At 61.2% G+C, this 64,197-nt stretch overlaps 7 protein-coding genes across 23 annotated transcripts; 5 read left to right on the top strand and 2 right to left on the bottom strand.

Moving 5' to 3' along the window:
* The first annotated feature begins 11,339 nt into the window (after positions 1 to 11,339).
* On the top strand, positions 11,340 to 16,439 carry GFUS (GDP-L-fucose synthase). Of its 2 annotated transcripts, none has more exons than XM_027606164.1 (11): positions 11,340 to 11,492; positions 12,410 to 12,566; positions 12,896 to 13,010; positions 14,140 to 14,268; positions 14,346 to 14,419; positions 14,612 to 14,745; positions 14,843 to 14,907; positions 15,272 to 15,338; positions 15,498 to 15,577; positions 15,730 to 15,829; positions 16,088 to 16,439. In XM_027606164.1, exons 2-11 carry the CDS (start codon positions 12,421 to 12,423, stop codon positions 16,141 to 16,143), a joined length of 966 nt encoding a protein of 321 aa, XP_027461965.1. In that variant the 5' UTR covers positions 11,340 to 11,492; positions 12,410 to 12,420; the 3' UTR covers positions 16,144 to 16,439. The 2 variants fall into 2 exon arrangements, with proteins under 2 accessions (XP_027461965.1, XP_027461971.1); XM_027606170.1 differs by having other exon boundaries at positions 12,859 to 13,010.
* Positions 16,440 to 16,576: 137 nt separating this feature from the next.
* On the top strand, positions 16,577 to 25,241 carry PYCR3 (pyrroline-5-carboxylate reductase 3). 4 transcript variants are annotated; one of them, XM_027606200.2, is made up of 6 exons: positions 16,577 to 19,419; positions 21,160 to 21,224; positions 21,761 to 21,940; positions 22,265 to 22,492; positions 22,807 to 22,899; positions 24,768 to 25,241. In XM_027606200.2, exons 1-6 carry the CDS (start codon positions 19,239 to 19,241, stop codon positions 24,888 to 24,890), a joined length of 870 nt encoding a protein of 289 aa, XP_027462001.1. In that variant the 5' UTR covers positions 16,577 to 19,238; the 3' UTR covers positions 24,891 to 25,241. The 4 variants fall into 4 exon arrangements, with proteins under 4 accessions (XP_027462001.1, XP_027462009.1, XP_027461983.1 ...); XM_027606208.2 differs by lacking the exon at positions 24,768 to 25,241 and adding an exon at positions 23,116 to 24,740 and having other exon boundaries at positions 22,340 to 22,492; XM_027606182.2 differs by lacking the exon at positions 24,768 to 25,241 and adding an exon at positions 23,116 to 24,740.
* Positions 25,242 to 27,459: 2,218 nt separating this feature from the next.
* TIGD5 (tigger transposable element derived 5) lies at positions 27,460 to 29,442 on the bottom strand. Its single transcript, XM_027606151.2, has one exon. The coding sequence runs from the start codon at positions 29,440 to 29,442 to the stop codon at positions 27,493 to 27,495; it is 1,950 nt and encodes a 649-aa protein (XP_027461952.2). The 3' UTR covers positions 27,460 to 27,492.
* Positions 29,443 to 29,815: 373 nt separating this feature from the next.
* On the top strand, positions 29,816 to 43,973 carry EEF1D (eukaryotic translation elongation factor 1 delta). 6 transcript variants are annotated; one of them, XM_027607964.2, is made up of 9 exons: positions 34,328 to 34,841; positions 36,031 to 37,118; positions 38,818 to 38,941; positions 39,386 to 39,457; positions 42,759 to 42,858; positions 42,942 to 43,042; positions 43,176 to 43,394; positions 43,569 to 43,763; positions 43,871 to 43,973. In XM_027607964.2, the coding sequence occupies exons 2-9, from the start codon at positions 36,031 to 36,033 to the stop codon at positions 43,907 to 43,909; spliced, it is 1,938 nt and encodes a 645-aa protein (XP_027463765.1). In that variant the 5' UTR covers positions 34,328 to 34,841; the 3' UTR covers positions 43,910 to 43,973. The 6 variants fall into 6 exon arrangements, with proteins under 6 accessions (XP_027463783.1, XP_027463791.1, XP_027463765.1 ...); XM_027607982.1 differs by lacking the exons at positions 34,328 to 34,841; positions 36,031 to 37,118 and adding an exon at positions 29,816 to 30,034; XM_027607990.1 differs by lacking the exons at positions 34,328 to 34,841; positions 36,031 to 37,118 and adding an exon at positions 29,887 to 30,034 and having other exon boundaries at positions 38,821 to 38,941.
* A 1,119-nt stretch (positions 43,974 to 45,092) lies between these two features.
* Positions 45,093 to 48,510, top strand: NAPRT (nicotinate phosphoribosyltransferase). Of its 3 annotated transcripts, none has more exons than XM_027608015.2 (13): positions 45,093 to 45,350; positions 45,563 to 45,690; positions 45,790 to 45,872; positions 46,130 to 46,260; positions 46,367 to 46,482; positions 46,684 to 46,880; positions 46,961 to 47,101; positions 47,409 to 47,493; positions 47,590 to 47,670; positions 47,763 to 47,865; positions 47,949 to 48,103; positions 48,207 to 48,314; positions 48,397 to 48,510. In XM_027608015.2, exons 1-13 carry the CDS (start codon positions 45,125 to 45,127, stop codon positions 48,457 to 48,459), a joined length of 1,617 nt encoding a protein of 538 aa, XP_027463816.1. In that variant the 5' UTR covers positions 45,093 to 45,124; the 3' UTR covers positions 48,460 to 48,510. The 3 variants fall into 3 exon arrangements, with proteins under 3 accessions (XP_027463816.1, XP_027463825.1, XP_027463807.1); XM_027608024.2 differs by having other exon boundaries at positions 45,563 to 45,702; positions 45,805 to 45,872; XM_027608006.2 differs by having other exon boundaries at positions 45,563 to 45,702.
* Positions 48,511 to 50,336: 1,826 nt separating this feature from the next.
* On the top strand, positions 50,337 to 55,196 carry MROH6 (maestro heat like repeat family member 6). The gene is given in 15 exon segments (XM_027567551.2): positions 50,337 to 50,597; positions 50,666 to 50,818; positions 50,985 to 51,139; positions 51,727 to 51,742; positions 51,744 to 51,860; positions 52,012 to 52,196; positions 52,284 to 52,421; positions 52,535 to 52,649; positions 52,759 to 52,902; positions 52,977 to 53,150; positions 53,320 to 53,487; positions 53,741 to 53,860; positions 54,114 to 54,216; positions 54,325 to 54,390; positions 54,540 to 55,196. Coding segments are annotated over 15 exon segments (2,139 nt in total). The 3' UTR covers positions 54,764 to 55,196.
* A 2,783-nt stretch (positions 55,197 to 57,979) lies between these two features.
* On the bottom strand, positions 57,980 to 63,707 carry GSDMD (gasdermin D). 6 transcript variants are annotated; one of them, XM_027612337.2, is made up of 11 exons: positions 63,244 to 63,707; positions 61,126 to 61,347; positions 60,770 to 60,962; positions 60,113 to 60,228; positions 59,849 to 59,920; positions 59,539 to 59,601; positions 59,210 to 59,275; positions 58,919 to 59,094; positions 58,694 to 58,835; positions 58,523 to 58,596; positions 57,980 to 58,368 (listed from the first exon to the last, which is right to left on the bottom strand). In XM_027612337.2, exons 2-11 carry the CDS (start codon positions 61,340 to 61,342, stop codon positions 58,123 to 58,125), a joined length of 1,365 nt encoding a protein of 454 aa, XP_027468138.1. In that variant the 5' UTR covers positions 61,343 to 61,347; positions 63,244 to 63,707; the 3' UTR covers positions 57,980 to 58,122. The 6 variants fall into 6 exon arrangements, with proteins under 6 accessions (XP_027468138.1, XP_027468065.1, XP_027467888.1 ...); XM_027612264.2 differs by having other exon boundaries at positions 59,818 to 59,920; positions 60,132 to 60,228; positions 63,244 to 63,705; XM_027612087.2 differs by having other exon boundaries at positions 59,818 to 59,920; positions 60,060 to 60,228; positions 63,244 to 63,704.
* Between the last annotated feature and the right edge of the window lie 490 nt (positions 63,708 to 64,197).

Below are 64,197 nucleotides of genomic sequence, written 5' to 3'. Positions count from 1 at the left end.
CTTGTGCTCTCTCTTTCTCTGACAAATAAATAAATAAAATCTTAAAAAAACAAAAAGTCTTAGAAATAGGACGGGTTGAGAGTAAGGGATCAGAACAGAGCTGGACCTCTCTCAACCTTTGACAGAGGCCTGGGGCTGCACCCATGGAACCGGTGGGTCAGTGGGAGGCTGGCTGGCTAGGAGCAGAGCCCACCCTGGATTGGATCTGCAGGCGCCATAGGGGCTGTCCTGGCTAAGCCTCCAGAAGTGGCACCGGAGCAACTGCATGTGTTCATCTCAAGCCTACAAAAAAGCTTGCTGGGGTTGCATGGTTTCTCTTACAGGGCCTGTCTCCTGGGAAGGACTCTGCTGACAGTGCCCAGGTGTTTGTCACTGTGGGAGGGCCACCTGCCTTTGCCCATCAGGCTCCTGTGGGAGTTAATACCTGTTAACCCCTGGGAAGAGACTAGTTCTCTGGTGCTTGAGTCTGGTCGCAGAGAGTTGTTGCCATGAGAACTTGGTGCCAGATGACAGATGCCACCCAAGGGGACCAGCTGTGCTGCTTCTGCTTAACTGCTGACTGTCTACGCCCTCCCTGTATTGCACAGTGGACCCCAAGCCCACATCTGGGTTGTGATGACCTTTAGAATAGCCTAGTCAGAGCGAGGTTTTTGAAGCAAAACAAAATCTAACTGGATTTGGGCAAGGACAATATTCACAAGGCGTGAGATGCCGGGAGCATGGGAGGACTCACCAGGAGCTGTTATAATCAGCAATGTGAAAAGGGGCCCTGGGCCCTGAGGACACATTCCTAACCCCTTCACCCTTAGCACAGCAGGGAAAGCTTCCTGGAGGAGGAGGCCTCTTACAGATGCCTCAGGGAAGAGAGAACAGCCTTTCTTAAAACGTGGGCAAGATCTGGGGCGCCTGGGTGGCTCAGTCGGTGAAGCATCTGCCTTCAGTTCCAGTCATGACACCAGGGTCCTGGGATTGAGCCCCGTGTTGGGCTTCCTGCTCAGTGGGGTGGGGGGATGGGGATTAAGAAGTGTACTTATCCTGATTAAAAAAAAAAGATGTCAAATCTCCCAAAATTAATCTAAAAGTTTAATGCAATTTTTATCAAAATTCCAGAAAGAATTTTAGTAGAGACAGATAAACTTACTCTTAAATTTATATGGACAGGACAGGCCCTAGAATAGCTAAAAATAATCAATCAATCCTGGAAAAGGAGAACAAAGTGAGAGGCTCATTCTCCCTGGTATTAAGACCTACTACATTGCCGCTGTAATCGAGTCTGTGTGGTGCTGGTGGAGGGATGGGTACCGAGATCAGTGGAGCAGAATACAGAACCCACGTCCAGCTGATTTTTGACAAAGGAACAGAAGCAATTCATTGGAGTTAATGATGTATCTATACTGGCTCATCAGTTGTAAAAAAAAAAAAAAATGTAAAATAGCCAGACTTGGATTTTTTTGGTTAAACTTTTGTCAATATTATTAATAAGCAACAGTCCATCTCAGATATCTGTGGGTAGTACAAATTCAAGAGTAACCTCATTTTCCACCTGAGACCACGATTTGCTCTTTGAGACTCTTCCGGTGTTTTGCTTAGCTCTTCAGAGCCTTCCGGTATCCAAATTAAACGTATGTGCTTCAAAGCACTTAGCATTCCCATCACATGTCCAAGGCTGGTTATAAGGTTGATTGTGATGTGTTTGTCCAAGATGTTTCATCTTTGGGCAGATCCAGAAAATACTGTGTTTGATCTTTTAGTTGTTCTAGAGAATGTCGTCATGGTCAGCACGACTGAAGTCAGGTCTCCCGGTGACGTGATATGTAGCATAAAAAAGTGCTTCTGGATTTTTGGCCAAAACTTCTGGCTTATTCGTTTTCTCCAAACTTCTCAGCACCAGGGTCATCTTCTTGCCCTCAATAACGTTTTAAATCAATGCCTAAAATTGTTTGTTGCTTTTTTCCAGTCCTTACCTTAAGTCAAATGCATGTTTCATCTAGACCTACATATGTACAAATTCAAGAGAATATGAATTAATATTGCAAAATATTTCTCAGCAACTATTGCAAATACTATATGAATTTCTGAGGACTCCTGGAATCACAGATGGAAACAGGAAGAAAAGCAAGAAGCATCTGACCCGTTAGTTAATTTATCTTTTTTCCTACCTAGGTGCCTCCACCACTCAACTTCCCCTGCACAACCCACAGACCTTCATGGTCTTCAAGAAGTTCTGTTGAGAGGATGAAAGGATAAGCTACAGAAATAGCTCCCAGAAGTGGGAGAAAATACTTGCAAATCACATATCCAACAAAATATTTGTATCCAGAATATATTGAAAAATTCTCTAAACAAAGAAAGAGGGATGCCTGGGTGGCTCAGTCGGTTAAGCATCTGCCTTCAGCTCAGGTCATGTTCCCAGGGTCCTGGGATCGAGTTTCGCATCGGGCTCCTTACCCAGTGGGGAGCCTGCTTCCCCCTTTGCCTGCGGCTCTCCCTGCTTGTGTTCCCTCACTCTCTCTCTGACAAATAAATAAATAAAATCTTAAAAAAACAAAAACAAATAATTAGAACACAAAAGATCTGAACAGACACTTCACCAAAAATAGAGAGAGACGGCAAATAAGCACACAAGAAGATGCTCACTGTCGTTAGCCATTAGGAAAATGCAAATTACACCCATGATGAGTGTCTATCAGAATACATCTCTTGGAATGGCTAAAATAAAAAACAGTAACAGTACTAAATGCTGGAGAGGAAGTGGGTCACTCCTACATTGCTGGAACAGCATGAGGCAAGAGCTCCATCCGGAAGCCAAGCATTCCCAATCGTCAGAAAGCCTGCCTGTGCACGATGCAGCTTGGACCTCTGTGGATTCGGAGTTATAAGCAGCTGCCAGAAGGGGTGGCTTGAGGCTGCGTAGCCCGAGGGCTGTTGGCTCAGGCTGGAGGAGGATGCCCCAGGGCCAGCCCAAGCAGCCAGCGCCCTGGTGAGGGGCAGTGCGGGGGCCAGACTGCCTCTCCGCACCACAAGCCGACAAGTCAGGCTGTTCCCAGGGCAGGAAGCTGCCAGGCCCACCAGTGCCACCAGGACCATCCTGCAGCCTGCTTGGTCTGCCCCATTGTAACACCAACCTGGACAAACCGAGGCTCTGAAAGCTACCATTTTCAAATGAATCTGGATTGTATTTTTAAACCTACGTCATTGTCTGTCTGCAACATAGGTGGGTTCTGAAGGCCATTTGCACCCAGATGGGCTATAGGGCTTTTGGATGATCTTTCATCCCCCAGTGCACCACGAGCACCTGGCAAAGTGAATCTGCAGGTGACAAGATCCCAGTCCTCATTCAGTTCTGGCTTTTTATTTTCAGATGCTGATTTGTTGCCACAGAATGTGATTGTTCCATTTTGGGCAGCTTAGCCCCTGACACTGGTAGGCGCTGGCGGCCTGCAGTCACTTTGGTGGGCGCTGATTTTTTTTGCTTAAGTCAGGCAGTATGAAGTGTTAAACGTGTGCATTTTGTTTAAACTGTTCTTTTTTAGCCTGTCGCTCCACAGAGAAAAAGTCTGTACAGTATGAATGTTTGCTATATGATGATAACATTAAAAACTATGACAACACATGGTGGAAATAGGAGACGAGATCCCTAGGCCAGAGGTCATGAAACGCATAAGAGGCAGGTGAAAGCTGGGTGGGTGAGGGGCGTGTGACCCTCCCGGGAGCGCCCGGCCTCCCTGGCTGCTCACACTGCCACTTCCAGGCCAAGGAAGGGTCACCGCACACAGCCAAACTCTGAATGTGTCCTGCCGATCCCTCACAGACACGCGAAATAACTTAATCACAGAAGCAATCATTACATGGCCGTTGGAGGAAATACAGAAATACAGAAACTTGAAAGGGAGTGTAGTGTGAGGCGTTATTTTGGCTCTTTAGGAATCCTCACGCCACTAGGTCAGCTGATGGGGAAGAGGGCCTAGCGGGTTTCCGCGCGGGCCTCAGTGCCTCCCACCGGCTGCGGAGTCTGCAGTCGGACCGCAGGGAACCTGCTTGAGCTGAAGGACCATGGGATCTCAGAGCTGAGAGGCCTACTGTGTAGTCAGCATAACCGAGGCTAATGGAATCCCTGAGATGCAAAGATAAAATACTACACACATGGAGAAAAGGAGAAGCAGATTGCTCACGGAGGAGAGAATCTGTTTGCCTCAGACTTCATTAGCAGGGACTGTAGCTCTCTCCATATTTATTACCTGAATGTGTCACAGTCATGGCCACGTTGTGTTATGGTCATACTTCAGGGGGGCGCCTGGTGGGCTCAGTCGGTGGAGCATGCCACTCTTGATCTCAGGGTCCTGAGTTCGATCCCCACACTGGGCATGGAGCCTACTTAACATGAAATAAAATCCTAAAAAAAAATGAAGTTAATTTCCTTTCTGCTCTAGCTTCTTCCTCCTAGGGTGTGATCTCCATAGTTAAAGTCAACATTAAGTCCATAAGATGCAAACGGATGGAGGAATCTCGCCAGAAAAACTGGAGAAGGTGTGACCCAGAAATACCAGGTGTGAGACAGGATGTAGCCAGGGCAGACACCAGGGCAACTTCCCAGGCCGGGGTTGCGGGGCAGGCGGTTCAGCCGTGTGTGGTAACTGCACTGTGTTGGGAAGGGTTGAGAGGAAGGTGTTGAGGGCTGTAGGGGAAGACGGGCTTCTGCGGATTCTGGGGGGTCCGGGGGTGGACTGTAATGACCATCTCTGGTTTTAGCCTCACACCTCTCCCCTCCCCCTTTCTCTTTGGGAAAACCTTGGTTTTTGGTTTGTGGCACCTCCTAGGATCCGTGGATCGCGGTATTACCAACCTGGGAGTGCCCCCCGGTCCACATGTGACTGACGACGAGGCAGTCAGGCTCTCCTCTCTGGAAACCAGGTGCCATCCGCAGGCTTCTTTTCTTCTCAGACCACGTGTCCAACAACAGGGATGACACAGTACTGCCTTCTGTGCCCTGACCCCATCCCTTCCTCTCTCCAGAAGCTCGGCTCCCGCTAGCCACCTACTGGAGACCTTCAATTACGTGTCCTGGAGATAACTCAGATTCAACACGGGGAGGACCCGCCCCGGTTCTGGCTTCCCTCTCACCTCCAAACACAACTGTTCCTCCTCCCGTGGACCTTCCTCCCGTTTGTACACCCGCCAATCCCCCCAACATACGTGCTTTACCCTCACCCTCAACACCCTCCCTCGCTGCCCGCATCTGGACCGCTGCCATGTTCTGCTTTCTTCCTCAGAAATGGCTCTCAAATTTGTCACCTCCTCTCTCTCAGATTGATTTTTTTTAAATATTTTATTTATGGGGCACCTGGGTGGCTCAGTTGGTTAAGTGACTGCCTTCGGCTCAGGTCATGATCCTGGAGTCCCGGGATCGAGTCCCACATCGGGCTCCCTGCTCAGCGGGGAGTCTGCCTCTCCCTCTGACCTTCTTCCCTCTCGCGCTCTCTCTACCATTCTCTCTCTCTCTCAATAAATAAATAAAAATCTTTAAAAAAAATAAACAAAATAAAATATTTTATTTATTATTTGTCAGAGAGAAAGAACGCACACAAGCAGGGGGAGCAGAGGCAGAGAGAGAGAGGGAGAAGCAGGAGCCCGATGCGGGGCTCGACCCCAGGACCCCGGGATCGTGACCCGAGCGGAAGGCAGATGCTCAACCGACTGAGCCACCCACCCCTGCGATTGATTTTTTTTTAATTGAGTTGAAATTCACATAACATAAAATTAACCATATTAAAGTATAGAGTTCAGGGATAATTCACAAAGTTGTGCAACCATCACCACCATCTGGTTCCCAGAACATTGTCAAGCCCCCGAGAAAAGACCTGCACCATGAAGCCGTCCCTCCCCACTCCCCTTTACTCCAGCCCGGCTCCTGGCAGCCACGCTTCTGCTTTTCTGTCTCTGTGGATTTACCTATTCTAGATACTTCACATTCGTGGAATCATATGGTAATGACCTTTTGTGTCTGACTTTTCTCATTTAACAGAATGTTTTCAAGGTTTATCCATGCCATAGTAAGAATCAGTACTTCATTCCTTTTTATTGCCGAAGAATATTCCACAGTGTGGACACGCCACATTTCAGTATTGACGAGTACTTGGGTTACTTCCACCCCTTGGCTATTATGTATACTGCTACCATAAACATTCCTGTCCAAGCTTCTGTGTGGACATCTCTCTCATTTCTTGTGGTTTGTGGGCATATACCCAGGAGTGGACCTGCTGGGTCATATGGTAATTCTGTATTTCACTTCTTGAGAAACCACCGAACTGTTTTCCACAGTGGCTGCACCATTTTCCATTCCCACCATCAGTGCACAGGAGTCCCAGTTTCTTGTTTTCCTACTAGTATTAGTATTACTACCATTGCGGGGGCTATGAAGTGGTATCTCATTGTGGTTGTGATCTGCACCTCTCTGAGGGGTTGAACATATGCTTGTGGGCCATTTATATATACTTTTGGAGTAATATCCATTAAGGTCTACCCAGGGGCGCCTGGGTGGCTCAGTCGGTTAAGCATCTGCCTTCAGCTGAGGTCGTGATTCCAGGGTGCTGGGATCGAGCCTCATGTCGGGCTCCCTGTTCATTGGGGAACCTGCTTTTCCCTCTCCCGCCTGCTCGTGCTCTCTCTCTCTCTTTCTCAAATGAATAAATAAAATCTTTAAAAATAAATAAATAAATAAAATCATTAAAAAAATATAGTCTGCCCAATTTTAATTGAGTTGTTTGTCTTTTTGTTATGGGGTTTAAGGGTTCTTTATATGTTCTGGATACCAGGCCCTTATCAGATATATGATTTGCAAATATTTTCTCCCATTCTGTGTGATGTCTCTTCTTTGTTTGTTTTAAGATTTATTTATTCATTTGAGAAGGGGCGGTGGGGGAGAGGCAGAGGGAGAGAGAGAATCCCAAGTAGGCTCGATCCCACAACCCATGAGATCATGACCTGACCCCAAACCAAGAGTTGGACACTCAACCAAGTGAGCCACCCAGGTGCCCCTGTGGGATGTCTCTTCAGTCTCTTGATAGTGTACTTTGATGCACAAATTTTAAAAATTTGATAAAATTCAATTTGTCTGTTTTCCTTTTGTTGTTTGTTGATGTCATATCTAAAAATCCATTGCCAAAACCAAGATCATGAAGATTTACCCCTGGTTTCTTCTAAGATTTTTTAAAGGTCTTTGATCCATTTTAAGTTGACTCTTGTATGTGGTGTGTGGTAGGGGTTCAGCTTCCTTTTGCACGTGGACATGCGGCTGTCTGGGCCCCATTGGTCCAAGAGACTATTCCTTCCCTGTCGAATGGTCTTGGCAACCTTGCCAGAAATCAACTGAAATAGATGCATTTCTGGACTCCCAGTTCTATCTCATTTGTTTCTATGGCTCTCTTCATGCCAGTACCACGGTATTGTAGTTACTATAGCTTTGTGGTATATTTTGAAATTCAGGGAATGTGAGTCCCCCAACTTTGCTCGTCTTTTTCAAGACTGTATTGTCTCTTCTTGGTCCTTTGCAATTCCACGTGAATTTGAGGCTTGGTGGAGGAGTGCTGACCACACTGACTCCATCTTGCTCGTGCCCACACGATGACCTCCCTCAGGGCTGGTCAATGTAGGGAGGTTAATGCAGGCCCTGTTGGGAGTGTGGGAAGCCTTGTTCTGATCTTCCTTAAAAGTGGTGCACAGATGGCCCCACTTTGGATGACTACACTTTGTTCTTTGCTTATTCAAGGTTCAAACCCTCTGCCCCTCTTACCTCCCAGCCCAATGGTTCACAAGGATTGAGGGGGTGGTTTTCATCTTGCTTTAAGTCAAGAAGTCACAAACAACATTTTTTGTTTTTTTGGATTAAGGAAAAAAACCTCCCACTTTTTGACTGTTGTGAATAACGCTGCTAGGAACATGGTGCACAGATATCTGCTTAAGTCCCTGCTTTCCATTCTTTGGGGTGCACACCCAGACAAGGGCGGCAGCAGCCGCCCCTGTCAGAACCCTACCTACCAGTGGGGCATGAGGGCGCTGACATGTCCACATCCTTGTCAACACTTGTTGTTTTCTGTGTTTTTGACAGTTGCCACCCTAAATGGCATGAGGTATAAATGCATGGTTTTTGAAAGAAAAAAAAACTGGCCTAAGTACTTGTTTTGTGTTACTCAGTAGTCGTCTGCTCCATGCTCCCTCACTCCTTGAAACAGACTCTCCCATGAAATAAATGCAGAGAGTATTGTGAGCTGGAGCCAGCCGTGCCCACATCTAATGTCTGGACACGCGTGGTGCACAGACCCAAACCAGTGTCTGTTACAAGTGCATTTCATTAGACTTCATCAGGGCAAAGACACCAACAACCAATATTTATTGCCTATGATGATGAATTTCCAAAAATGAAAACAAAAGAAAAAATTGATGAGTATTTCACTGATTTTACTCATTGTAAAATGGTACAGGCTTTGACTTAATGTGAAAAGCGTTAAAAAAAAAAAAAAACACACAAAACACTGAGTGGCTCAGTCAGTTGGGGATCAGCCTTCGGCTCCAGTCGTGATCTCGGGGTCCTGGGATTGAGTCTCACGTCGGGCTCCCTGCTCATCAGGGAGTCTGCTTCTCAATCTCCTCCCCACTCATGCTCTCTCTCATTATCTCTGTCTCTCTCTCTCTCTCTCTCTCTCAAATAAATGGATAAAAATCTAAAAAAAAAAAATAGGCTTAGGCAGAAACTAAATTAAAAAAATTAAAAAATAAAATAAATGAATAAATATCGGGACGCCTGGGTGGCTCAGTTGGTTAAGCGTCTGCCTTCGGCTCAGGTCATGATCCCGGGGTCCTGGGATCGAGTCCCGCATCGGGCTCCCTGATCAGCGGAAAGCCTGCTTCTCCCTCTCCCACTCCCCCTGCTTGTGCACGCTCTTTCTCTCTCTCTCTCTGTCAAATAAATAAATAAAATCCTAAAAAAAAAGAAGAAACATGCAAGAGTAATGTTCCAATAAATATGTGAAGTTGAAACAATGAGAAACAAAAATGTTTGTATGACCATGGAGAAAATTCTCACAAAAATAAGCCCAAATGTACACCTGCAACCCAATGCTTATAGCAGCAATGTCCACAATAGCCAAACTATGGAAAGAATCCAGATGTCCATCAACAGATGAATGGGTAAAGAAGAGGTGGTCTGTATATACAATGGATTATTATCAGTCATCAAAAAGAATGAAATCTCGCCATTTGCAATGACGTGGATGGAACTAGAGGGTATTATGCTTAGCGAAATAAGTCAATCAGAGAAAGACAATTGTCACATGATTTCACTCATAATGTGGAAATTAAGAAACAAAACAGAGACTCATAGGGGAAGGGAGGGAAAAATAAAGTAAGATGAAATCAGAGAGGGAGACAAACCGTAAGAGACTCTTAACTGTAGGAAACAAACTGAGGGTTGTTAGAATGGAGGGGGGCGGGGGGGATGGGGTCACTGGGGGATGGGCATGAAGGAGGGCACGTGATGTAATGAGCACTGGGTGTTATACGCAACTGATGAATCACTGAACTCTACCTCGGAAATGAATAATACACTATGTTAATTAACTGAAGTTAAATTAAAAAATAAAAATTTTTAAAAAGCCCAAATGTAATTTTAATAAAAATGACTGTTACAGATGAAAGCATAACGCCAATTTAAAAAAGTTGTAAATAAATTGAGTCTTTTTAATAATATTCCAGCATTCTAAAACGTGAAAGAACTTATGAAATATTGTAAGTTGCTGCTGTAAGAGATGGTAAATGACACTCCACGGGGCTGAGGATTTTAAATTTGAATTGAAATATTTGCTAACATTTTCCGCAATGCCGGTTAATCGTCATATGCAGCCCTCTCACAATGTGGGAATGTGATGTATACAATGCACGGTTCACTTCTGGATCTAAGTACTGCTTTTGGGATTTTATTGACAATTCCAGTTGCTACTCCCTCAGCAAAGCAGTTTCTCCAAATTGAAGCAAAGTAAAAAACAAAAAAGCAAAATCAAAAAACCATAAGGACTTAGGAAAGACTGTCTAATTTGGTGTTATGGTCAACAGAACACAAATTATGTGACAGATTTTGATTATAACAACACCGTTAGTAACTGGTGAAATGAACACAAGAAAAGGAAGTCGTGTGGGATGAATACACAGCAGTTCGGGAAAGAAGGTCTTCAGTGTCTCGGCCACCCCGCGCCCCATCACCAGAGCGCCCAGACACCCGGGGCCGCGCTGACTTCCAGTCATAGCAAAACCCTACCTTCATGGAGAGTTTAAATGGAGTATATTTTCATTGTAAGGTGGTGTCAAGATCGGAGGACTGCGCGCTTTCTATTTACCGGTGTGTGAACAGGGTCGGCTGCGGGAACTACCTGCATTTAGGGGGAAGGCCCGCGGGTCCAGGGCAGACCACTCACCGGAGGGCCCTAAGGACCGGGCAGACCAGTCACGCGGAGGGGGGCGGGGGTCCGAGGGACGGGGCAGGGCTGCCACCGGGGGTCCGAGGGACGCGGCAGGGCTGTCACCGGGGGTCCGAGGGACGGGGCAGGGCTGCCACCGGGGGTCCGAGGGACGCGGCAGGGCTGTCACCGGGGGTCCGAGGGACGCGGCAGGGCTGCCACCGGGGGTCCGAGGGACGCGGCAGGGCTGTCACCGGGGGGCCCGAGGGACGCGGCAGGGCTGTCACCGGGGGGCCCGAGGGACGCGGCAGGGCTGTCACCGGGGGGCCCGAGGGACGCGGCAGGGCTGTCACCGGGGGTCCGAGGGACGGGGCAGGGCTGTCACCGGGGGGCCCGAGGGACGGGGCAGGGCTGTCACCGGGGGTCCGAGGGACGGGGCAGGGCTGTCACCGGGGGGCCCGAGGGACGGGGCAGGGCTGTCACCGGGGGGCCCGAGGGACGGGGCAGGGCTGTCACCGGGGGGCCCGAGGGACGCGGCAGGGCTGTCACAGGGGGTCCGAAGGACCCGTCCCGGACAGCGCGCCGGCCGCCGTCATCCCTTCAGACCCAGCATTGGGAGTCTCAGCCCCGGAGGCCCGCCCGCCGACGGTCGCTGTCCCGGGAGCCGTGGACCAGCGCCTGCTGCTCCCCAGTCCTGAGGCTGCGGAGTCTCAGCGCCGCGAAGCCTCCCCTGCTCTCCCAGCGCCCACCCTCCCCCGCGTGGCGAATGGGGTCTCCTCGCCGCACCCGGAGGCAGCCGCAGCGGGACCTGCCCCGCCGAGGCGGAGCCGCGAGAACTACATTTCCCAGACTGCTGCGCGTTCCCGGACTCCACTTCCCAGCAGCGCCCGGGGCGTCCCCGAGGACTCCTCTTCCCAGAGTGAGGAGGGCAGGCCCGCCGGGGCCCTCCCGGTCCCGCCCCCTCCACCTGGCCACCGCACGCGGCGGGAGACTCTAGCCCTGCCAGAAGCCGCTCTCCGGGCGACGGGCAGGTGGGGCAGGGCGCAGGTGAGACGGCGCCCGGCGCCGAGCGGCCCCGCGGGAAACCCGGCGTGGCGAGCCGGGGCCCAGACCCTGGCTGTTCCCTGACAGCCGGAGAGTCCTGAGGGCTGTCGGGACCCCGAGGGCGTGGAAGGGGAGCCGTGGGCATGGAAGTGGCGTGGGACGAGTCCGAGCAGCGGCGGTGTTTCCTCACCGGCCTGCTGCCGCACTGCCCGCGCGGTCGGGAGCAGCCGATGTCGGGGCGGCATCCCCTCCCGGCCATGCTGCAGCCGGGTCAGAGTCATGCTGCAGGGGCCCAGGCCGATTTTCAGCCCCAGGGATAGACTCCTTAAGGGTGGTGGCGCCCTGAGGCCTGCCCAGTTCTGAGCCGGAAGCGCCGCCTGGCCAGGAGGAACTAGGCTGGCGAAGGCTCTCCTGGACCAGCCGCGGGTGGGCCACCCAACTGCAAACACAGCGCGCTGCCCCTTCCTTGCCTGTGGCATGTGAGCTTTGGCTGGGAGTAACCTTCATGGGCCAGGCGGCCCCAACCCCAAGACTGTCTGCCTCCCCACTTGTCAGCTCGAGATGTGCCATCTGTCCCCTTTCTTGGCCCAGTGTGGGTCTTGGGTTGGGCCTGCAGGGCAGAGCCTGGAACCAGGCTCTCTTGAGGAGGTAGGAGCCCCAAGGCCCCTGAGCGGATCTAGGCAGAGGGCTCCCTAGGGAATGGGGCTGGGAGGGGAAGACTCAGGCCAGCCGGGTCTCTGTGGTCCCCAGCAGGCTCTCTGTCATCCCCAGGGGGTCTCATCCTGTTCCACTTGCCACAGGAAACCCTGGGCTAGCCCGTGGACGGTTGCTGTGGGGTCCAGTGCTGAGGGTAGTGATCCCAAACAGGGGCATCTCCAGGGAGTGGGGTTCCATCTGCCTCCCACCATTTGCCCCGACAGGTGCAGCTACCATGAGTGAGCCTGGGGGGTCAGTACGAATCCTAGTGACAGGTGGATCTGGGCTGGTGGGCAGAGCCATCCAAGAGGTGGTAGCAGATGGAGCTGGGCTGCCTGGAGAGGACTGGGTGTTCGTCTCCTCCAAGGACGCTGATCTCACGTGAGTGGACCCATCCCTGAAGCAAACCCTCCAGACTCAGAGCTCCAGGCCAGCCCTGTCGCTGAGCCTGGTAGCCTCATGTCTGGGTCTTTCCCTCCAGGTGGCTGGCCTGGCTTGGGTGTGTGCAGCTCTGCTTCTAGGCAAACATCCTTGCACCTGTTCCTGGAAGCCCACACCTTCATAACAGCCAGTGCCTGAACTGGCCACTTTCCTTTTTGGCAGCCCCTCCTGCCATCAGCCCTGCCCCCTGCCACCAGCACCCCAACCCCAGGGTGCTAGTTCCTTCCCTCAGGCCTCCAGGGGGCCTCTGATGGCCTGGCTCCTCCCAGGGACGCCGCACAGACCCGAGCCCTGTTTGAAAAGGTCCGGCCCACCCATGTCATCCACCTTGCTGCAATGGTGGGGGGCCTGTTCCGGAATATCAAATACAACCTGGACTTCTGGGTAAGTGAGAGGGCCCCATGGAGCACTAGGAACTTCTTGGTAGTCTCCCCATGCTTATGTTTTGGCCCCAGGAAGTCCCTGAGGGTCACACTTGGCACAGCCTGGTGGGGGCAGTCCCTGTGGAGTCCCCAATGATCCACACTTGCTTGGTAGGTCGATGGGCATGCAGGTGAGCCTGGGGGCATTTGGCTCAATAGGAAAAGCCATGGAGCTGACCGGGGGGTTGGGGGAACTGAAAGAAGCCAGTATTTGCTGTTTGACCTAGGTAGGATTGGTTCCTACCCCCTGAGCCCTCTGGGCTTCTAGACCCTCCTGCTCCCGGACCTCTCTGGTCCAGCTGCACTGAACCAGGCCCACCACGCACTCTGGGGTGCAGAGGTGTGAGCTGGGCTCTGGGTCTGAGGCATCTAGCCTGGGGGCGTGAGCTATGGTGGAAGGGGCAGGAAGAGAGCCTATAGCCCTGCTCCTGCCAGGCTGTGCCCCTGAGGGTTGGCCCCACCATCTCTAGGCATCTGGTCTTGGTGTGATTCAGCCCTGCATCGGGCACAGGGATGGCAGAGGCTCAGATTAGATTCTGCCCAAAGCCCCTGTCACCCCAGGGCTCTTCTTGTCTCAGTAGAGCAGTCTTCCCAGAGGGCTGCCTAGTGGCCATCTCCCCCACTCCTAAGAGTGGTGCAAATGCCCCGTTTCCTCCCAGGATCCAGAGAAAGTGGCGTCTAGGGAGCAGTAGGGCTGGTGGCTTCCCTGCTACTGGGTGGTATAGTTGGGTAGGCCCCTCTGGGGTAGGGGAACGGAGGGGCCCCTTCGTTGCCCCAGGGCCAGATGGGGCCTGCCCTCGCAGCCTGTGTGGGTGAGGTCCAGCCGGGAGCTAGGGGGTGCGGTCCTGTCCTCCGGCGCTCCCTCCCAGAGCCCAGGGGTGGGGCAGGGGTAGAAGGACTGCCTTCCATGGTTTCTGGAAGGTCTATGCTGGGAGGTTTTGCCTTGTCCCAGGAAGCAGTTAGGATAAACTGGCTCAGGTGCTGCCCTCGTGGGAGGGGCCGGAGTGTGTCCTGCTTCTGTCCCTGGAGGGGCAGGTAAGGACTGGACTCCTGCCTGGAGGGGCTTGAATCTGCCCTCCCGCCCACGCCAGAGGAAAAACGTGCACATCAACGACAACGTCCTGCACTCGGCCTTCGAGGTGGGCGTGCGTAAGGTGGTTTCCTGCCTGTCTACCTGTATCTTCCCGGACAAGACCACCTATCCTATCGATGAGACTATGGTGAGGGCGGGGCCCGACGGGGGCGGGGCCCGACGGGGGCGGGGCCAGGAAAGCAAAGGCCTCCTCTGCTCTCCTAGATCCACGAAGGGCCACCGCACAGCAGCAATTTTGGCTACTCCTATGCCAAGAGGATGATCGACGTGCAGAACAGGTACTCCGCCCGCGTGCCCAGCCGAGACCCGACAGGAAAAGGGAGGAGGGCCCAGAGGGTTCCCCCGCAGGGCTCCCGCACTTCATGGCCCCTCTTTGCGGGCCTCCGGTTTTTCCATCCATGAGGCCAGGGTGGGTGCGGTGGGTCTGTGGTCCCAGGGCAAGGGCCGGAAGAGACGCTGGGACTTTGCAGGGCCTACTTCCAGCAACATGGCTGCACTTTCACCGCTGTCATCCCCACTAACGTCTTTGGGCCCCACGACAACTTCAACATTGAGGATGGCCACGTGCTGCCTGGCCTCATCCACAAGGTGCACCTGGCCAAGAGTGAGTGCCTGCTTGTGGGGCCCCAGGGCCTCAGCTGGGAGGAGGGGTGGTGGCTGGCACAGCACCCCCCACAGCTGCCCCCTCCCTAAATCTGCAGGCAGCGGCTCCGCCCTGACGGTGTGGGGCACCGGAAAGCCACGGAGGCAGTTCATCTACTCACTGGTTGGTGCCTAGCTCTCCACCCAAACGTTTCCTAGCCTGCCATGCTGCTTGTGGGAAGGCGGTAGCCTGAGGGAGCCTGGTAAAAGAGCTGGGGTCCAGGCTGAGCCTCTGGAGGAGCAGTCACTGGTCCTCACTGGGTCCCTGTAGGCACCTGGCCTCATGGGAGTCGCCAGGTGCAGCACTGAGCTCAGTGAGAGACACAACTCTCTGCTGGGCTGAGCTGGCTAAGAGCTGCCCAAAGGGAGAGACTTCTGGCTCTGATGGAGCCCGGGCTGTGCCCTCACTGAGCAGGGGCACTTAGGAGGGGTGGCCTGTGGCCCCATGTGGCTGTAACTTGTGGCCTTTGACCCTTTTTGATTTCTAGGACCTGGCCCGGCTCTTTGTCTGGGTCCTGCGGGAGTACAATGAGGTGGAGCCCATCATCCTATCAGGTGGGCACCCTTTGGCCTCACTGCCACTAAAGCAGGACCAAACCCGTGTCTGTCCTGAGAACAGCTAGGTGGGGAGTGACAGTATTGTGGGGGGGCTGGGTGACAGCAAGGCCAGGCAGAGGAGGCCTGACCTGGCTGTTGGGACCCCGCTCCCCACAGTGGGCGAGGAGGATGAGGTCTCTATCCAGGAGGCAGCTGAAGCCGTGGTGGAGGCCATGGACTTCCATGGGGAGGTCACCGTATCCTTTGGCTCTGACGCACCCAAGATGGCTCTCCCCCTGGCAACTGGAGAGAGGAGGGGTGGTGCTCCCCCTGGGAAAGGCAGAAGAGGTTCAAGGGCAGGCAGGGGCGGGGGGTACCCCTTCTGCTGTGGCCTTGACCAGGCACCTAGTTTGATACAACCAAGTCAGATGGGCAGTTTAAGAAGACGGCCAGTAACAGCAAGCTTCGGACCTACCTGCCCGACTTCCGGTTTACACCCTTCAAGCAGGGTGAGCCCCTGGTCCTCCCATGGCTCTCCCACCCCATCCCGCCAGACCTCCTATCCCCTCCTTCCTGGCTTCGGCTTCTCTACTTCAAGCTGCGGACACCCTTAGGGTTTGGCGTCCAAACCTTTATCGGGGAGGAAGGACACAGAAGGGGTGACTGCATGTGTCGCTGGGGCCTCTGCCCTCCCCATCTCCTCCAGTGGAGGTCAGTGCAGCCCCAGCCCTCACCTGCCACCACCTGTTACCCGCCCACCTCTGCAGCTGTGAAGGAGACTTGTGCCTGGTTCACCCACAACTACGAACAGGCCCGGAAGTGAAGCACAGTGTGGGAGCAGGCGCGGGCTGCCCCCAGGGCCCCGGAGGCACCACCCTCAGACCCTGCAGGAGCGGAGGGCACTGCCCAGCAATCTGGGCCCACGTTCTCCCCTCCACCAGGGTGGCTCTGGGCAGCCGTGCAGTGGGGTCACCATTGATGTCTGTCCTCAGGGAAACCAAGGCCTGGCCAGGCTCTCCCAGCACCTTGCTCCCCAACACCAGTCCCAGGGTCCCAAGTGTGTCCCCTTTGATCCTGCTCTCCCACTCCCTGGGAGCTAATAAAGTCCGTTTTCCCAGGCCTGGCCCCAAAAGCTCTGTGCCAGCCATTCCTCCTCCTCACCCCACCCCAACACACACACAGCCCCTGTCTCCCTGAGCCTGGCTAACCCCAAGACCTACCGCTCACCTGCTGACTGCTCAGCTCTGGAGAGACACTGGGCAGGGTGGCTCACTGTCCCTGGAGTGGAAGGGCAGCAGCGGCTGGCCAAGTGGGTGTGCAGGTGAGGAGCAGGCAGGCTGCAGGGTAGAGGCGGTGGACAGTCAGTCGGTGGGGATGCAGGGCAGGGTACCTGTAACAGTCCCAGAGGGTGGTGTGGGCTCAGCTTAGCCTCTCCGCATGAGATCATATGCAGGCCTGGGTGACCTGAACTCCCTGGGCCTACCTGTCAGCACGTCGACTTTGCAGGACAAAGCTGGTCCTGGATTTGGACAGGCTGAGTAGGTAGGCATGTGGATGGATCCAAGGGGAGGGTGGTGACCCCAGGAGACAGCTGTACCAGGCCTGGCCCCTCACCTCCCTGGCCCTCAGGTGGCAGCCTGTGGTGGGGCCTGGCCTGCCTTTCTCCCCTGGACAGTAACAAGTGTCACAAAGGAGGGCCTGCTGGGCCTGGTGGGTAGGGGTGAGCAGCACAGACCTCCCCATTCTCAGCAGGAATCCAGCCAAGTCCCCAGGGCGGCCACGCAGTGCTGGGGTGTGGACCCAGGAGTGCCCAACTCCAAAGCCCTGAGATACCTTCCCTGGCTTCAGGCCGGCCCTCCTCTCAGGTCACCTCTCTTCTGGGTCACCCTTCATCATCCTCATGCTGGTGGCTCCCAGCTTTCTTCTGACCCCAAAAGTGCCTGGCGTCATGTTAATTCTTTCCTCTGTTCAGGCAGTATTGGCTGTCTTCCTTGTGCCAGGCACGGCTTCCCACCTCTGTCCCTGTGCCCAGCTGCACCCACCCTCTTCCCCCAGCAAGCTGCAGTGTTTACCCCCCAGGGCTCTCCCCCCCCCCCCCGTGGGCTGCAGTGTTTACCCCCCCCCAGGGAGCCACAGTGTTTATCCCCCCAGGGCCCTCCCCCAGGGAGCTGCAGTGTTTACCCCCCAGGGCCCTCCCCCAGGGAGCTGCAGTGTTTACCCCCCCCAGGGCCCTCCCCCAGGGAGCCACAGTGTTTATCCCCCCAGGGCTTTCCCCCAGGGAGCTGCAGTGTTTACCCCCAAGGGCCTTCCCCAAGGGAGCTGCAGTGTTTACCCCCCAGGGCTCCTCTGGGGCTGGCCCAGGACCTTCCCGTCAGAGCCTCCCCCACCGTTTTGGCCTCAACTGATGTGTTGCTTTCTCTGAGTGCCCACTCTGCTGCAGAATTCCTGTGCACTTCTCTGGGAATGCCCGGAGCCTCTCCCTCCCCTAGGACTTGGAGCTCTAGGACCTGGGTCAGCCTTCACTGTGTGTTCTTTGGGCTCCAGCCCTCTGTGAATGAAGGCTCTGCTCATGTCAGGGTTCAGGGAGGGGGTGGTGCCACAGTCAGCCATGTGAAAACATGCGGAGGGAGGCCCAGCCTAGGAGAGAGGCCTGGACACACCTGGCGGGACATAGATCGTGGCTGTGTGTCCTGATGAGCCACCCTCTACTGCTGTGAGTATGTGTGTGTGTTTACTGCCGAGGGGCCGTGTCCCCAGCCAGAATGCAGGTCCTCCAAGTGCAGGTTCCGCTGCCTATACTCTGCTGCTGTATGGCCTTCATCACCTGCCCTGCTCATCACCCGCCCAGAGCAGGGCCCACATGCTGTGGGGGCAGTGTTGAATGAATGAGGGGATTTTATTGTTGAAGAGCTTAGACTGTGTCAAAGTAGAGTTTAGAATAACAAAACATTTTTTAAATGCAATCTAAAAAAAAAAAAAAACTACAATCTTAGATCTTCAAGCCTTATTCCTGTGTCAATTAAAAATTAAAGTACTCCCACCCCTCCCCTCCCCTCCCCTCATTTCAAACATGGCCCCTTGCCACAGCCAAGCGCTCCATCCGCACCCCCCACGCCCCTGGGACCAACAAGATGGACCAGGTCTCCGCTGGGGACCCAGGCCTCAGGAAGGCCTCTCCTGCCTTCTCGCAGCAGCCTGGGAGGCCCAGGAAAACCAGGATCCAGGCTGGCTGGAGGAGCTCCTCTAATCCAGTAAAGCGACAGGCCCCTGCTCACACATTTCACTGGCCGTGCCCACGTTATGCTGTCACCCGGACCCGCTGCAGCTTGGAGAGGGGCTGACAACAAGCCCCGACCAGGCAACCCTGCCCTCCGCACCTGAGTCCGCTCACAGGCTCCAGAGAACCAGGGCGCCCTGAGGACGCGGCTCCCACCCAGGGAAACCGGCCTAAGGCTGGCAGGGCTCCGCTCCCCAGCTCCTGACGTCCTGATGGTGGGCCAGGGTCCGGACCTTGCCTGCCCCGGTCTTGCATCAGAATCAGGGCGGATGATTCCTCCTGGAAGCTAAGCTGCCCAGCGGCCACCCGCCAGTGCTTTCCCGGACTCTGCAGCGTCCCCGCGAGGGACACCCACCAGGCACGCTCCAGGGCGCAGACCTCCGGGACAGAGTCAGAGGAACCCCACCCTTTCCGACCCTTCGCCTTTGAGTGGAGTCTCTCAAGCTGCCTTCTCGCCTCCCGCACAGGTGCCACATCCTCGGCCAGCAGTGCTGCACCGCGAGGAGTATAGGGTGCCCCGCCCCACGCGGCGCCACGCGGTGCCTCGCTCTCTCGGGCCAATGAGCAGCGGCGGGGAGGGACTAGAGCGCGGCGCCCGGAAGGGAGTGGGCGGGGCGTAAAGTCACGGTAGCCAATCGACGATGACGGGGGCGGGGCGGCGTAGCCCAATTGGCGGGGCCGAGGGCGTGGGGCGGGGCAAGGCCAGGCCCGGCCGTGGCGAGATGGCGGCGGCGGCGACGCAGGGGATGGAGCCGCTTCGCGTGGGCTTCGTGGGCGCGGGACGTATGGCGGAGGCCATCGCGCAGGGCTTCATCCGAGCAGGTGGGGCGCCGCGGGTGTGGGGCGCGTGGGTCCCCGGGTCTCGGAGCCAGCGGGCGTCCGATGCGCGCCCGGTGTGCGAGGGAAGGGTTCACCTGTGCGCTGCTCACCTGCCTGGAGGGATGCATCCCGCAGAGCCCCTGGGCGAGGAGCGAGGACCACAAGGGAGCCCTCCGCGCGGGGTCCTCAGGGTGCAGCGGGGCCGGCCGGGCGGGCGTGGGCAAGGGCGGATCGCGGACGCTGCCCCTGCGGACTCCGCTCTCAGCACAGCAGCGAGGTGTGTGCGTGGGTGGCGTAGAGCTGGTTGTCCCCGCACGGGCCATGAGCCACGTGGGGCCACAGAGCGCCTGAGATGTGCTGCGAGTTTGTAGAATAAAATCTGTGTCGGGTTTGGAAGATGTAACACACACAAAAAACGAAAAAGTAACATATTTGAGTAATTTTTAGTGCTGATGAAAACCAGTATTTGGAAGAGTAGTATTTTGTTTACACCGGGTTAAATAAAATGTATTAGAGTTAACTTTATCTTTCTCTTTTACTTGCTTAATGTGACTACTAGAAAATGTGAAGTTAAGTATTTGGTTCCGGTGATATTTCCCTGGACAGCACTACCTTAGAGCCTGGAATCTCCCACTAACTTCTGGTCTGCTGCCTGGGTCGTGTGGGTTGACCTTTGAGACTCCGATTCTGTTTCCTCCTTCTGTGCCAGCTCCACTGCAGTGGCAGGCTGCAGGTTTTCTCCACGTGGGCACTGTGGTTGTTTGGGTTGGGATAATTCTCCATCCTTCACATTGTAGGGTGTTTAGCCACTTTCCTGGTCTCTCCCCACTAGATGTTAGTAGCATCCCCCAATTATGACAGCCAAAGCTGTCTCCAGAGGTTACCACATGTCCCCTGGGGTAGGAGGGCAAAAACTTCCCAGGTGGAGAACCACTGGTTTATTGCAAGACAGGGCAGTGCTGTCCTGGTCTTACTCCACGGGTTTTAGAAACCTTTACGTGCGAGTTAGGGGCTGGCTTTCTGTCTTCAGCCTCAGTCAAGGTTCAGAAGGGTCAGAATCATCAGAACATAGCTGAGTGCACGTCTCAGGTGTTTTACCTGTAGAACCTGGCAGTACCGCCTTCCTGCCAGGGCTGTACGGGTTCAGTATTGAACACAGTACTGGTGTGTGTAGGCATGCGTGGTGGTGTCACTGTCATGACTGACTGGCTCTGTGTTCAGGTTGTGAGGTGCAGTTCTGCCTTCCTGTTAGACCTTACAGAAACTTATTTCCCAGCCCTGTACGCCACAGATGCAGATGATTTCTACCCAATGGGCTCTTAGCCTCTGCTTGGACATCCCAGCACAGACGTACCCCCAACACCCAGGGAAGCTCAGCCCCTATTGGGCCCCCCTCCCCATCGTGCCCCCTCCTCCAATCTAGCCTTCCTGTCCCCGGAGGCTGTGTACTCATGAGACTAGGCAAGCTCCACGCCCCTGCATCTAGCCCCCCGTGGACTCAGCAGCAGCAGGCGGGTGGTGATGACTGACAAGCAGGATAGAATGGAGCTGAACGCCTGGTCCTGGGTGCACCGAACGCCCCTGCCAGGCCCTTGGGTTCTCACAGAGTGTCAGGCCAGCTAGGAGCCAGCGTGGCTGAGCATGAGAGGCCCGGCAGGAAGGGGCAGGCCAGGCTGGTTCCTGCTCTCCCGTCCTTCCACCCCACCTCCTCACAAACCCTTCTGCTTTTGTTTTTCTCTCCAGGAAAAGTAGAAGCTCAGCACATCCTGGCCAGTGCACCAACTGACAGGAACCTCTGTCACTTCCAGGTGAGCTGGGCCCCAGCTCTCCTGAGTTGAGGCTTTTCTGGGGGGCTCATGGTGGCTCTTGGCCCCTGTCCCTCTGAGACAGTTCTTGGGGCCAGGGAAGTGGTGCTTAGTTAGCGAAACTTTTGAGATGGGCTGGGCTGGGGAAGGGGAGGTCAGAGACCAGAAGGAAAGCCACGGTTGGGAAGGGCTAAAGCCGAGTGAAGGGGGGGTGTGTCTGTGCGCGTGTGCGTGCGCTCATGTCAGTGCACGTGTGTACACGTGTGTTGGGGCAGAGGTGGTGGTGGGCACTCCCTGGGTTCAGGGGGCGCAAGGAAGTGCTGACATCAGGCGTCCTGCGAGGTGCAGCGTTGGTCCTGAGCAAGAATGGATGGTCTGGGTGAGTCTGGGCTTTGGGAGTGGGGGTGGTGCAGGCATTTGCAATGTGAGGGACCCCTGGGGACCCCTGCGGATGCAGGGTGGCCTCCAGCAGGAAGGGCCATGGTCTGGGAGGCTGTCCCCCATTTACCCCAGCCCTGATCCCACTGTCCCTACTGCAGGCTCTGGGCTGCCGGACCACCCACTGCAACCGGGAGGTTCTGCAAAGCTGCTTGCTGGTCTTTTTCGCTACCAAGCCTCATGTCCTGCCCACTGTCCTGGCCGAGGTGGCCCCTGTGGTAACCGCTAAGCACATCTTGGTGTCTGTGGCTGCTGGGGTCTCTCTGAGCACCCTGGAAGAGGTGAGTGGCCTGTGGGGGTCATGTGGGAGCTGAGCCTCTGACCTCAGAGCCCATTCTGCTGGTCAGAACTTCCCACCCTTTGCCATCCCAGACTGGTGCCAGTGTGGGTTTAGCCCTTTAGGAAGGTGGGATGGGTGAAACCTGTGACAGACAGCCTCCCAGACCAACCCGAGCCTGAAGAGGTGGCCAGGTGACCAAGGGGGCTGGGGCTTAGGTTCCTGCTAGCACCCTAGCCAGGACACGGGCGGGGAGGGAGCCCACAGTTAGTTGGCTGAGGCCTGGGTCTGCCTGACGGGGCCAATCCCACATGATCCCTGATTCCAGCTTCTCTCTGACCAGCTGCTACCCCCAACTGCACGGGTGCTGCGGGTCTCACCCAACCTGCCCTGCATGGTTCAGGAGGGGGCCATGGTGATGGCACGGGGCCGCTACGCCGGAAGCAGCGAGGCCAAGCTCCTGCAGACCCTGCTGGAGGCCTGTGGGCAGTGCGAGGAGGTGCCTGAGGCCCACGTGGACATCCACACCGGCCTCAGCGGCAGCGGCGTGGCCTTCGTGAGTGTTGTCTCATCCCCCACCCCCAGGCCAGCCCTTGGCAAAGCGGAGACTTCTCAAGTCCCTGCAATGACCCCAGCCTTTGGGATTCGATGACTTGGTTCCTGGGCTGCCTGTGAGCTCTACTCTCTGCTGCGTCGTTGCCTTCCTGGGCCTTTGTCCAGTCAGACCCCTGGGCTCAAGCCCCAGCCCTAGGTCCTACACTGGTGGCCAGTGCTCTGGGCCGTGTTCCTGAAGGTTCCGAGCTTTCTCCAGACCGGGTGCTATGTGCAGGAGAGTGTTGGCTTTGACAGTCTCCACCCCCACTGCTACAGGTGTGTGCCTTCTCTGAGGCCCTGGCCGAAGGTGCCATCAAGATGGGCATGCCGAGTGGCCTAGCCCACCGCATTGCGGCTCAGACCCTGCTGGTGAGTGAGGACAGCCCCCGCGGGGTCGTGTGAAAAGGGATGGGCTGCTATGTCTCCCAGGAGCAGTGGGAAGGGGGACAGCAGGCCCAAGAAGCCTGGACGAAGATCTGGGATGGGGGTGGGGGGTGGACCCATGATGAAGCAGGCTACATGGGGCTGAGCTGGAGAAGGGGCTGCCCGCTTCCCTTGAGTCACCCCCAGGGTCCCTCTCCCCAGGGGACAGCTAAGATGTTGCAGCAGAAGGGGCAGCACCCAGCTCAGCTGCGGACAGACGTGTGCACCCCGGGCGGCACCACCATCTACGGGCTCCACGCCCTTGAGCAGGGTGGGCTTCGGGCTGCCGCCATGAGTGCCGTAGAGGCTGCCACCTCCCGGGCCAGGGAGCTCAGCGGGAAGTAGGGAACGGGCATGGGCTGTGGGCTGCCCCCAGTCCCTCCTTCCTTGCCCCTTCCCCAGGACTGCAGCTCCCCCACCATGCAGGAGCCTCCTGGCTGCCCCCCGACCTCCACACGAGGAAATGAGGGACAGGCCTGGAGGGTTTCACAGGCAGGGGATCCCCTCACCATGGGAACTTCCCCCCCACCCACCGCAGGGCAGAAGGCACCATGGCAGTGGCCCACCATCAGGTCTCGGGATGTGCTGGCCAGCTGCCCCGTGTGCTCAGCTGGGTGGGTTGAGGGCAGGAGCAGGGCTGCTGCTGGAGCATCTGGGTAGGCCCTTCCGACAGCTGTCTGACTGCAGCCGGTTCGGGAGCGGGGGCTAGGGGGTACCCGGACACTGCACAAGAGACCGGCTCCTCCTCCTCAGTGAAGCCAGCACCGGTAGGCCCCCACAACGGTCTTGTCCTCGGGTTGACCTGCCATGGCGGGGGGCGTCACCCACAGGGAGCTAGCCCCTGAGAAAACAATGGGGTTGGCTGCCCTTTGCTCTTTTTCTGGCTCGGGAGGAGCTGCACCGGTCCTTCCCTTGGGGAGCCCCCATGAACAGAGCCCTGGGTGGGTGGGCCGCAGTGCTGATCAGCAGCAGGCCAGTGCAGGGAGGCTGGGCCTAGCTGGCTGCGGAACAGGGACTTGGCTTTAGCTGGGTGTGGACCCCCTTCCCCAGCTAAGCTGGCAAGTGGCAGGTGGAGCCGGCCCTGATGACCGTTCCCTGGGTTGTCCTGGAGGGTCTCCTGGCCTGGCCTCTGACTGCAGGACATGGCTCTTTGGCACATCCCTGGCCAGCAAAGCCAGGAACTTGGGTCCCCCACCAAGGCCATGGGGCCTTTGGGTGGAGGGTGGGCTGCCTGCCTCTTTCCCCCCACACTGCCCCCGAGACTCCTGGAGCCTCCCCAACCCACAAAGGCCCCGGAGTGCTGGAGCTCCCCTCACTTCCACCCGGTGGCCTACCGAGACTGGGCCAGCCACAAAGTGGAGCAAATTGCCTCCAGTTTACCAGCTGAGACTTGAAGCAAACCAGCCCTATCTGTACGTGGCTGATAGCACCCCCACAGCAGTGCTCCCCTGCTCACGCTCCTGTCCTCCATCCCTAGCCTTCAGCCTGTCCTCCCACGCACATCCCCAGACCTGCTGCCCCCCTACCCCATGGTCCTTCCTTGGCCAACTGGCCCTTCCTCCGGTTAGAAGGGTCAGCCCGAGGCCATTTCCACACCTGAGTGATCTGTGAGATGGGAATAAAGGCGCTGTCTGCTAGCACCGAGTGACCGATGTCTAGGCTGATAAAGCAGATTGCAAGGGCCTGGAAGTACATCTGAGCTGAAGCTTGAGACCTGGGAGCAGGTGGTTTGGGGGCAGAGGTCACCCACCCTGGCTGTATGGCACCAGCATCTGAAAGCTCTGCACGGGTACAGTCTTTGGCTTCCTCCCTAGCCCAACCTCTTCCTCCAGTGTACGTTGGTGGGTTCAGCGATGCGTCTTCCCATACAGTCTCCGAGAACCTGGGCGGGTTGGCTTGTGGAGCAGAAGACGCACCTCCGGCCGGCCCTGCCGTGAGCGGGCCACTTGCGGAATCAGAGGCGCCTCAGTGAGCCCCCAGCCCAGCTGGAAGGGCAGCCGTGCCTCAGGTGGTGATGGGCCTGGACAGGAGTAGTGAGAGTGGCTTTGGGGCTCAGGGCTGCAGCATGATCATCGGCCGGTCACGACTCACCTTCTAGCACAATGCTCAGATTACTTTTTCAAAAGACCGGTGGACGGAATTTTTCATCAGTGTTTATATCTTCCTTACGTTTTCAAATTATGAGGTGTTCTAGATCTAAGCATTGGGTCAAAAATTACAAAATTAAGACCTCAAAAGTACCTGGTTGGCTGAGGCAGTAAAGCATGAAATTTGGTCCTTGGGGTCATGAGTTCAACTGCACGTTTGGTGTAGAGATTATTTTAAATAAGTAGAATATCTGCCAAAATCCAAAAAAATATACTAAAATAAGACTTTAGAACAGGGATGCGTATGAAGTTGACACGAACCTTTATTATAAAGCACGTTGGGCCCACCTGACTGGGTGAATTCCCCCCTCAAGGATGGGTGTGAAAAGGTTCCTCAATAGAGCATGCACCCCAAAAGCCCATGGTCCTCAAGGACACGCCCCTGGAGTCAAGGCTAGCCTGTGGGCACCCTTATCTGGGCACAAACAGCGCCCAGCCCCCCTCCCGGGCTCCCCGCAGCAATCCTGACTTGCTGGGCTGGGACCCGGGCTGGGGGTCCCTGGAGGGCACACTCTTCCCTTCACCACATGCCGACATGGTGCCCTGCAGCCCTCCGGCTGTCTGGGGGTGGCTTCCCGGGCATGTAGCCCCCTTGGGCAAGGCTGTGCCTCAGACGGCTCCCTCTGAGGGTTGCAGCTTAGTATCATCCCCACAGAACATGCAGGTCAAGGGCGGTTTTAGCACACTGGCTTGTCTTCACCCAGTGCCCATGGGGGCCCTGAGGTCGGCCTCTCCAGACTCCCCCGGGGGCAGGCCTGGCAGAGCAAAGGCCAGGGCCTCCTAGCCCTAGGTCCCTGAGTTGCCATCGGATGTTACAAAATGTAAGACTTGCTGAAGCCCTGTGCCAGCTGCTTGGCCAGCCAAGACGCCAGCCACAGACGGCCAGAGGTGCCTGTAGGGGCACGGGCTGGAGGAAGCTAGTAAGTGGAGGGGCCAGAGGGGCCCCAGCTGGGGGCCCCTGCTCCCAAATTCTTCACACCTTCCCTCAACTTTCAGATTTGAGATACACATGTGACACACACACACACTCTGACCGGGGACAGTTCCATGGAACAATTCAATTTATGTTCTCAGACTTGTGGGGAAGCTGCTCTGGGGGCTCCCTCCAGCTGCCTCGGCAGTGCCTGGCCACCCCCTCCCACAGACACACCGTATGCCTGCAGCCGCCTGGCTACAACAGAAGGATGTGGGGCAGGTGGGGGTGAAGGGAGGACAGAGGCAGGCAGCACCTCAGACCTGGCCCCTGCCTCTCACAAGCGCTCTGGGCAGCACCTCCCCAAAGGCCGTCCCTCGGAGGCACAGGCATCGCAGGACTCTGAACTTAGAGCTGGCCAGACACATGAGCCCTTTCCCCCTCCTCTCAAACGGAGCCACTCACACGAGCCCTTTCCTCCTCCTCTCAAACGGACCCACTCAGAAGCCCAGTCCCTGGGGCTACGGGAAGCAGCTCCTTAGCCATACCCTTGGCAGTGCCAGGAGTTCCAGTGGAGGAGCACTAAGGCACTGTAGGATTGTCCCCGTATGGCTGTCAGTATCACAGGCCCGCTCCGGGTAGATGGCGTGGCTCTGGGCCTGGCTGCTGGTCCAGGGAGCTTGCTCAGTCATTGGCCAAGTCACCAGGGGCCCAAGTCTAGAAGGCTGCTAACCCCATAGAATAAGAGAGCAGTTTGGGAATGGAATTTTCTTAAGGAAAACTAACAATCCCAGTGGAACAGAACTCTACACTTGCTGCTGCATCTGGAACGTGAGGATCCCCAATTTTGCTGGGCACCATCCTCCCTTCCCAGCCTCTACAGAGCCAACCTCCAAGACCAGCCCCGGGCTGGGGAATGAGACACCACCCTGGCCCCCAGCAGGGTATCTGTAAAAACAGACTCCGCACGGAGATCTCCGCATGGAGACTGCATGGCTGTGGCATAGGAACCATGAAGCACCAGGGCTCCAGACTTACAGGAGTGCTGGCCCCTTGTCCAGTGCATGTGATGGGCCACCCCGGAGGAGGGCAGGAGGTACGGACAGGCATGGAGCCCAATAAGGGCGAGGGCCGGAAAACCGAGAGCTGCTCTGATTAGCGCGCTATGTTGTGCACGACAAGGGACCCTGGCAAAAACCACAGACACCACGAGTGCGCTTGCCCAGGGCGGAGGTGTATGAGCCCAGGGCCCCTCTTCCAGCTCCCCCTCAGGAGAATGGGGGGGCCAGTGCAGCAGGATGATCCTCCACAACAGAGCCCCTCCAGACCAGCCTGGGGGCCGGGATCCCTGGAGACCCCTGGGCCATGGGGTGGGCCATCCCAGGTGAACGAGGGAGGGGAGATGGAAGACTGTGCGTGTCTCCTCCCTCCAAGTGCAGCAGGAGAACAGCCGCTGGGGGGCCACTCTGGCTGGCTTGGTCACACCCCATCCTCAGGGACTGCACGAGAGGGACCAATGCCCCCCAGCCTCCGGGCCATGCTGATCAGTGAGCGCAGCTGCACCAGCTTTGGTGGCCCCACCTCCCGGGGGTCCTGATTCTCCAGCCACCGGAGAGCTGTCTCCAGACCCCGGACAGCCTCCCCAGCAGTGGGCACGGCAGCCTCCTCCTCCTCCTCCCCACCTCCCATGACAGAGGGTAGGCTGGCTGGGGGTAGAGGGGCAGCAGGGGCCAGCACAGGGGGCCGGCCAGGGCCTGCCTCCTCCCTGCAGCTGTCGGGCAGCCCCCCATCATCGTCCAGATGCAGCCACTTGGCCACCTCCTCGGGCGCCAGGCGCTTGTAGGCCAGGGCTGCCAGGTGCGTGAGGTCGCTGAGCACCCGGCTGTGCTCTGCAGCCTCCTCAGCCTGGCCGGCTGGCTGCCCAACACACTCCTCAGTGGGCCGGGGCTCGAAGGCCGCCCGCAAGCCGAGCAGCCAGCACCGCTCAATGCTGCCTGCCTGCACCAGGTCCCAGGAGAGGCCGGCCAGGTAGAGCATGTCCTTGAGCATGAAGCTGCGCATGAAGTCCAACGGGGAGCCCCCCGCACAAGACACAGCTAGCCTCAACAGCTCCCGCTTGTATAGCTGCTTGAAGGCAGCCACGACCCCCTGCTCCATTGGGGCAGGAATGTGTGCCCGGCTGCTGCCCTTGGACAGGAAGAGCACCCGCACGGCACCATCCGGGGTTTGCAGCTCTTCTGGGGGGCTGAGGGGCTCGGGCCGACACCGCCGGAGGGTCTCCTCGCTCTCCTCCAGAGCGGGCATCCTGGCAGCTGGGCTTGGGCAGGGGGGGTGGGCCACCAGCAGCACAGCCTTCTGCTGCAGGCAGCTGCGACGCAGGTAACGCCTCACGCCGGGGACGAACTCCTCAAAGAACCAGCCCCGCAGCAGAGGGCGACTGAGCCAGGCATCCGGGCTGTAGCGATAGGAGGCGGGGAACTTGTCCTGGTTGTGGTGGCGCAGGCTAGGCGGGTCCGGCAGCTGCCCGATGACCAGCGGCTTCAGCTTGTGGCTACCGGTCAGGTTGGCGGCCAGCAGAACGGTCACCCGGTCACCCCGCCAGCGCCGGCCGCAGCCTCCCGCGCCAGGGTCTCCCGCGCCCAGGGGCGCGGCCTGCTCCGGAAGCAGCTTCCAGTAGAGGCCAGTGACGTTTGCGTTGTAGATCTGCTCGTCGCCGTAGCCGCCCTCGGCGGGGGGCGGCGGGGCCGGGGCCCGGTCGGGCAGGGGGCCGGAGCTGGAGCCGGGGGGCTGCGCGGGCTCCTGCTTGACAGGCGGGCCGGGCGCGGGGCCCGCGGCCAGAGGCTCGGCCTCGCCGTAGATACGCTGGCTGGAGATGCCGTGGCGCTTCTGCCAGCGCCAGAACCAGCCGTGGCTGGCCTTGAAGGTGCACTCGGGCCCATAGATCTGGCGCGCGAAGGCCTCGGCCTGCGCCTGGATGAGCGGCCCTGACAGCGGCACGCCGTGCTGGCGCAGCGCCAGGAACCACGAGTAGACGGCGCGATCGATCTCCTCCTCGTTGGCCAGCCGCATCTTCTTGCGCTGGGTGCCCACCTCGCCGCCCAGCTGGTCCAGGAACCAGCGCAGCTTGGGCTCATCCTTGAGCCAGCCGCGCAGCGTGCCGCCCGGCACACCGAAGTCGCGGCACACGCTAGCCTGCCGCTCGCCGCCCTTGACGCGCTCGATGGCCTGCAGCTTGTCCTTGATGGAGTAGGCCTTGCGGAAGGCCATCTTCACGGCCACGCGGGGCCGCGGCCCGGGCGCCGGGGGCGGCGGCCGCACGGCGGGGGCCGGGGTGGGCGCGGGGAGCCGCGGCGGCTGCGCGGGGCGCCCGGGCAGGGGGTGGCGGGCGCGGCGCGGAGCTGGGCCGGCCGGGGGGCCCGCGGGGTACATGGCTGCGGCGGCGGGGACGGCGGCGGCGGAGGCGGGGGCGCGAGGGCCACACGCCGGCCCGGCCGGCCGCGCGGGGCGGGGCGCTGGGTGCGGGGCCGGCCGGGCCCTCCCCTTTGTCTCGCCAGCTTTCGGGGCGCAGGCGCGCAGGCCCCGCCACTCGGCCCCGCCCCGCGCGCCACCCGGCCCCGCCCCGCGCGCCACCCGGCCCCGCCCCGCGCCGCGCGTCCTCAGGAGCGTGCGGGCTCTTCCGCCCCGCCCCGGCCCGACGAGTCCACTGCGCCGGCAGCGGAGGAGGGTAGGCGAGCTGCGGTCCTGTTCCCGGCTGCCCGTTCCAGCCCCGTGGGGACGCAGCGAGCCCCGTGGTGGTCTCCCACTGCCTTCCGCCTTTGCGGCCGCGGGGAGCGTCGCGCCGCGCCGAGGGCTCTGGCGGCGAGGCGGGCGTGCGCGGGAGCCGCCTCCCCTGCGTGCGCTGTCCGCGGCGCGTGGTACATCCCGCTGCTTCATTTCCCGTGCGCGGCCTGGCCACCTCTTCCTTTCCCCAGCCGTCCCGCGCCACGAGCCCTCCTCCTTGGTCGCCGCGTCCTTGGCAGGTGTGAGTACCGCAGCCCGCGCCCAGAGGAGCCGCACGCGCCGCGGAGGCCCCCAGGGGCCGGGGCGGGGGGGCGGCGGGCGCTCGGGGTTGCGCCCGCGGCTCTGCGGCGTCAGGGCCCGGGGCGTCAGTGCTGCCGGCGTGCGGGCGGAGGGGCGGGGGACCGGGGGCGGCGGGCGCAGAGGGGCGGGGCACGCGGGCCACGTGGCCGGCCGGACCCTGCCGCAGCCCCTGGCCCTGCTGCAGCCCCGGCGTGGGGGGCGGCGGCCGGGGGTTGGGGGTGGCCGGGGGCTCTTCCTTTGTCCCGCACGCGCCTGTTGGCGCACCGGTCTTCGGCCTGGGGGCCAGGCTCCGGCCCAGCCCTTGTGGAACCCTGACGGTTCTTGGATGCGAGAAAGAGCAAGGACGCGTCTTCTGAGTGACTCGAAAGAAGTGCGCAGGGTTCTCTGAGTGCCCGGGAGTCACGATTCGGAAAAGGTTGCCCCGACGGGAAGCGCCGTAGAAGCCAGTGTCTGAAGGGGTGTGGGTAATTCCTCCCGGAGACAGAGGGGCACTGTGAGCGGAAGGGAGAGAGAAAGGCTCCTCCTGGAGCCAAGGGGGTGGTGTGGGATGGAGGCTGAACGTCAGGGTTCCCAGAAGGAAGGGTCAGCCCGGAGCAAGAGAAATTTTTGGCTAAACTTGGTGGGAGGGGGTCCCTGTCCGAGGGGGAGCACCTCTTTAATTGACCCTGGCACATCCCTCCTCTGAGGAAGTGGGCTTGGCCTGAGGTTGGGAAGGACATGTTTTAGGAGGCATCCGCTGGAGCGGCTCTGACACTCCGACCTTCCTGGGTACCTGAGCCTGTAAGTGGGCTGTCTTGGATGGGATCTGGTGCTTCCTGAACCTTCCTGTGCCTAGCCCCGTGGACAGCATCATCTTGCGGAGTGACTGGCACACAAACCTGTCATCTCTGTAGGTCAGTGTTCTGGGCCTCCTGCCAGTCCTGGGCAGCGCCCTCCGGGCCGGCCTTTCCTTCTCTGGAGTGGGGCTTGCAGTGAGGTTCACGGCCTGAGGAGAGCCCTTGATGGGCCGAGACAGCTGCCCTCTGGAGGATCTGGTGCAGGGCCATCTCCCCAGCGTTGCTCCTGGGGAGCAGGGTGAGGCTACCAGGGTGGGCAGAGGTGCTTGACCGATGTTTTCGTGAAAGCAGTTTTCTTGAAGGTGATTTTTTTTTCCTTTTTAAAGATTAACCAAAAAATTATCTCTGGCATCTGATGCAATGGTGTCTTCCCCTCACTGACTCAGGGGCTTCCTTTCCCCACTGCAGTTGTCCACGGTGTGTGAGGCCTGGGGATGCACACATGAGGACTCAAGTGTGCACAGAAAGGTTGGGGGAGCATGTGCAGTGCTGGGGTCACCCCGAGGGAAGGGGGCACAGGGACCAGGCTGGTGAGCTAAGCCCAGGCTCTGGCGGCTAGGACAGAGTAGAATGGATCGGCTGCGGCATTTGAAGTACGGACGTTGTCGTGCCTGTGTGGGGTGATGTGGGCAGCTGCAGTGGGAGCCCTGAATCTGACGGCATAGGGGTCCCCTTTCTGCCAGCGGGACAGGTTGATATTTCTAAGTGGGGCTTGGAGATCCCCCTGCAAAAGGCAGGTGGCATCCCTGCCTTGCACAGCTAGCCTGTGTGTGGAGCCGCGGTGTCCTGGGCTACCCCTCTGTGAGGCAGGCACCCCTCTGTGAGGCTGTCCTTGTTCACTCAGACATGCCAAGTGCTTGTCACTGTCCCTCCGACACGGAAGGTACCACGGAAAGCATTGCTGTGAAGCATGGTCCGACTCTGGGGGCCCAGAGGAGATGCAGCTGGCCTGCAGGACCCCTCCCTTCCCCATACACTCATGTGGGTTCCCACTTCTTCTGGAAGGTGGGCAGAGTTCCTCTGAGTGTGTGACTGGTGGAGTCGTGTCCAGAAGATGGGGAAGTGGTGTGGAAGGCGGAGCCTGGGGAGGGTCCAGCCCTTCCCAGAAACCTTCCTCATTCACCCAGGCTCACAGGGACTGACAGGCGCCTGGCCCTTGGGTGGGCACAGCTGCGGCGGGCCACATCCTTCCCTTCCAGGCCCTCCAGCCAGGAGTGTCCTTTTGGGGGCTACTGCCAGGTTCCCGTCCCAGCTCTGAGAAGAGCTCTGTCTGCGCTTCGGGGCACGGACTCAACTTCCCTGCAGTCAGAACGCAGACTGCACCAGGCTGGGACGGTTGCAGAGGAGGGGCCGTCTGTAGCCAGTCCCAACTCAGTCGGCTTTCAGGAGCAGAGGGTGGGGACACCTGAGGCCCCTTCCTTCTGGGTCTTTGCTCTGGTGTTCCTCAAGTTTGTTCCATTGCTGTGCCGTCTGGAGAGATGGTAGGGGAGGGGGTCCACCTGTTTCCCGGGCAGCCTGGGGTCCCCGCTGTATGGCTGGAGGCTTGCACCTTTGTGTTCTCTAAGGGGATCATTCAAACTCAAACTTGCTTTTCTTCTAGGACAGATGGGTTTTCAGTTCAGTTCTTCTTGGAACATGGGAGCTCTCAGACGAGGGAGATGGAGGCAGTAGAGGTGGGCTCTTGTATCTGAGATGGGGGGCAGGGGGAGCCAGGAGCCCCCTGCTGCCTGGTCCTCCAGTGTCCCTGTGGGTGTAGTTGGTCCCAACACTGGCTTCACCGCTTCCGGGTGACGTTGCCAGTGGGGGTGGCTTGCCGCCATGTGCAGGTGGCCGGCCCAGAGCCTTTTGCGTGCTCCTGTGGGGCAGCTGCTGGTGCTTGTGTGTGCCACGGCCCCCGAGGGCCCCGTGGGTGCCCCTGTCAGTGACCTGATGCTGGTGCTCTCGTGCTTCTGCATGTGAGGCTGAGTTCCTGCTGGAGAAAGGAGGCAGATCTCCAGGGGTCTGGTGACTGGGCTGCTGGGCGGATCCCGGGGCAGGGCGACCAGGTCCATGCCTGGCTGCCTCAGCTCCTGGGCTGCCGCCTTTGTTGGATTTGGGGTGCGGCACGTGGTGTTTCCAGCCCGTTTTCCCGTGTGTGATGGGGCTAAAGCCCTGTCCTTGTGTGCACAGTGGGAAGACTGTCTCTGTTCAAGCCTGGTGTGATGGCGGTGTCCTGTTCCAGCAAGGGCACCGGGGCTCGGTGGCTGCTGAGGCCCGTGGACCGGTTGTGGTTGTCTTGTGCCTTGTGCAGCGGCCTGGATTTAGTGGCAGCGTCACAGCAGGGCTGGGTGGGGATCCCCTGTACTGGGAGCACTGGGGTGCTGGCTGACCTCTGCCCAGGTTGGAACAGGTGGGAGGGTGCTCAGATGGTGTCCCCCAGGGCCTGCCTGGGCTACAGATAACAGCAACCCTAGGAGCTGCTCGTTTCAAGTGTCCGCCAAGTGGCGCTGCCCCAGGGGGGTGGACTCCTTCGCCTTCTGGGATTTTGGCGGTGGGTCTGCTGGGTGTTCATCTTCAGTTCGCCCCACCACACACCCCCACGCCACCTTCCCAAGCACCTTTTGCAAAGGCCTTCCAGCACGCTTGAGCTGCCCTTTCTGACTGCCTCTAACCTGTTGCTTTCTCTCCATGCCACCCTAGGAGACCGAAGTGAAAGTAAGTACCGCCTGCCCCTGCCGTAGTGTGTTCCCTCTGCCCCAGCCAGGGAGCCCCCAGTCCACTTGCCCCAGCACGTGCGGCCCGGCTGCCGGGCCCCCGTTCCCTTGTCCGCAACACAGAGGTGCTGGGTTTGCTGTAGTTGGGCTTCGACCCGGTGGAGTAGGGCAGGGGTGGGCATCTCGGTACTTCCCTGGACCGAGCCAGTTTCTGCCTCAGGGAGGGGGCAGCCCCTGAGCAGGCCGGGAGTGGCCTGCTGCTTCTCTGGGCTGAGCGTGGAGCTGCGGCCCCAGCTGGCCCCTGGTACAGGCCACATCCCTCATTCTCCTGAGACGTCTTAAGCAGCTTCCCCTCCCTGAGGTGCAGCGGCCCCAGAGCTGTGAGCAGAGCCTGGTGTGATGTCAGGAGTCAAGGACAGCATTTAGGCCAATAGGGTCTGGCAGGGCTTCAACCCTGGGGGTCAGCCTAGTGGATACAGCTGAAGGAGCCCAACCACCCCAACTCTGGGCTGCTCTGGTGAGGGTCTACCGGGGGCTGGGTGCCAGAAAGACTGAAGGGCAGACAGGCCCTGCCTGATTGGCCTGCCGTCCCCTCAGGGACAGTGGGTGATGTCACAATGCCTTGCCTCCTGGGCACACGCCCCCACCTCCCACCACTGCCTCTGCCTCCAGCCTGGCCTTGGTAAGCACCACTGCCGGCCTGGGGGGGAAGGCACAAGGGGGTGGCCCGGGGCTCCCTCCAAGCCTGGGGCTTCTGTCCCGTGGCCTGTGCCATTAGAGGCCCCCGGCATGTCCCTTCACAGTACACGGGGGCTCTTCTCCCAAATCCTGGTGGACAGCTGACATGTCCCACTGAGTAATGAGAACCAGGTTTCAGTTTTGTTTGGGGGTGTTAGGAAAGAGACGGCGATCCTGTACAGGTAGTGGGGAGGGTTTGCTGTCCTCCCGGTGGGGACCTTGTCTCCTGGGGATGAGGGCCCAGCCGGTGGGTGCCCTCGCATAGGCTACACTGCATGACCCCACAGAAGCAGGGGGGGATGACCTGAGGGCACCCTGCTCGGCACCCTGGCAAGTTAGCTTCTGGGTGTTGGGCAGTCGGGGCGGACACTTCTCCTTTGGGGGAGCAGGGCCTGGAGTCGGATCTGTGGCTGGAAGAGATCTCTGTGCTGCTTACAGCCGTTCCTCTAGAAGCCAGCTGAGTGTGAGCTCAGACCACTAGGTACGCCTTAAGAGCAGACTGGCTTCTGGGCCTTTCTGGGCTTGAGCCGCTCCCGGCCAGAGGCTGCGGTGGTGGCAGTGGCCCCGACCCCTCAGTTCAGATGACCGTGGTCTCCAAACGAGAGAACACCACCTCTAGCTAAGAAGCTGGGGGCTTGTCCACCGTAGCAGATGGGACACAGAGCCCCCAACCTGTCTTCCACCACCATCCTGGTGATGGGGCCCCTTATGTCAGATGGCACTGAAAGGCGGGAAGGGCATCCTGACACCCTAGGGCCCAGAGAGTCTCAGGTGGCCCCCTCTAACTGTAGGTATGGCCAGAGCTGTGAGCTGATGGGGAGCCTGGTTCTTCCCCGATGTGGCCCTGCAAGGGCGGGCCCTCCACCCTCTGCTCCCAGCTGCCCCCTGAGAGGCTGTCCCTCATCTGAGACCCTTGGCAGCTCCCCTTGGAGCGTGTGTTGCTTTGGATGGTGGTGTGGCCCGTGGTGCGTGTGCACTGCTACAGGGTGGGGTGGGCTGTCCTTAGAGACCGCCAAGCATGTTTCTGGAAACTGGAAGCACCAGTGTGGCAGGCGAGGTGCCAAATGTAGCAAAATCAAAGGATGTCCGGTTAGAATTATAGACGAGCAGTGAGTAATTTTTCAGCACAAATGTCGTGTTTCATGGAACATAATGATTCTAAGAATTATTCGTTTATGAAAGTTGGATTAACTGAGTGCACCCTGCATGTTATTTAGCAGCTCCCCGTGGATGCTGAAGTTTGGACACAGTGTTGTCTAGACCCTTGTGCAGAGCCTGGGTGCCTAAAAAAAGATTAGTTTTATGGTTAAACACACACACACACACACACACACACACACACACACACACACACACACACACACACACACACACACACACACACACACACACACACACACACACACACACACACACACACACACACACACACACACACACACACACACACACACACACACACACACGTATTTGTTTTTTGCTTTACTGAGTTTCCCACGGACTTGACTCTAGGTCCTTGCTTGTTACCGCATGGCACCCCCATTGGGGAGCCCTCCCCGGCCCAGCCAGCCCCAAGAGTCAGGCTGAGGAGGGGGGTGGGGGCGCCATCCTCCATGGCGCGCTGTGTTGCAACTGCCTTCTTGTGCTTGCTTTTTAACGCTGTGCGGAAGATGAGGAGCGGGAAAGCCTCCTGTACCCTGGAGACTGTCTGGGAGGACAAGCAGAGGTATGGGGAGGCCGAGCAGCGTTTCTACGAGCAGGAGGCCACACGAGCCGCCACCCCCCAGCAGCTCCTGGCTGAGGGGCCAGCCGTGAATGGGCCAGGGCAGGAGGAGGCCAAGGACGCTGAGGAGGCCGATGCCCCTGACAGCAGCAGCAGCGTGAGGGACCCCAGGAAGAGCCACGATGGAAAGAAGCCTCTGCAGAAGAAGAGGAAGCGTTCCCCAAAGAGCTGGTTCGGCCAGGCGGACCTGGCCCTTGTGGGCCTCTCAGCCGACCACGTTTGGCTGGACAAGCCAATGTTTGACCAGGCAGAGAGCTCATACCGCCAGAGGCTGGCAGATGCAGCCGCCCAGCCAGCTTCCCTGGCCCCCCGGGGCCCCTGCACGCACGGAAGCCAGGTGGCCTGCCACCACGTGACCTGGGGCATCTGGGTCAACAAGTCTTCCTTCGACCAGGCCGAACAGGCATTTGTGGAGTGGTCTCAAGCCTTGCTGTTGGCCGCCGAGGGGAGCGGCAGACAAGGGGCTTCTGACACAGGCCAGCCGGCGGCCGCCTCCGACCTGGCGCTCACCCGCCAGCCCAGCCCCCTGGCTGACGGCCAGTCCCCACTGGGCAGCCTGCAGGCGCTGGTGCAGGAGGTGTGGCTCGAGAAGCCCCAGTATGATGCAGCGGAGAGGGGCTTCTACGAGGCCATGTTTGACGGCCACCCCCCCGGGAAGGTGCGCCTGCAGGAGCGAGCAGGCCAGGTTGAGGCGGCCCGGCGGGGCCGCAGAGACCGGCGAGGGCGCAACACTGTGGGAAGCAAGCGGGTCGGGCCTCGGCGGGTTGATGGGGAGGCTTCCTCTGCCCTGCCCTACTGGTACTTCCTGCACAAGGATGCCGAGGCCCCCTGGCTCAGCAAGCCCACCTATGACAGCGCAGAGTGCCGTCACCATGCTGCTGAGGCCCTCCGCATGGCCTGGCGCCTCGAAGCTGCTTCCCTGGCTCACCGACCTGGTGCCCGGTCTGGCCCGTCCATGTCCAGCCTGAGACCCAAGTAGGAGAAACATGCCGAGCGGGTTCCTGGCCTGGGCTTCCCCGGGCTGGGGGCCCTGCCTGCTCTTCTCCCCACCCCCACCCCCGGCATGGCTCTCCCCGACACTCCTGGACCCGGCTAAGTTGGATACAGGAGTGGGTTGGGCAGAGGTAGTTCCTGGGGCAGTGCAGCAAAAACCTCCCAAGGTTTGGGGCTGTTGGGGGGTGAGAAGGGGTTAGCACAGGGCCAAGTCTGCCTTGTGTAGGGTTTCCCTTTTGACGGGGCAACTCCCAGAGTCCCCTCTGGCTGTCACAGGTCAGGGCAGGGGGAGTGTTGAAGGCTTCTGGCCCGAGCCCCACTGGGGAAGGCGTGGGAACCGGCACGTCCTTCCTGCCTTCCTCGTCTGGAACCACCTCTAAGGTGAGGTGAGTGTGTCTGGGACACCAGCATGCTGTCCATTGAGCCACTTGGCCTGAAGGACACCCCTGGACGAGGCTTACTTGCCTTCAGCTTGGGGACCCAGGGCTTGCCCCAGGATGGTTCCGTGTGGCACCAGCAGTGGTCCGTGGATGCCAGAGCCTGGAGAAGGGCAGGGGTAGAGGCGGGTGGCTGGGCGGAGATGACCGGCTCTGAGGGAAGATGGCATGTGCAGCCGCAGGGGGGTGTGGGCTGTGGGGTGCTGCGCAGGCCAGGCCTCAGGGAAGCCGCACCATCCCAGCCTTGCGTTCGCACCTCCTCCGTGGGGTCGGATTTGCTGGTTTGACAGAATCCAAACCTTGGTGTGAGGGACAGGGTGTGGGACCCCTTGTGTCCCTGTTGGCATTGTGGGGGGGGGCCATGGAGCTAAACTGTCCATAGTGGCCTGGCTCCTCCTGACGGGGTTACAGGGGTGGGTGGAGGAGAGTCACGGGACCCAGCCCCCTTGTCACCAAGGGCGCACTTGGTGAGGTCCAGTGATAGCCTGGGGCCCTTGGCGCAGAGAAGTGGTGACATCGGGTCCATTTCTGTGGCCCTGGGTCAGGCACAGGAGGGGCCGTGCTCAGTGTGGGAGGGCAGGCAGGCCTAGTGTGGCTTCTGGTGGAGAGCTGCGGTTCTCGAGGTTACTGGCCTCCGGACCCCAAAGAGCTTCTCTTACATCTCGATTTTTTGCCACGTTAGCATAGAAAACAGAAATCCTGAAAGTACTTTATTCGTTGAAAAGTAAGTTTGTCACTTGTTACTGTTTACGACTTGTTCTTACAAGTGATGGTTTTCCCGAAACGACAGCTCAGTGAGCAGTGGCCTTGATCGACGTTCTCTACAAATCTCTTTAGCGTCTTGCTTAACAGGAGGCAGCTGGATTCTCACGCTTTCTTCTGCATTCAGTCTGTTGGTGTGAATTGTTTGATGGACATAAATTGAGCCTTGCACAGATGTGTGGTTGGAACGGGAGGACCGTGGGGACCCCCGGACGTTCCTCGCCCCAGTCTGAGAGCCGCTGGTCTTGGGGACAAGCCTGGGAACTGCCAGCCTGAGAACCAAAGGGGCGGGAGCAGGGATGGTGTGGAGGGGCTGGTTCAGCTCTGCCGAGACCCCCTGTGCTCTGACCCGGACCCCTGATCCCCCTGCACCCTTGGTTTCTGGGCTGTTGGTGGGGTGCTCTTGCAGGCCAGGCCTAGGGCCTTCAGGGATGCACCCTTTCCTTCCAGCTGACTGTCTTAGTCTCTCCTCTCCTTTCCAGCAGGAAAATGGCTACGAACTTCCTAGTGCACGAGAAGATCTGGTTTGACAAGTTCAGATATGACGACGCAGAAAGAAAATTCTATGAGCAGATGAACGGGCCTGTGGCTGGCTCCTCGCGCCAGGTAGGGATGTACTCGGAGCACTGGGGGACTGTGCCAGCATCGGGAGGGCAGAGGCATGTTGGGCCCAGCTGGCTCTGCTCCGGGTGCTGGTGGTGGGGTCTCTGGAGGTGTGGCCCCAGATGGCTCCTGGGGTTCTGGATCTGCTCGCGCGTTGGCACGGGGCAGACTGTTCACTTGCACCATCTCAGACCAGCGGGCATACCGGTGCCCATCAGGACGGCGTGGGCCTGGGTGTCCCTCGGGCCCTGTTGTCACGGCTACAAGACTCCGGCCGACTCGAGCCCTTGCGCTCCTTGCTGTCCCGCTGAGCTTTCACTCTGCATAGCTCTTGCTTGCTTTCTGTAGGAGGGTTTTTCTCTCTCTCTTTTTTTTTTCATTAAAATTGTTTTAATGGAAAAAAAACAAAAAAACAAAAGACTGGTTCTTTCTGCACTGTCTCTACAGGAGAACGGCGCCAGTGTGATCCTTCGAGACATTGCAAGAGCCAGAGAAAACATCCAGAAATCCCTGGCCGGCGTGAGTACCTGCAGGCTCGCACTGGCATGTCTGACTTTGCCCGGTCCTGCTGCTGAGCACGTGGCCGTCGGGACAGAGTTAGGGCGAGGTGCACGGTGCTGGGTTCCCGCTGGGACAGGGACCTGCACCCCCACCACCACAGAAGCCTTCCCTGCTGGGCCTCTCGCCTGCTTGCTGGCGGTCGCCCAGGACTCCTTCCTGCGCTCACCCTGCCTGCCGCTCAGCGCCGTCCCTGGGCCAACACCATGGTCCTCCAGCGCACTCCGCAGGCACAGGCCTGGAGGCGGCCTCCTTGCTTTGCACCCTGCTTGGGGAGGAGTGTGAGCGGCGGCATCTGCTGCCCCTTTCTCTTGCTCCCTAGGCCCTGCCTCCCCAGAGAGATGGGTTCACGGGCTGTGTGGAGGCCAAATGATAGACTCTGAGGCCCAGAGAGGGGCCGTGCAGCCCAGTTCAGCCTCCAGGTCCCAGATGGGATCAGGGGAGGAGGCCAGGTCCATGTCCAGCTCTGTTTCTAGCCTGGCTGGGCAGGTGTGTCCCTAGGAGGAGACAGACCTGCTTCTCTGCCTTCCTAGGCGGCGGAGTCAGGACCTCATTCTCCCTCTGGGACACGTGGTACCCTGTCCTTGAAGGCGGAGTGTCATCAGAGTTGTGTTCCTTCTGGAGACTTTAGGAAAGACTCTCTCGTTGCCTTTCCCACCTTGAAGAAGCCGCCCTCATGTCTCGGCCTGTGGCTTCTAGCCAGCTGTGTCCTGACTCCAGCGCCATCTCACATTTTCTTCTCTTCTGCCTCTCGCTGACACGGGCCCGCCCAGATAACCCAGGAGCATTTCCCTGTCTGCAGAGCCTCCGCTTTGTCCTGTGGGCAGCGTCCCTTTTGCCACCTGAGGCCATCATTTTGTTGGCTTTGGGGATTAGCACGTGGGCAAGTTCGGGAGCCTCTGCCTGCCACGGCTGGGCGGGACAGCTCTCAACAAACCCCAGGGGCTGTTGCCACTGCTTCCTGCCTCAGGGGCCCTGCTTTATGCTTGGCCCCCACTTGCTGTCGCCTCGCACCCAGGCCGGTGTGCGGGATTCCAGTCCCCCCGGAAGGCCAGGGCCGGGGAGCTAAGCGGCTCAGGGGCCGGCTGCCCTGGGGGTTCTTGGGCTACAGGAACTCTTCCTCTGGCCCTCAGGGCACCCTGGCCGTGTTGGGGGTTGAAAGCATGTGGGCGTTCTGCTAGGACTGCTGGTTTGCTGCGGTTGCTGTAACAAGGCACCCCAGACCAAGGGCTTAAACGGGACACTTTATTTAAAATCAGTCTGGAAGCTAGAAGTCGAAGGTCAAGGTGTGGGCAGGTTCTGAGCCCTATCGTGGGCACGTGCGTGGCCCTCATTCTCCTGTGTCTTTACGTTGTGTTCCCTCCGGGTGTTTGTTTCCAAATTGCCTTTTATGAGGACAGTAGTCAGAATTAGGGCCACCTTAATGACCTCATTATAACTGGATTACCACTGTAGAGGCCCAATTTCCAAACAAGCCCCTGTTCTGTGATAGTGGTGGGAACTTCAGGGGGGGTGTCCTTCAACCACTAACAGGGACCCAGGAAGGACATTGCTGGCCCAGCCCCAGGCTTGGATTTGGGTTGGAGAGAGCTCAGCAGCCATTGCGACCTGAGAACCCAGAGCTTCCTGGGAATTGTGTATGGTGCCAGGGGCAGGGTTGGATGTGGGGATGGAAGGTGGCACTGTCCCCTGTGGCCCACTGTCACAGGCCAGGACTAGACAGGGAAGCCTAGGTCTGCCTCACAGGCTGGGGTTGGGGGCCCTAGACTGCCTGGCATCCTCATTCCTTGCCTGGGTCAGAGTCGGGGTGGGTGAGGTCGTCCCAGGGCATAGACTTCAGTGAGAGACTTGAGAGCATGCAGGGCCTGGTGGTGGTTAACCCAGTGGCCGCCAGCACTCGGGTCTCTGCCCACCACTTTGGCCTTGTGCCAGGTGGGGCCTTGCCTGGAGCTTGCACCCTTGGGACCTGTCAGTAGGCAGTCCCCACTCAGTGGTGACACCAGGGCAAAGGCTTGAGGCACCAGCCTGCGGCCGGGCCCGGATGCATTTGCTCAACAGGTACTGAACCCCAGGAGAGGCGGCTGGCGGGGGGCTTGCTGAGATGGGAACCGGGCCTGGGTGTGCGGGCTGGTAGAACAGGAGGAGGGTGGTCGGGATTTCATCCCTGTGTGATGGAAACTGTTGCAAATGCTAGTGAGCGTGGCATAGAGAGCTGCGTGCTGGGGAAACAGGCTGGAGAGGAGGCCACATGCCAGGTGGTGGCGGCCAAGACGTGAGCGAGTCCAGCACAGCTTTCCATTGGTGGAGCGAGGGAGTTGAGCTGAAGGAGCGGAGTGCCGTGAGCAGAGCCCACCCTGGTGCCGGTGCTCCTGCCCCAGCTGCATGGCGTCCGGTCTCTGCCTTTGGCTGGGTCTGCTAGGAGCCAGATGTGGGAGCTAGTGGGTCACGGGTTAGGTAACATTGGCCTTGCATTGCTCACTGACCCCCAGCAGGGAGCCGGGCGCCTGTCCTTTCTGGGGACCTTTAGCTTGTCTGTGATTTGGGGGCGTGTTGAGCAGAGGAGGAGGTCGTGGGGCTTGCCCTCACGGAAGGGCCAGGTACACTCTGTTCTCCTGTCCACTCTGTTGGGTATGTATGTGTAGGCCCCCAAGGTGTAAGTCGGGCTTGAGGCGTGGTGCCCTGCTGAGGGGCTCCCGGTGAGGGAGGAACCCAAGGGAGGCTGGCGGGCAGCTGTGCGCCCCGCGTCACCCAGAGCCTTCAAGGGCCGGCTCCATGAGCCAGGTGGCAGGTGTATGGCCTGGGGAAGGCAAGGTGCTATGGAGTGTCTGCACCCTACACAGGAAAGCTGTCTTCTCCTACCTGCACTGGCCCCTGAACCCCCTTCCCTCCTGTGTCCAGTTCCGAGCTGTGCTGCCCGGCCCCGCTGTGGCCCAGGCTGTCCCAGGGCTGTCCCAGGGCTGTATGCAGTCTGCTTCCTCCCGCCCCAAGGGGCAGTGACAGCCAGGGTGTGGGTTCTGCACCACCTCCATGCCAGCGCTCGCTGGGCCCTGTGCTTCCTGCTTGGGTTCATGCTCACAGGGCTTCCTCCCCACTTTTGGGGCTGGAATACCCCAAGTGGACCCAGCGGGGGCTGACAGGAGTCTCTTCCTAGTGTCCAGCAGGTCTCCCACCCATGTTGGGGTTCTGGTTTTCAGTGGCTGTGAACAGGGGGACCCTGGGAGCAGACTGGGGTGCCGCATCCTCACCTTCCCCTGCCTTACAGAGCTCAGGCCCTGGGGCCTCCAGCGGACCCAGCGGAGATCACAGTGAGCTTGCCGTCCGGATCGCCAGTCTGGAAGTGGAGAATCAGAGCCTGCGAGGTGGTGAGTCCCTGGGCCTAATGGGTGGGACGCCGTTCCCCGCTGGCCTCCCCACCCTCTGACCAGCATCCCCTTTGCTCCTGTAGTGGTGCAGGATCTGCAGCAGGCTGTCTCCAGGCTGGAGGCCCGGCTGAGCGTGCTGGAGAAGAGCTCTCCTGCCCATCGGGCCACAGCCCCACAGACCCAGGTGAGTACCTCTCTCAGACCAGGGACCCTCTGCCTGGGCACTGGAGGGGGGCGGGCGGCAGAAGGTGCCCCTGGCCCTCACCCCCAACTGGGGCCCCGGTGGCACGGGCCTCAGCCTCCCTCCCCCACGGCAGCACGTGTCCCCCATGCGCCAAGCGGAGCCCCCTGCCAGGAAGGCGGCCCCTGCCGCGGAGGACGATGAGGACGACGCCATCGACCTGTTCGGCAGCGACGAGGAGGCGGACGAGGAGGCGGCGCGGCTGCGCGCGGAGCGGCTACAGCAGTACGCCGAGAAGAAGGCCAAGAGGCCCGTGCTGGTGGCCAAGTCCTCCATCCTCCTGGACGTCAAGCCTGTGAGTGGCGCGCCTCCCCCCCGCGCCATGTCCCAGGGGGGCTGTCGGGTTAGCCCGCACCCGGGGGCCCTGTAAGGGCTCTGCCTGCTCTGCTGTGCTCTGCGGGAAGCAGGGGACACTCCCTGGGGCCTGCAGCCTCCTGACCCCCAGCCTCCCCACCTCTTCCCCCCCCAGTGGGACGATGAGACAGACATGGCCCAGCTGGAGGCCTGCGTGCGCTCCATCCACTTAGACGGGCTGACCTGGGGGGCCTCCAAGCTGGTGCCCGTGGGCTACGGCATCCGCAAGCTACAGATCCAGTGCGTGGTGGAGGACGACAAAGTGGGGGTGGACCTGCTAGAGGAGGAGGTCACCAAGTTCGGGGAGCACGTGAGTGCACAGGCCCCCAGGCAAAGCCCTGGCCAGGCAGGTGGCCGCAGCGGGTGGGTCCTTGGGAAACTGGGCCCCGTGTGACCACTGGCCTCGCTCGTTCTCAGGTGCAGAGTGTCGACATTGCTGCCTTCAACAAGATCTGAGCCCGAGCACCAGCACCGGGCCTGGGTGTGTGAGGCCCTGCAGCCATTAAAGACTGAGATCGCACTCTCTGGCTCCTGTCCTCGTCGGGGCCCAGGGGGCGGGCACGTTCAGTGAGCAGCGCGGCCAGGCTCCGGGCCTCACGCTTGGCCTCCGCCTCTTTGGCGTCCCAGCGGGGCCCCGTCTTGCTCCTCCGCCAGTGACCCCGGGGCCCAGCACCACCCTCCCTTTTCTTGGTCTCTGCACAGCGTTCTTGTGGCTGTGTGTTCACTCCCTGTCTGCCCCTTCTCTGCCTCTTGGCTGCCCTCCGGATGGCACTCAGCCCTCGGTTACAAGTGCCACACCAGGCTCAAGCTACTGAGGCCAGAAACAGAGTATGCGTTGGCCGCTCGGCGGGGGCTGCCAGCCCCGCTTGAGGCACAGGCGGCCTCTCCACTCCACCTCCTCTGGGTTCCATTCCCTGCTGAGCTGACCCCAGGGGAGCAAAAGTGTCCAGGGAAGAAAGGTTCCAGGGGCCATCCTGGCCCTGCTGCTGTGACCACAGTCATGGGCCCCCCAAGTGGGACCTGTGGGAAACCCTGCCAGGCCTCCCAGCATGTCCAAGGAGCCTGGCCGATTCCTTCGATGAGGCCCCTGCTGCTCCAACCCTCCAACCCCCGGGGCGCTGCCCGTGTCTGCTCTTTGGCCTCCCCCTCCCCCTCCCCCACTGGAGACCTGGACCCTGGGCAGGCCCGTGACAAATCGACCTGTGGAGTCGTGCCCACGGTCCTGTCCGGGCGGTACGTGGCACTGGCAGCCCCTCCCCTGGACCGTTGGCCAGCGAGGCTGGTGAGACAGCCATTCTGAGTTGGGGACAAAGGGTGTGGGCTGTGGTTACTTCCGGTCGAACCGGTGCCCTCCAGGGGCCCAAGCCGCACGGGAATGGACTGCCCCCCCCCCCTTGACGGCGGGGGCCCTGGGGGCCCTCTTACTCTGTCAGCACCACACGTCCCTGAGCACCGCCGACGTGCTCCCTCGGAGCAGGCTGTAGAGTCCCCGGCACCGACCGCCCCTCCCCAGGGCAGGCTGGGTGTGGCCTTAGCGCGGCTTCGGGCGCCCGCGGTGCCAGTTGCCCTGCCAGGGGGGCGGGCCCCGATCAAACCTGGGGCGGGGCGTCACGTGGGCGCGGGGCGGGGCGCGGGGCGGGGCGCGGGCCGGAGTCCGGGCGTCGGGGCGCAATGGCGGCGGAGCAGGACCCCGAGGCGCGCGCTGCGGCTCGCGCGCTGCTCACCGACCTCTACCAGGCCACCATGGCGCTGGGCTACTGGCGCGCGGGGCGGGCGCAGGAACAGGCGGAGTTCGAGCTCTTCTTCCGCGGCTGCCCGTTCGGCGGCGCCTTCGCCCTGGCCGCGGGGCTGCGCGACTGCGTGCGTTTCCTGCGCGCCTTCCGCTTGCAGGACGCAGGTAGTCCCACCCTCCCCGGGCCGGCCCCCATGACCCTGCTGGTCACCTGCCACCTAGTCGCGTCTTTCCCTCCCCGACCCCTCGCCTGAGAGCCCCGGCCCAGAGTCCCCCATGGCCCAACAAGCCTCCCAGGACCCCCGACGGTCCCAGCCCCGACGAGTCCTCCACGGCCTGCGCTAGCTCCAGCCCACAAGGGCCTCTGTCACCCCCAGACGTGCAGTTTCTGGCCTCGATGCTGCCGTCCGACACGGACCCCGCGTTCTTCGAGCACCTTCGTGCCCTCGACTGCTCCGATGTGACGGTGCGGGCCCTGCCCGAGGGCTCCCTCGCCTTCCCTGGCGTGAGTTGCAGGGTGAGCTGGGGGGCAGAGGGCGTGGGCCCGAGCGTGCCGGGCAGCGCCGAGCCGACAACTGCCCCCCCAACCCCCACCCCACGGCAGGTGCCCTTGCTGCAGGTGTGCGGGCCGCTACTGGTGGTGCAGCTGCTGGAGACGCCCCTCCTCTGCCTCGTCAGCTACGCCAGGTGGGTCCCCGCCCGGGTGGGACCCCGCCGGCCTGGAGGCAGACCCGGGGTAGGAGCTGGGCCCCAGGACGACGAGCGGGGACTTCCGGGGGGGCGGGCCTTTGGGATGGGGCGTGGTTCCGCCCAGGAATCGGAGCGCGGGGCCAGGGCTCTGGAGAGGGGCCTCCCGCGCCCACTGGAGGGCCGCGAAGGGGGCCCAGGTCCGCGGTGACTTCGTGACCCTCACCGCAGGTCCCCTGCTCCCTTGTCCCCGACAGCCTCATCGCCACCAACGCTGCGCGGCTTCGCCTGATCGCGGGTCCGAAGAAGCGGCTGTTGGAGATGGGGCTGCGGCGAGCCCAGGGCCCGGACGGGGGTCTTACAGCCTCCACCTATAGCTACTTGGGCGGTAAGAGCCTGAGGAGGGAGGCAGGGGCCGGGGAAGGAAGACACCTGCCAGACGTCCTCCAGCCCGTCTGATGCTCGCCTGACGCCCTCCTGACCCCCTGGCTCAGGCTTCGATGGCAGCAGCAATGTGCTGGCAGGACAGCTGCGGGGCGTGCCCCTGGCCGGAACCTTGGCGCACTCTTTCATCACTTCCTTTTTGGGCACTGAGGTGCCCCCCAACCCGGTCAGTACCCCCCACGCCCCCGCTGCGCTCCAGGGGGCAGACCCCACAGCCAGTCCTTGCCCACCTGAGCTCCCGGCAGGTAGCCCCAGTGCTGGGAAGCTGGTAGTGCGGGCTTTACCCTGCTCAGACCCCCAGCTGGCGGTCAGCCAGTCCTCACCCTGCACTGTGGGCTGGAGAACCTTCACCGGCCCCTTTCCGTAGATGTTGGCTCCAGCTGCCAGTCAGGGCCCCATGGTGGATCTGGCTGCTTGTGTGGAGGCATGGCTGGATCGCGTGTGTGCCCATCTGGGACTGGGGGTTCAGGAGCCCCACCGGGGAGAGCGGGCAGCCTTTGTGGCCTATGCCCTGGCTTTTCCCCGGGCCTTCCAGGGCCTGCTGGACACCTACAGTGTGCAGAGGTAAGGCCCAGGTCGTCCCTTGTGTGGGCTCTGCAGAGCAGCCGTGGCCCCTCACCGACCCTTCTCCTTCCTGCTGGCAGGAGCGGTCTCCCTAACTTTCTGGCAGTAGCCCTGGCCCTGGGGGAGCTGGGCTACCGAGCAGTGGGTGTAAGATTGGACAGTGGTGACTTGCTGCAGCAGGCCCAGGAGATCCGCAGGGTCTTCAGGAGCATTTCGGCCCAGTGAGTCCCCTGGGACGGGTTATGCCCACTGAGAGAGCGTGTTGGGAGCAGGAACGTTGGGATGGGGCAGAGGAGAGAGCAGTTTGTTCCTCCCAAAGTGGGGAGATCTGATGTGGTTGCTACTGCAGCAGAAACATTGGGACCTTGGCAGGGAAATCAGGGCTGGGTTCACCCAGGGGCTTCTAAGCAAAAGGCCAGGACCCGTGTGGCTGAGGGCAGATTGTCAGGTGGTGGGGGGGGACGCGTACCTGGGGAGGGAGAGTGACCGGATGCCTCAGGGAACATCTGAGGGGCTGCCCCATCACAGGTTCCAGATGCCCTGGCTGGAATCCATCTCCATCACCGTCAGCAACAACATTGATGAGGAGGAGCTGACCCGGCTGGCCCAGGAGGTGGGGCAGGCAGGGGCAGGCCAGAGGGGGGCCAGGAGGGCCCCGGGCTTGCAGACGTCAGCTAGGTTCACTGCCACCTTCTCTCTCCTCGTCCAGGGCAGTGAGGTCAACGTCATTGGCATCGGCACCAATGTGGTCACGTGTCCCCGCCAGCCTTCCCTGGGCTGCGTCTACAAGGTTGGGTTAGGATCTGGGATCCAGTGGGGTGGGCCAGAGGGATCAGGGGTTGGGGGAGAAGAGTCCAGCAACCCCAGCACACGCGTCTGCAGCTGGTGTCTGTGGGAGGCCAACCCCGAATGAAGCTGACCGAGGACCCTGAGAAACAGACGCTGCCTGGGAGCAAGGCTGCCTTCCGGCTCCTGGGCGCTGATGGTGAGGCCCTCCCACGCCTCCTGCTCTTCCGCGGTCCTTCTCCCGTCCCCAGGCCCCCCGCTTTACTCTTGGTGTGCACACAGGGTCTCCGCTGTTGGATTTGCTGCAGTTGGCCGAGGAGGCGCCACCGCAGGCTGGGCAGGAGCTCAGGGTCTGGCCTCGAGGGGCCCAGGGAGCCTGTACCGTGAGGCCTGCCCACGTGGAGCCTCTGCTGAGACTCTGGGTCCAGCAGGGACAGGTAGCCGCTTCCATCTGCTTCCTTAGTCTGCTCCTTCAACCTGAGTTCCCTGGCCCCTGACCCTGACCACTGACACAGCTCCTGCCTTCCCTTTTCCCCCCAGCTGTGTGAGCCCCTTCCATCTCTGGCCGAATCTAGAGCCTTCGCCCAGCTGTCCCTGAGCCGTCTGAGCCCGGAGCACAAGCGGCTGGAGCAGCCTGCACAATACCGGGTGGGTGCACGCCCACGTGGTCAGCTTGCGCCACGTGCCCTCTGTGCCCATGGCCACCCGTCATCCTCTCTTCCTCCTACAGGTGGCGCTGTCTGATAAGCTCCAGGCCTTGGTGGCCAGACTGCGGGCCGGAGGATCCTCGTGAGCACCGAGCTGGGGCTGCCTGAAATCAACATGAATCAGTCACTGTCTTGCACAGCTTGTCATGTGTCCTTTTTTCACCCAGCCTGCCGCTCAGTTGACCCCCCCCAGGGCCTCCAAGGGTGGGCTGGACTCAGGGATCAGAGCCTGGGTGCATGCCCCCTGGGGGAGGCCCAGGCTCTGCCCTGGGGAGCGGGGGAGGCTGCCTTTTGCTGGGGTCTGAGGGTGGCCAGGCGCTAGGCCAAGGCTGGTAGTCAGGGGCTCGTGCAGCAGGACTGCGGGGCCAGATCTGAGACTCGACAGGACAAGGCTCTGGGGAAAGGGAGGCTGATAGTGCCCACCTAGGAGATGGTGGGGCTCTTGCGGGAGGCCGGGGAGGGGGAGCCACGGGGTGGGGATGAGGTCCCAGGAGGAGGGCCTTGGGGATTTCCTGTATCCAAGCCTGGCCCCAGACCCCACACCAACCAAGGGCATTGCCCCGGAGGAGTCAGTGGGACACCTCATGCCTGCCAAGCCAAAGAGAAGCCCAGCTGTCCCTGGCCACTGCAGCGGCCAGCCCTGCAGGACTCTGCCACTGGGCGCTGCGCTCACGGGCTCCACCATCGGTCATGGGGTCAGCCAGGCCTGACCCAGGAGCCTTACAAAGGGACAGAAAGTGGCATTAGAGCCAGCGAAGAAATGAACGGTGCTGGGCTGGTCCTGCCTCTGCGCACAAAGCTAGTCAGGTTTCTACTGGCTTTGGCGACTTGGGTTCCACAGAAACCACTCGGGAGAGCTGTTCTCAGCTACGTGGGGTGGGGGGGGCCAGGCCTCTCGGATCCAGGCAGCACAAGGGGGCAAACGCAGGCAAGGGCGTGGAGGGGTGCTGGCTTCCTGCGGTGCTTCCTAAAACACTTCCGCCTCTTCAAGTATCTGACCAGACTGGCTCTTCTGGATCCCAAGGCTTAGTTAGGCTGGGCAGTGCCCTGTGTCACTGGGTGAACATGACAAGATTTGGGGCAGAGACCTGGTCAGGCCAGCCCTGGGGAGCATGAGGCTTGGAGAGATACAGACTCACAAACACCCACATGGCAGAATACAGGCCCCAGATACCCCCACAGGTCCACCACTTCTCAGCTGTGCACTTCCTCTGGGCCAGGACCCAGGAACCCCGTGGTCCAGTGTTGGGTGGAGGGGGCCCCTCAGAACGGGCTAGGACCCAGGAGGCCCACCCCGACGATGGCAGCAGGGGCACTCCTCTCGCCTCTGCTCCAGCCCAGGCCTGCCTGAGCTCAGAGGTGGCGACATCTTTCTCAACCATCCTCATCCCCAAGATGCCTGGCCGGCTCGGAATGCAGTGGGGATGGCCCAGCTCCTGGCCCCAGGCTCTGCCTGGACCCAGCTGCTGCTTTAGGGCTGAATCAGGCAGGGCCTTAGCTCAGGGTTGGGCCCTGACTTCTGGACCCTGGACCGTGCTGGGGTCTCCTCTGGGCTGTCCACACCTGCCGGGGGTTTCCCTGCCCAGAGGGACTGGATGTCAGGGTGAAGGGCCCTTCTCCCCCTCTTCTTGCAGATCCACCACCCCAGGGGTCTCATCCCTTCCCAGGGCCTGGTGGGCAGAGCAGACCCCACACACCCCAGCTTCAGGCTGCTACTCCCTGCCAGCCCCAAGGGCAGGCAGGCCCCTCCCGGGCCCCCGATGTGTACACCTGTGGGTGCCTCTGTGGAATGCCCCAACCCCCACACAGGGAGAGTGTGAGCGCACACGCATGCGCCACCACGCCTCTCCCTGGTCCTGCCTGCCCTGGGCCAGCTTCTAGGTCAGGCCTGGGCACGGCTTCCTGGGAGAACCAGCGGCAGGCGCTGCAGGCTGGAACCAGCTGCTTGGGGTGTGCGGTGGCCATGGCTTGGGGGGCGTGGGGCCGGGCCCCTGGGGGCCCCGTGGGGGCTCTAACCCTGACAGCTCTGGCTGAAGGGATCCGGACCGACCAGGGGCAGACCCCAGGCCGCTCTCCCCTCGGCCCTCAGCCGGAACACGGGCTCGAACCCGAGGTGGAAGCTGAGGGTGCAGCTGCCATCCCCATGGTTGGCAGTGAGGCCTGTTCCCTGCCCGGCAGGCGTCAGGTGAGTGCGGAGGGAGGGTCAGGGGACCACCCGGAGGAAGTGGGGGGTGCTGGGGAAGAGCGCTGGGAGAGCCAAGGGGACTCTACATCCCACCCACCCTGCCCTAGGACCCCCCGAGTCCCTGGGGGCAGGGGGCCCTCGCCGACCTGGCGGTGTACACGGCTGCCTGCCTGGAAGAGGCTGGCTTTGCGGGAACCCAGGCAACTGCACTCACGCTGTCCTCAGCTCTGGAGGCCCGGGGGCAGCGTCTGGAGGACCAGGTGAGCCCCCCCCCCCGTCCCTGCCCCCCCCGCCCCGAGCTCCTGCTGTTGAGTTCCAGGGCTGGGGGCCGGGAGTGAGCACCCGCCAAGCACACTCGTTTCGGGCTGCACCTGCCCCATGGGGGTACAGAGTGGTGCACCGCGGCCATCTGCTCCACCCTGCCAGGTGCACGCCTTGGTGCGGGGACTGCTGACACAGGTGCCCAGCCTGGCCGAAGGGAGGCCCCGGCGGGCGGCCCTCCGGGTGCTGAGCGCGCTGGCCCTGGAGCACGCTCAGGAGGTGGTGTGTGCGCTGCTGCCGAGCTCGCTGCCCCCGGACCGGTAACCTGCCTCCCCCAGGCCAGCAACCCCATCCCTGAGGCCCCCACGCAGCTTCCTTCCCCTTTCCTGATGCACGGTGGAGGCGGGCCTTGGGGCAGGGGGGGGTTGTGGAGGGGGCAGAGCCTCTGAATTCCCTCCGCTTGACTCCTGTCCTCCATCCACTCCCCACCCCTCTTGCCTCGGGGTCCCTGGCTTGGGGGGGCCTGCTTTCTCCCTGCCCAGGTCACACCAGGAGCCCAGCCTGGGGCTCCAAGGGGGGACGAGCGAGCCAGGTGGCTGCTTCTCCCCGACGCCCCTGGCTCTTTGGTCGGTCTGCCCGGGAGAAGTTATGTCGGGTCTCGCTCTGTACAGTGACTATGTCTATTACCAGGTTTGTGGCCCTGCTGCTGGCCCCCCAGGACCCTGCCAGCCCCCCCCCCCCCCCCGGGCCGCTGCAGACAGTCTGCACAGATGGCAATTGTTTGGTTTTTCTGGGGTTTGCGGGTGGAGTGCCTGGGGGATGCTTTACTCCCTGCTCCCCATGCTGGAGTCCTCGAGGCCACCTCCCACCCTGACCTAGGGACTCCCCACGTCGGACCCTGCCTCAGGTGCTCGTACCCCCAGGGCAGCAGCTGAGCTATGGCGCAGCCTGAGCCGGAATCAGCGCGTGAACGGGCAGGTGCTGGTCCAGCTGCTATGGGCACTGAAGGATGAAGCGGGGCCTGAGCTGGAGGCCTTGGCGGTAGGTGACGAGCCAACACAGCCGGGGGCCACCCCCAGGGAGGGTCTGGCCCCAGGGGTGCGGGGGCAGCAGGCTCTCACTGGGGTGTCCGAGCTTTGTCCTAGTGTCTGTCATGGCGCCCAGAGCCTGAGCTGGGCTGCTCGTTCCGCAGGCCACGCGGGCCCTCGGAGAGATGCTGGCCGTGTCTGGCTGTGTGGGTGCCACGCGGGGCTTCTACCCACACCTTCTGCTCGTGCTGGTCACACAGCTCCACCAGCTGGCACGGCGTGGGCACTCTCCTGACACCCCGAAGGGGTGGGCCCCATTGCACCGAGGGCCACCGCACAGCCACGCCAGGTGAGGGGCCCACAGCAGAGGGGAGTGAGGGCTGGGCCACTGCCCTCCCAACCCTCCCCACCCACTTGCTCCCTGCCCCCACCCCAGCTGCGCCGTGGAGGCCTTGAAGGCCTTGCTCACCGGGGATGGAGGCCGTATGGTGGTCACGTGCATGGAGCAGGCTGGAGGCTGGAGGAGGCTGGTGGGAGTCCACACCCACCTAGAAGGCGTCTTGCTGCTGGCCAGGTGCTGGAGGGGGGCGCTGGGGAAGAGGCCGGGGCAGGAGGGTGGTCAGGTGGAGGCTTCTCAAGGGGTGAGGCGGTGAGAGGAGGAAGCACCCCCATCTCCGCCCCACCCAGTGCCATGGTAGCGCACGCGGACCACCATCTGCGGGGCCTGTTCGGGAGCTTGTTGCCGCGGCTGCGCAGCCCCGACGACACGCAACGCCTCACGGCGATGGCCTTCTTCACCGGGGTGAGCCTGCTTCCACGTGGGTGGTGAGGGGTGCCGGTGGACCTGGCCCCTAAGCAGGGCCGCCGTCATGGGGACCTCGAGCACGCTGACCCCAGGGCCTCTCTCTCAGCTGTTGCAGAGTCGGCCCACAGCAAGGCTCTTGCGGGAGGAGGTCATCCTGGAGCGGCTCCGGGCCTGGCAGAGCGACCCTGAGCCCACGGTGCGCTGGCTGGGCCTGCTGGGCCTCGGCCACCTGGCGCTGAACCGCGGGAAGGTGAGGGAGCGGCCTGGGGGGGGGGGGCCCGGGCAGGGGCCCGAGGGGCCGCCCACGAGTCGCTGCCCCCGCAGGTGCGGCACGTGAGCAAGCTGCTGCCCGCGCTGCTGGGTGCGCTAGGCGAGGGCGACGCGAGGCTCGTGGACGCCGCGCTGGGCGCGCTGCGGAGGCTCCTGCTGCGGCCTCGGGCGCCCGTGCGGCTCCTGAGCGCCGAGCTGGGGCCGCGCCTCCCTCGGCTGCTGGACGACGTAAGCTCCGCCCCTCCGGGCCGCCGGGCGCCCCCCCCACACCGCAATCCGCCCCGTTCCTGCCCGCCCACCCCCCCCCCACCAGGCACCCCGGATCAGCGCCCAGACTGCCGCCCTCGCCTAGACTCTCCCGGTTCTTGGTCTGCCCTGACCGCGCCCTCCCACGCAGGCCAGGGACTCGGTCCGCGCCTCGGCGGTGGGGCTTCTCGGGACGCTGGTGCGGCGGGGCCGGGGCGGGCTCCGGGTGGGCCTCCGCGGCCCCCTGAGGAAGCTGGTGCTCCAGAGCCTCGTCCCCTTGCTGTTGCGCCTGCAGGATCCGAGCCGTGACGCTGCTGAGGTCAGCTGCCCCCCAAGACTGCCCCACTGCTGTCCCCATCCAGCCCTACCCGTGTTCCCACCCTGTGTGTCTCCTAAGATTATATAGGTCAGGGCTTTCTACAAGGACCTCAGGGGCCAGGGTCGAGGGTTCCCGGGTTCCTGGTCTTTCCTGGACCACTTGCCCCGGGCTCTTCCACCCCTCATCCTGGCCACACCCCAGCTACCTCTTGCCACTCTCTGGACCCTAACCCTGCTCCCTTCCCCTGTCCTAGAGTTCAGAGTGGACCCTGGCCCGCTGTGACCAGGCCTTGCGTTGGGGCCTGCTGGAGGACATGGTCACTGTGGCCCACTACGACAGCCCTGAGGCCCTAAGCCGCATCTGCCACTGCCTGGTCAGTAGGGGAGGACAGTGAGAGCGATGGGGTGTGGTCAGCTGCACACTTGGTCCAGCATACACCAGGGCACTCCCGCCAAAACTGAGTCTCCTTGCTTTCCCGGCTAAGGTGGTGGCAAATCGAAGACCTCAGGCCCTATGCCTTGCACTGGGGGCTCCCCAGGGGACCTCAGGCCCTGGGCTTGCATCTGCCACCTTCTCTTCATGTGGGATGGGTCCTCCTGTACTGTCATAAACCCATCTGCCCCCAGGTTCAGCAGTACCCAAGTCACATCCCCAGCTTCCTGAGCCAGACCCAGGGCTACCTGCGGAGCCCACAGGACCCCTTGCGCTGGGCAGCTGCTGTGCTCCTAGGTGAGAGGGTCCTGGTGTCTGTCCCTCAAGCTCAGAGCTCTGGGAACTGGACCAGCCCTTCCCCGATGGGGGCCTGGGGCCAGGGCTCACAGGCATGTCTTGGTCCAGGTTTCCTCGTCCATCACACCAGCCCCGGCCGTGTCAGCCAGGACCTGCTGGACTCCCTGTTCCAGGGTAAGGACCCAGCCTGCTCACCAGGGTGTGGGGTCCTGGAGAAGCTGGCGGCGCTAGGATGAAGTGGATGGGAATGGATTGGGTGGAGGGCCAGGGACCTGGGGTCCTGAGAGCCCTCCGACCTTGCCTGAGCTGCCCTATCCCTGCAGAGCTGGGGCAGCTGCAGAGTGACCCAGAGCCCGCCGTGGTCGCCGCGGCTCACGTGTCCGCCCAACAGGTGGCGCTGCTGGCCCGCGCACAGGCCCGGCCCCGCCGCCTGCGTCAACTCCGCCCAGGCCTCTGGCACCACACCCGGCCCCTGCCAGTCTATGCCAACAGCCCATTCCAGCCCCGGAGCTTTATAGGCCGCTGGGGCTGCCTGGGACCTGGCTGAGCCTGACCCCAAGCCAGCCCGGAGGGTACCTGGGGTCCGAGTCCAACAGCACACTGCTGTGTGGCCAGTCCTGGCAGGGACGGGTCTGCGGAAGAGGTCCGCTTGAGGGCCGCCCTGCACCTGGTACTGGGTGCACACAAACCCTCCCTCTCTAGGAACGCACGCCACGGCAGCCACGTGACCTAGGACAGCCACGCCTTCTGTGCGAGCACCATCTTGCCCTCGGCCCCCCCCCCCCCCGCTTGCCTCTTGCACCCATGGGTCCGTCTGTCCCCACTTGGGCCTGTTGCTCTCCCAGCTCCCTAGAGTGTGCCCCGTTCCCAGCCTGGATGGCACCTGGCCTCCCGAGCTGGGGTCCGGTGGGGGACACTGTGAAACTGGTCCGACCCTGCGAGCTGGTGCCGCGGTAGGCTGCCCGCTTCCTGGGTCTTTGCGCACAGCCCGGCTCGGCCTCCCCTGCCTGTCTGGGCTGTCCTCCCCAGCAGCCCATCGTCCCCCTTGACATGTCCCAGTCCTCAGTGGCCTGCCCCCATCCCCCACACCTCTACTCCTGTGCGTCGTGTCTTCTCCAGATTTCCCCTGACTTGCCCCCGGAGGCTTGGGTCATAAAGTGGCTTCAGGTGTGAGGTGCCGCCATCTGCATGCACTGGACTGAGCCCTCAGCCGGCTCTCCAGCGCCCTGCTCGGGCTTGAACGAGGATAGCATGACTGCACCTGCTGGGGAGAAGCCTCTCTGGGCCCTGGTGGGCTTCTCCACCCAGAATGCCTGCCTTGAAACGTTCTCCTGCCTTTCAAGGCCCGCCCCCAAAGCCATCTCCTCAGAGAGGCCTTGGCTCACAGCCTCTTGGAGGGTTGGGACCAGTCCCCCCAGTCTGGGGACCCCTTGGGGTCCTGCCTGCCCACTGTGGAAAGTGTTTAAAATAAACACAGGTGGATTAAAAGGGTCTGGCGTGTGTCTGGGGACTGGGTCTGGGCCAAGGATGGAGTCCTGATGACCTTGGCCTGGTCCAATATGCGGCTCAGGCTGGGATTATAGATAAGGCAGAGTGTAGCCAGGAATAAGGGTCAGCCCGCCGGGCAGGGTTAGCATCAAGCTGGTTCCGGGTCCAGGTTTACGGCCAGGGTCAGGCAGGGGTTTGCCTGAGACAAAGAGAAAGCTCAGGAGCTCAGGCAGGAAGGAGGCTAGGTCTCTCTAGGCCCAGGCAGGGTCAGGCCAAGGGCATGGGTCTGTGCGGAACCAGGGGCATGGTTTGGTGTATTAGTTTAGACCCTCCAAAGCATACGTCAAAACAAGATGAAGCTACAAGAAGAGGCCCTCTGACTCCCGGAAGGATGGGAGGGCGAAGGAAAGGGTTGTTCGGGGTGTCCTGGGAGGCTGTACTCGCCGGGGGGCTCTCAAGCCGGTCACCCATCCAGGAGGACCGCAGCTCCCAGGATAGGGTTGCTGGGCAGAGCTGGGTCTCCCTCTTCAGTTTCCCTCGAGGCAGCTGGTGTGTGCGGGGAGCATCCTCAGAGCCCCTGATTTAATCTGGGCCCGAAGCTGGGCCGAGCAGGGGCCTCATGCTCCCCTCAGTGATGGCCCCTGAGGGCAGAAGCAAGCCCGGCCTCCCCACAGCTGCAGCCCAGGAGCCAGAACCTGGGGTGAGTGTTCGCTGCCCACTGCCGTCACCAGGCAGAGCACGGCTGCACAGTGATACCCTCTCGGAAGGAGGTCCCAGGCTCAGATGAAGGCTCGGGCAGGCAGCACCCGGGCCCTTCTCACCCCACCCCTGTGGCGCCCACACCCCACCTGGTTAGCAGGAGTGCAGGCTGTCTCTTGCACAATGCATCTGCCGGCTCGTGGCATGTGTCCACCCCCACCTTGCTATGCCCCCTCCTCCGCAGTACCTGCAAGCCCCCCTGGACTACCTGCCCACCAGGTGTGAGGTTCATCAAAGTCCATGTGGCCTGAAGGCCCAGACTGTGGCTGCGCTCTGGGAGAGAGAGTCTTCTCAGGGACTTCTCTGCTGGGCTGCCCCGTCCCATGGCCATGCCTCGGCCCTATGTGTGGGTGAGTGTGTCCAGCCTGGGGGGGGGGGGGGTCTGCCAACCTGCTGCTTGGGTTGGACCACGCTTGCCGCCCTGGTCTCAGCGCTCTCAGGGCACTGATGGCCTTGGAAGCTGAGGACCAATGGTCCGACGCTGCAGCTGGGGCTTGGTGGGGCCACCCAGAACCCGCCTTCTCCCCTGCCTTGAGGGTGATCTCAGGGCCCAGGGGCTCCTGCTTCTCGAACACTTCCTAAGACTGGGGCTATTGCAGTACTCCTTGTTCACCTTGGTTTGCCTTTCAAGTGCCCCCTGATGGGGGTTCCCAAAAGAGAAGCATGGGCCCTAGAGAAGCCAGACAGGCCTGAGAGGCATTGAGCTTTTTCCTGCAGTTGTGTAGCCTGGATCGGGGACGTTTGGGGTGCAGTCTGCCTTCGTTCTGATATTAATTTCGCTCTTGGGCTGGGATGCTAGATATTCACTGGGGCTAATGCCCTAGCTCCCGCCGAACCTCCTGTCCGTCCTCTTCGGTGAGGCCTGAAGCCGCCTGTCAGTGACGGAACCACCCCTTCCCTCTACCTTCCAGCACGCAGAGGAAGGCTGACTGCAGTTCCCACCAAGGAAAGGCAGATTTTCCGGCTGTGCACATTCCTGGAGACACGGCCACGTCAGTCACCACCTGTGCCCATGCCTGGGGCCGCCTCTGCCGCGGGCGGATGAGGCCCGCTGAACGCCCAGGGATCTGCAGCTCGGGGGCCAGGAGCTCCCACGTCCAGGGACGGACTCTCAGCTTTGAGCAGAGGTGTTCGGACGAGACCTGACTGTTTAGACAAGGTCTCTGGCGTGGGTCACTGCCTGTCCAGGAGCCTCCATGCAGCCCCAGGAGGACAGGTCTGTGCTTGTCAGCCGCACCTGCTCTGGTCCCCTCTGCAGCCCCAGTTCTCAAGTTCCCCAAGACAGCTGCACACTGTCCTGGGCGAGTTGCTCTGCCCTGTTCTTTCACGGGCCAGCCCGTGGGGGAGGGGCCAGGGGCCCAGCCACACGGCTGGTCTCTCCAGAGTGGCCAGGTCCCTTAGCCCCGTGGCACGACAGCAGCGAGACCACGGAGGGGCACCTGCTCAGCCCCCGCCTGTGCTCCCTCCCTGGATCTGGGGCCCCCCCGGAAACTCGGTGAGCCATCTTTCCTTTGTACATCACATTTATTGACTTTCCCCAACTCCCAGGATGAACTGGCTGCAGGCCGGGTTGGGCTCTCAGCCTCCCAGGGTTGGCAGCCAGGGGGGCTACCCCCCCCCCACCCCACCGCAGAGCTGCCCAGGCGAGCAGGCTCAGCCCTAACAGCAGTCCTGGCTCAGGCCGAACAGCAGCGCCAGGCAGGCATAGAGTGCGCACGTGCGGCCCTGGGCCTGGGGCTCCCAGCACACCTGGGGAACGTCCACCTGTACCCCCAGGCCGCATTCCTCCAGCAGGACCCAGGCAGGTGCCTCTGGGTCCCAGCTGCTCCCCAGGAGCTCTTGCAGCAGGGACACATCCCTGCGCTCCTGCCAGGGGGTGCTCTGCTCCAAAACGCTCCCCACCTGCTAGGACGGGGAGGGAGGGTGTCAGTGAGCTACTCGTCCCCGCCTCCCCCCAGCGTCCAGCACCTGCCCACATCACTCCATCCTAGGAGCACCTGGGGCCCCACGCCACAGGCCCAGCCCCTTCCCCTGCAAGCTGCAACGCGCGCTCTCTTACCAGCTTGAACTGCCCGGACAGGCCTCCTGTCTCCAGCATCTCCACGAGCAGCTCACGCTGGCTCTCACTCAGCACTGGGGGAAGACTTCAGCTAAGAGGGGGTTCCAGAAGGCCCCGCTGGGACAAGCCCATATCCCTGCCCCTCCCTGCCCCAGCCCAGGAGCTTCTCACCAGCTAGTGCTTCCACCAGGTAGAGGATGGGGCCGGCCAGGTGCACTTCCAGCTCTCCGGAGGTATGCACCAGGCACTCGAGGACGGCATCCACTGGACCATCCAGGCGGGCCACTGACCCACAGCACAGGCCCCGTTCCAGCTGGGGACACGTGGAGGGGCCGGTGAGTCCGAGGGGCTGGGCGCAGGCCCCTCCCGTCTGGCCCAGTCCCCTGGGCTGCTCACCGCATCCTCCAGGGTCCGCAGGGCTGGCTCTTCCCGAAGCACCTGCACCAGGCCTGCCAACAGCCGCTCACACAGTTCCTTGGACAAGCCCTGCAGGACCTGGGCCTGGGCCCTCACCTCTGCCTGCAGGCCCCGGAAGTCTCCCGTGACTGCCGACCAGTCCTCCACAAACCCGTCTGTGGGGAGAGGGCTGGGACTGACCCTGGAGAGCCCTAGTTGGGAAGGGCGGACTCCCAGGGGGCAGAAAGGGGTGCCCGCCCAGGTGCCCAGGGTTGTCAAGAAGGTACTGACCAGACTCTAATTTGAAGCGGCCGGAGAGCGGTGACTGGCTGCCTGCGCCGCTTGTAAGCTGGTGGCCTGGGCGGGGCAGGGTGAGTCAGGGCAGGGAGCAGGCCCCTGGGCCTCACAGTGCACCGCCACCACCCCAACACTGGCAGCCCAGAGCAGGGGTGAGGCTGGGCCAGGCTAGCGCTGGTGTTGCCTCGTAGCGCCCCCCCAACCCAGCCTGTGCGTGTGCGTGTGTGTGTGCGTTTACTCTTGCCCCTGCTGCCTGGGAGCGCCCTGGCTGAGCTGGGCTGTGCAGAAGGCCCCAGTCTGGGTGGCAGGTGCACAGGCCTCACCTTCCTTGGGCAGTCTGAAGGTCCTCTGCTTCTTGTGCGTCTTGTCCGGGAAGAGGAGGACATCTGGCAGCCAGGTGGGGGCACAGATGGGGGGGGCAGTTCGGCCAGTGACCCCGGCCTCTGCCTCACCCCCGGCCTACCCTGCACCGTTGGCTCTGTGTGCCCCACCCCCTCACACGCCAGAGCACGGGTTCCTCAGCCGCCCAGGAAGCTGTGCAGCCGAATGCCTGCCTCTGCCATGGGGCTTGGGCCCCAGGAGACACCCTAATTCCAGCTCACCCCAGTCTGAGTCAATAAGCAGCTGCGCCACCTGGAAGGCAAGGATGCTGCCTGAGGGGATGGTGACTGTCTTCTTCCGGCTCCGGTGGCCCTGGCCTTGGCCCTGAGGGATGGACGTGGGCTCAGGACTGGGCTCTGGGTTGTGGGGTTGGGTAGGCTGGGTGCTGGGGGGGTGGGGCTGCCTGGGGGCACCCCCGCCTGCCTTCCTGCCCCCTGCCTGATCCGTGGCCCATGCTGTGCACCTGGAAAGATATGGTTCCAAGCAGTGCAAACTGGCCAGAGCCCTCCTGCTTACGGGTCTGGGTGACCTTCACCTCCTTCTGCGTCTGCAGCACCTCCGTCACCACGAACACGTCGTTCCCACAATTCCGCAGCTGCTGTAGGACCTTGTGCTCGGGCTGCCGCAGGTGCCTGTAGCAGGGGGTCGGCCCGGAAGCTGTGGGGGTGTGTCCTGCCCTCCCCAGCCCCGGGCCACGCTGCTGGGGGGCTGACGCGGCCCAGGCACAGGATTCCCATGATCCCCTCCCTGGTGGCTCCCAATAGTGTTTGTGGGGGGGGGACAAGATCCAGGGATGCTAAGTGGACACCTGCAGACCCCTGGAGACACCCACCCCCTTGGCCGGGTGCTGACCTAGCTGCTTCTCCCTCCATTCCCTGCCCTCCCTGGATTCAAATTTCGAATCTCTACCCTGAACTAATGATCCTCCTCAGCCCGTCCCTCTGTCTGCTCTGCTCCACCCCAGCCCTCAGGATGCAGTCCCCCATTACCTCTGCAGCCTCCTTCCCCTCTGCCCGGCTCAGCATGCCCCCGGGGACTGCCCGCCACCCCCCCGCCCCCGGCCTCTGTGCTGACCCATGGCCTGGCACAGACACCCTGTGACTCCTGACGCTCTGGGGTTGTGACCCAGCGGCTGCTTGGGGTTGGCAGAGCCCCACCCCCCGGGGGGCTCACCTCTCTTGCTTCATGGCGTCCCAGATGTTGGGGTCCACTCGCAGTGTACGCACCTTCATCGAGAGGCTGAAGGTATCAAATATCGCCGCCCCGCCTGCACACCTCCCCCGTGCTGGGGCTTCCAGCTCCCCGCTGGCTTGCAGCTCCCCGTCCATGGAGTCGTAGATGTGGATGGGCGCGCTTTGTTTCACAGCTAGAGCCAGACCAGAGCTGAGGCCCCATCCTCCCACCCGCCACCCATCCCACCTGGGCAGAGGGACCTTTAAAAAGGCCCTGTCCTTTGAAACCAGAAAGCCCAGAAGCCCGGAGTAGACAGCAGGCTGGCCAGTTGCGTCGCCTCCCAGCAGGCGGGGTACCTGGTTCTGGGGCATCAGGCTCCAGAATGTCCCTGATGGAAAGGTTGATGCTCTTGTAGCGGGGTTTCCAAAACCACGATCTCGAGCACCTCCTTCCCAACAAGTAGTAGGGCTGGAAGCTGGTGGAGCTCCGCAGGCTGTCCACGGGGATGAGCTCGCCGCTGTGGTCCAGCTCCCGGACCACACTCTTGATCACGCTCTCAAAGGCAGATGCCATTGCTCCTGAGGAGGACAGATGGGTCAGCCATGTTGCCCTCAGGGCTAAAAGAGGCGGGGGGGTTGGGGGCAACAGTTGCTACTTGGATGCCTCCAACGACAGGGAGCTCTTTTCTCCACAGGCCAGTCCTGGGACGCTCTGACAGAAAACTCCTGCTCCTGATCATTACTCAGCACAGAAAGAAACCAAGTGTCTACCCTGTCATGCATTGCAGCATCTCTCCATGGGGCTGGTGAGCACCTCTAGGCTGGGACAGCATGCACACCATCTGTACCATGGCCAGTGTGCCCACAGGAAGCCCAGGAAAGCGCTGGGACTCTCAGAGCTGGGCGGGGGGGGGGGGGGGGGGCGGGGAGGGCAGCCCTCAGCCACCCACAGAAACTTTTGTCACTTTGTCAGCCCAACAAGGCTTAGAGCCACTCCTGAAAAGCAGCCCCCGGGGGAGGGCAGGGCAAGGCAGGGGCCTCAGGGGGGACCCCAGCCCAATGCTCTAGCTGCTGCAGGAGCTGTCTCCCTGGCTGAGGTGTTCAGAGAGCAGGAGAAGGAGCAGGAACCACCAAGCTTCTGGGGACTTGGCAAGGGGCCCCCAGCAAGGTCCAGCCACAGCGTCCCCAGCTTCCAGGTACATCCTCTAGGGCTTTTCCTGTGCCCAGAGTTCCATGAGCCACCAGTCCAAGGCTGAGGCTTCAGGGACCAGAGGCCAAAGCAGGCCTGACCCAGGACATAGGAGGCCTGGGCCCCGGGCACAGGAGGCGGACTTTCCCGGCCATTCTGGTCAGTAGGAAACCTCTGAGCCTCCGTGCTGGTCTGAATTCAGAGTGGGCCAAGGGGTGCCTGGAAGGGCCCCCCCGGAGTCAAGCCCAAACCCAGATGGGCTTCCCAGAGGCCTCAGGCTTCCCTAAGCTGGTCTGGGATTGCGGAGAATCCTGGGAGGGTGCTGGGACCAGGTGATCCCCCAAAAGGGCCGGCATCGCCCCCACTGAGCATGAGCTCCAACCCCCCTCAGGCAGCAGGGAATGGCATCGGGTGCGAGGTGCAGTGCTCACCGTGACCGTCACCCCAGGTTCCTGGCCCACGATGGGAAGCAGGTCCGCCCTGCAGACCTGAGTTGTACTGCTGTGCTGGGGAGCTCTGAGCAGGTGGACAGGGCGGGTGCCCAGACCCAAAAGTGAAACTTTGTTCTAGTGACGCCCGGCCGGCCGGCACTCCCAGAAACGCCCCAGCCGGTGCACCCCGCGGGGCCCCTCCGCCTGCCCAGACTGGGGCCCACCAGCGGCCCCCGCGCCCACAGCCTCCACCTCCAGCTGGTGGCACTTCCCGTGGTTTCCTGCTTACAACTCAAGCCCATCAGACATTCCTCCAAAGAAGGTCAGCAAGCACCTCAAGCTGTTCACGTCATTAACCAGCTGAGAGCCGCAAGCCCGACCCCGCTGAGGAGCCCCTCCGGGCCCCACAGCCCTCTGCTGCCCCAGATCCCACCATGCAGGGGGGAGGGCGGGGGAGGGGGCGAGAGACTGGAGCCCCCCCGCACTGCTGGGGGCAGGGCGCCCCCAGCGTCCAAAGAGAACCACCCTCAGCCTCACTCGTGCTCCGCTCCTAGCTGGGCTCAAAAGAAATGAAAACACGGGTTCACACCAAAACCTGCCCGTGAAGGCTCACACAGCGTTATTTAAAAAACCAAAATGTAGAAACAACCCGAACGTCCATCAGCTGAGTAAAGGGCACGTGACATCCGTCCTCGGAAGACCTAGGAGAGAAGGGCCGTAGGCCTCGGCAGGCAGGAAGGACTGACGGGCCGCGACACGCATGGGCACGGACGGGCCTCCAAAGCAGCGGATCCACCGACGGAGAGTAGACAGCGGCGGCCGGGGCGGCGGGGGGGGGTCACAGCTAATACGTACGTGGTTTCTTCTGAGGGGACGAAATCCTCTATAACCGGTGGTGGTTTCCTGACTCTGGATATGCCAAAGCCCGCGGGGTTTTCCACCTTAAGTGGGTGGACGGCGTGGCGTGTGAATTACGCCGATAAAGCCGTCATTGAGAAAATCTGGAGTCGGGCTTCAACACGCAGGCCCCTCAGCGCCCCTGTCGTCTGGGTTGTGGAGAGTCGCACCCAGCGGGCTCCTTCTCGCCACCACTTCCTGCCTCGCCCTGATCCCGTGACGCTCGGAGCCCTCACCAGAGCCCCGCCGGCGGGCCTCACGCTCCCTAAGGCTCTGCCACACTCCCCCGCTCAGTCCACACACAAACCCGTAAGCCATCCCTGGGCGGGGGGGGTCTCTGAGGCCGCTGAGGCGGCTTCTCTCCCCAGGCCACGAGCCTAGGGTGCGGGCCGGAGGGCTCTCTGGGGCGGCGGGCGCACAGTCTGCTTGGCGTGGGGCCCCATCTGCTGGTGTGAGAAGGGGCCCTTGCCGGCGGGGAGGCCCCAAGAGCCTGAGGCGCTCGGGCTGGGGGGGTGTGTTCGCGTGTCTGTGTGATCGTACGTGTGCGCGCGGACACGTTAGTGCCGTCGCGTGTCTGTGTGAGCGTACCTGTGCGCGCGCGGACACGTTAGTGCCGTCGCGTGTCTGTGTGATCGTACGTGTGCGCACGGACACGTTAGTGCCGTCGCGTGTCTGTGTGATCGTACGTGTGCGCGCGGACACGTTAGTGCCGTCGCGTGTCTGTGTGATCGTACGTGTGCGCGCGGACACGTTAGTGCCGTCGCGTGTCTGTGATCGTACGTGTGCGCGCGCGGACACGTTAGTGCCGTCGCGTGTCTGTGTGACCGTACGTGTGCGCGCGGACACGTTAGTGCCGTCGCGTGTCTGTGATCGTACGTGTGCGCGCGGACACGTTAGTGCCGTCGCGTGTCT

Source organism: Zalophus californianus, chromosome 4 (genome assembly GCF_009762305.2).
Source record: "Zalophus californianus isolate mZalCal1 chromosome 4, mZalCal1.pri.v2, whole genome shotgun sequence".
NCBI lineage: Eukaryota > Metazoa > Chordata > Mammalia > Carnivora > Otariidae > Zalophus > Zalophus californianus.
Note: the sequence above shows the minus strand (reverse complement) of the source record. Positions and strands in the feature narration are given on the sequence as shown.

Excerpts from the sequence above, each read along its gene's own strand:
- GFUS (XM_027606164.1), top strand. The coding sequence starts at position 12,421 with ATGAGTGAGCCTGGGGGGTCAGTACGAATCCTAGTGACAGGTGGATCT. Across the intron at positions 14,269-14,345 it reads ATCCTATCGATGAGACTATG|ATCCACGAAGGGCCACCGCA; the intron begins GTGAGGGCGGGG and ends CTGCTCTCCTAG. Across the intron at positions 14,746-14,842 it reads CAAGGTGCACCTGGCCAAGA|GCAGCGGCTCCGCCCTGACG; the intron begins GTGAGTGCCTGC and ends CTAAATCTGCAG.
- PYCR3 (XM_027606182.2), top strand. The coding sequence starts at position 19,239 with ATGACGGGGGCGGGGCGGCGTAGCCCAATTGGCGGGGCCGAGGGCGTG. Across the intron at positions 21,225-21,760 it reads GGAACCTCTGTCACTTCCAG|GCTCTGGGCTGCCGGACCAC; the intron begins GTGAGCTGGGCC and ends TCCCTACTGCAG. Across the intron at positions 21,941-22,264 it reads CTCTGAGCACCCTGGAAGAG|CTTCTCTCTGACCAGCTGCT; the intron begins GTGAGTGGCCTG and ends CCCTGATTCCAG.
- TIGD5 (XM_027606151.2), bottom strand. The coding sequence starts at position 29,442 with ATGTACCCCGCGGGCCCCCCGGCCGGCCCAGCTCCGCGCCGCGCCCGC.
- EEF1D (XM_027607964.2), top strand. The coding sequence starts at position 36,031 with ATGAGGAGCGGGAAAGCCTCCTGTACCCTGGAGACTGTCTGGGAGGAC. Across the intron at positions 43,043-43,175 it reads CCACAGCCCCACAGACCCAG|CACGTGTCCCCCATGCGCCA; the intron begins GTGAGTACCTCT and ends CCCCCACGGCAG. Across the intron at positions 43,395-43,568 it reads TCCTCCTGGACGTCAAGCCT|TGGGACGATGAGACAGACAT; the intron begins GTGAGTGGCGCG and ends TTCCCCCCCCAG.
- NAPRT (XM_027608006.2), top strand. The coding sequence starts at position 45,125 with ATGGCGGCGGAGCAGGACCCCGAGGCGCGCGCTGCGGCTCGCGCGCTG. Across the intron at positions 45,351-45,562 it reads CTTCCGCTTGCAGGACGCAG|ACGTGCAGTTTCTGGCCTCG; the intron begins GTAGTCCCACCC and ends TGTCACCCCCAG. Across the intron at positions 47,866-47,948 it reads CCGGCTCCTGGGCGCTGATG|GGTCTCCGCTGTTGGATTTG; the intron begins GTGAGGCCCTCC and ends GTGTGCACACAG.
- GSDMD (XM_027612087.2), bottom strand. The coding sequence starts at position 61,342 with ATGGCATCTGCCTTTGAGAGCGTGATCAAGAGTGTGGTCCGGGAGCTG. Across the intron at positions 59,276-59,538 it reads CTTCAGACTGCCCAAGGAAG|GCCACCAGCTTACAAGCGGC; the intron begins GTGAGGCCTGTG and ends TGCCCCGCCCAG. Across the intron at positions 58,597-58,693 it reads CCTGGTGGAAGCACTAGCTG|TGCTGAGTGAGAGCCAGCGT; the intron begins GTGAGAAGCTCC and ends GTCTTCCCCCAG.